This window comes from Heterodontus francisci, chromosome 35, assembly GCF_036365525.1.
Source record: "Heterodontus francisci isolate sHetFra1 chromosome 35, sHetFra1.hap1, whole genome shotgun sequence".
NCBI lineage: Eukaryota > Metazoa > Chordata > Chondrichthyes > Heterodontiformes > Heterodontidae > Heterodontus > Heterodontus francisci.
The window spans coordinates 18,253,902-18,325,990 of NC_090405.1; the positions used below are offsets into that span (position 1 = coordinate 18,253,902).

The 72,089-nt window shown below is 45.3% G+C and overlaps 1 long non-coding RNA gene and 2 other non-coding genes across 3 annotated transcripts; 2 read left to right on the plus strand and 1 right to left on the minus strand.

The window, feature by feature from the left end:
- The first annotated feature begins 8,818 nt into the window (after window positions 1-8,818).
- Window positions 8,819-53,261, plus strand: LOC137350416 (uncharacterized). Its single transcript, XR_010969409.1, has 3 exons — window positions 8,819-8,900; window positions 27,619-27,759; window positions 53,187-53,261. It is a non-coding gene; the product is annotated as an uncharacterized lncRNA (long non-coding RNA).
- Window positions 28,459-28,547, minus strand: trnap-ugg (transfer RNA proline (anticodon UGG)). The gene is given in 2 exon segments: window positions 28,459-28,494; window positions 28,512-28,547. It is a non-coding gene; the product is annotated as a tRNA-Pro (tRNA).
- An 11,803-nt stretch (window positions 53,262-65,064) lies between the features above and the next one.
- trnaf-gaa (transfer RNA phenylalanine (anticodon GAA)) lies at window positions 65,065-65,137 on the plus strand. Its single transcript has one exon. It is a non-coding gene; the product is annotated as a tRNA-Phe (tRNA).
- Window positions 65,138-72,089: the final 6,952 nt, after the last annotated feature.

The window sequence follows — 72,089 nt, forward strand, 5'->3', positions numbered from 1 at the left end:
TAGGTCTCGCAGTGTGGTGCATTGGTGTGTACTGTAAACTACATGTATTAATACACAGGGCCCTGTTCTTTGCAGACAGAAAGAACATGCACACATGTTGTGCCAGTTTCAGCTGAACAAAATAAGTGACAGCCATTCACTGGCTCATTCCACAGGGCAATGCCTTGACCAATCAGAGTCAAGCTGCCTGGTTTAAATTACAAACAAAGCTGGGCAGTTATCTGTCAGTTACCATAAACTGGTGCATTCTGAATGGCAATGCCTCTACCAATCAGAGTTCACTTGCCAACCAATCAGCACTCTCTTCTCATACAGAAGAAAGTTGTTGTTTTCCCTTAAATTGGTATTCTTGCGGATTGCCCTGCTGAGTGCAAGACGAAAACAACTGGCTACCAAAGTTTGGACAACATGTCACTATTTTCACGAAATGATTACTTTTATTTTCAATATAAAAATATAAAGCAATATGAGTGTAACATTTACAGACAAATTCTATTACCTCACATTGCCTGATTCTTTCACACTGACAGACTGTGTGAACTACTGTCCCGATTTTGCAGTTCTCACTTCCAGTTAGCAAATGTCAGCAATCTGTGATACAGTGCAGTTTACAGACCAGACCGTCAATCACAACATGCAATAATTGTTCAGCTTATGTTGGACTGGTGGGATTTAGAAATACTAGGAATTGAGATGAGCTGTTATTGTATTTAATTATTTGTTTCATGGGATGTGGACGTCGCCAGCCAGGCCAGCATTTATAGTCCATCCCTAATTGCCCATGAGAAGGTGGTGGTGAGCTTCCTTCTTGAACCACTGCAGTCCATGTGGGGTAGGTACACCCACAGTGCTATTAGGAAGGGAGTTCCAGGATTTTTACCCAGCGACAGTGAAGGAATGGCGATATAGTTCCAAGCCAGGATGATGTGTAGCTTGGAGGAGAACTTTCAGGTGGTGGTGTTCCCATGCATCTGCTGCCCTTGTCCTTCTAGGCAGCAGAGGATGCAGGTTTGGAAGGTGCTGCCTGAGTAGCCTTGGTGCATTGTTGCAGTGCATCTTGTAGATGGTACACACTGCTGCCACTGTACGTCAGTGGTGAAGGGAGTGAATGTTGTGGACGGGGTGCCAATCAAGCGTGTTGCTTTGTCCTGGATGGTGTCGAGCTTCTTGAATGTTGTTGGAGCTGCACCCATCCAGGCAAGTGGATAGCATTCCATCACACTCCAGACTTGTGCCTTGTAAATGGTGGACAGGCTTGGGGAGTCAGGAGGTGAGTTACTCACCGCATACTTCCTACCCTCTGACCAGCTCATGTAGTCACACTATTTATAAGGCTATTCCAGTTCAGTTTCTGGTCAATGGGAACCCCCCAGGAAGTTGATAGTGGGGGATTCAGCGATCGTAATGCCGTTGAATGTCAATGGGAGATCGTTAGATTCTCTCTTGTTCGAGATGGTCATTGCCTGGCACTTGTGTGGCGCGAATGTTACTTGCCACTTATCAGCCCAAGCCTGGATATTGTCCAGGTCTTGCTGCATTTCTACATGGACCTCTTCAGTATCTGAGGAGTCGCGAATGGTGCTAAATTTTGCAATCATCAGTGAACATCCCCACTTCTGACCTTATGATTGAAGGAAGGTCACTGATGAAGGAGTGAAGAAGGTTGGGCCGAGGATACTACCCTGAGGAACTCCAGCAGTAATGTCCTGGAGCTGAGATGGTTGACCGCCAACAATCACAACCATTTTCCTTTGTGCTCGGTACGATTCCAACCAGTGGAGAGTTTTCCTCTTGATTCCCATTGACTCCAGTTTTGCTCTGGCTCCTTGATGCCATACTCAGTCGAATGCTACCTTGATGTCAAGGGCAGACACTCTCACCTCACCTCTTGAGTTCAGCTCTTTTGTCCTTGTTCGAACCAAGGCTGTAATGAGGTCAGGAGCTGAATGGCCCTGGCGGAACCCAACTGAGCGTCACTGAACAGGTTATTGCAAAGCAAGTGCCCCGTCGATGACATATTCCATCACTATACTGATGATTGAGAGTAGACTGATGAGGCAGTAATTGGCTGGGTTGGAATTGTCCTGCTTTTTGTGTACAGGACATACCTGGGCAATTTTCCACATTGCCGGGTAGATGCCAGTATTATACCTGTACTGGAACAGCTTGGCTAGGGGCGCGGCAAGTTCTGGAGCACAGGTCTTCAGTACTATTGCTGGAATATTGTCAGGGCCCGTAGCCTTTGCTGTATCCAGAGCCTTCAGTCGTTTCTTGATATCATGTTGAGTGAATCGAATTAGCTGAAGACTGGCATCTGTGATGCTGGGGACTTGAGAAGGAGGCCGAGATGGATCATCAACCCGGCACTTCTGGCTGAAGATTGTCGCAAATTCTCCATCCTTGTCTTTTGCACTGATGTGCTGGGCTCCCCCATCATTGAGGTTGGGGATATTTGTGGAGCCACCTCCTCCTGTTGGTTGTTTAATTGTCCACCACCATTCATCATTGGATGTGGCAGGGTGTAGATCTGATCCGTTGGTTGTGGGATCACTTAGCCCTGTCTATTACATGCTGCTTCTGCTGTTTGGCATGAAAGTAGTCCTGGGCTGTAGCTTCATCAGGCTGACGCCTCATTTCAAGGTATGCCTGGTGCTGCTCCTGGCATGCCCTCCTGCACTCTTCATTGAATTAGGGTTGATCCCCAGCTTGTTGGTAATGTTAGAGTGGGGGAATATGCCGGGCCATGAGGTTATAGAATATGGTTGACTGCAATTCTGCTGCTGCTAATGGTCCACAGCACCTCATGGATGCCCAGTTATACATTGCTAGTTCTGTTCAAAATCTATCCCATTTAGCACAATGGTAGTGGCACACAACACGAAAGAGGGTATCCTCAATGTGAAGACGGGACATCATCTCCACAAGGACTGTGCAGTGGTCACTCCTACCAATACTGTCATGGACTGATGCATCTGCGGCAGGCAGATTGGTGAGGATGAGGTCAAGTATGTATTTCCCTCTTGTTAGTTCCCTCACCACCTACTGCAGACCCAATCGAGCAGCTGTGTCCATTGGGACTTGGCCAGCATGGTCAGTAGCGGTGCTACCGAGCCACTCATGGTGTTGGACATTGAAATCCCCCAGCCAGACTACATTCTGTGCCCTTGCCACCCTCAGTGCTCCCTCCAAGTGGTGTTCATCAGTCTCTCGCTGTCTCTTGCTGGTTTGCTCAGTACCTTTCTCTGTCTGTTCATTTCTGAGTCCTGATAATATCTTCCTGGTTTTCTGTGTGTCTTTCTCTGCCTGCCTCATTGTCAGTGCTGTTACTCCGTGTCCTTGTGTCATTGCGCAGTGAGGGTGAGTCCGTCAGCACGTGTGTTGCTGAGTCCGGGATTCTTGAGAAATCCGACTGCAATCCTATTTTTATAAAAACATTGGGGAAATAACACGAACAGTTCACTTTCAAAACATCAAGTATTTACCCATAATAACAAGATGCTTCCGAAGGCACTCGATTGTAATCAGCTTCTTCCTTCTCGTGAACACATCAATCAGTAACAAATCACTTTTGCTCACACGAACACAAGCTGCAAACACGGACCAGCCGAGTCTCTCCCACTTTGTCAACCCCTTCCTGCAGAGCCTCCTCTCCACCACCAGATGGTGATGTTGGCCACAATAAAACCAGGACAAATGGTCACAGTGAGGAGACGGTCAGTAACAGAAAATAAAACAATAACAGGGAAAACCTTTGCACAACAACAGGGTACATCTTTACACAACAGAAAACATATTTACACACCACGAAATACCTTTAGACAACAGGGAGAATACAATCATACAAATGCCTTGTTTCTCCATCTCAGTCTCGTTGTCTCTCTCTCTGTCCCTCACTTTTGCTTCCTCACAGTCTATTCTTCGTTTTCTTTGTGTTTTTCTCTCTGTCCCGTTGTCGATGGTGTTACTCAGCGTCCTTGTAACATTGTGTAGCCAGGCTGAGCCTCCCAACACCTGTGTTGCTGTAATAAAAACAGAAAATGCTGGAAATGCTCAGTAGGTCTGGCAGCATCTGTGCAGAGAGAAACAGTTAACAGTTCATGTCTGTTTCGTTAGTTCACATTAACTTTGTTCTCTCTCCACAGATGCTGCCAGACCTGCTGACTATTTCAAGCATTTTCTGTTTATGTTTCAGATTTCCAGCATCCGCAGTATTTTGCTTTTGTACGTGTGTTGCTATGTCTGGGACTGTTTGAGTGCAATGCTATTGCTTTATAAACAGCGTTGAAACAAACATTTATCTCGCTAACACACAGCACTAATACACAGCTGGATATAAATAGCAGCCTGCAGCAGAGGGCGCAGTGGAAGTTTATTAACACAAATAATTCACCAACATTATATTTACTGCTATCCACAATCACACCACGCTTCATCTTAACACGTTTTACTCTTTATTTACATCAACTTCTTCCTTCCAGTAAACACTTCAATTTGGAACACAGCTTCCAAATCACCTTTATTCACAAACCCGAACACACATCAGCCCAGACTTTCCCCTTTCTGTCAACCCATTCCTGCATCACTGCCTCTCCACCAACAGTTGTTGCGAGCATCATACAATCATAGAATGGCTGCAGCACAGAAGGAGGCCATTCGGCCTGTCGAACCCGTGCTGGCTCTCTGTTAGAGCAACTCACCTCATTTCACTCCCCAGTCAGTTCAATTTTGGAGGTGGGAAAACTTCTCGAAAGAATAATTTGGGACAAAATTAATAGTCCCATGGACAAATGTGGGTTAATTCAAGAAAGCCAGCATGGATTTCTTAACGGAAAATCATGTTTAACTGTCCTGCCGTAGTTTTTTGATGAGGTAACAGAGAGGGTTGATGAGGGCAATGCTGTTGATGTGGTGTACATGGACTTTCAAAAGGTCTGGCAGCATCTGAAAGGTCACTGACCTGAAACGTTAACTTTGCTTCTCTCTGTACAGATGTTGCCTGACCTGCTGAGTATTTCCAGCATTTCTTGTTTTCATTATGGCACAGAGTTCCCTTTTCAAACTTACAGAATTAACCACAATAATGTACTCTGAGATTCAAGTTAAATATCAGCCCAATATTTACACACATTATGAGTTTATAAGTTTCAGTATTAATTCCCATTAGTGCATCCTGACATATACATTAGATATAACATAACATAAGAACAGAAGAAATAGGAGCAGGAGTAGGCCATTCGGCCCCTCAAGCCTGCCTCGCCATTCAGTAAGATCATGGCTGATCTGCCCCAGACCTCAACTCCTCTTTCATGCCAGCTCTTCATAGCCCTCAACTCTCCAATATTTCAAAAATCTATTTACATCCTCTTTAAATACTTTCAGTGATTTAGCCTCCAATACTGTCTGGGGTAGAGAATTCCAGACATTCACTACCCTCTGAGAGAAGAAATTCCTTTGCATCTCAGTTTTAAATGAGTGTCCCCTTATTCTGTAACTATGTCGCCTAGTTTGAGATTCCCCCACTAGTGGAAACATTTTCTCAACATTGCACTTTTGAACTACAAGAAAGCCCCCAGCGATTTAACATCCGCAGCACTTAAAGCAGCCAGAAGTACTGCACAAAGAACAGCTAGGCGTTGCGCAAACGACTACTGGCAACACCTATGCAGTCATATTCAGCTGGCCTCAGACACCGGAAACATCAGAGGAATGTATGATGGCATGAAGAGAGCTCTTGGGCCAACCATCAAGAAGATCTCCCCCCTCAAATCTAAATCGGGGGACATAATCACTGACCAACGCAAACAGATGGACCGCTGGGTTGAGCACTACCTAGAACTGTACTCCAGGGAGAATGCTGTCAGTGAGACTGCCCTCAATGCAGCCCAGCCTCTACCAGTCATGGATGAGCTGGACATACAGCCAACCAAATCGGAACTCAGTGATGCCATTGATTCCCTAGCCAGCGGAAAAGCCCCTGGGAAGGACAGCATTACCCCTGAAATAATCAAGAGTGCCAAGCCTGCTATACTCTCAGCACTACATGAACTGCTATGCCTGTGCTGGGACGAGGGAGCAGTACCCCAGGACATGCGCGATGCCAACATCATCACCCTCTATAAAAACAAAGGTGACCGCGGTGACTGCAACAACTACCGTGGAATCTCCCTGCTCAGCATAGTGGGGAAAGTCTTTGCTCGAGTCGCTCTGAACAGGCTCCAGAAGCTGGCCGAGCGCGTCTACCCTGAGGCACAGTGTGGCTTTCGTGCAGAGAGATCGACTATTGACATGCTGTTCTCCCTTCGTCAGATACAGGAGAAATGCCGTGAACAACAGATGCCCCTCTACATTGCTTTCATTGATCTCACCAAAGCCTTTGACCTCGTCAGCAGACGTGGTCTCTTCAGACTACTAGAAAAGATCGGATGTCCACCAAAGCTACTAAGTATCATCACCTCATTCCATGACAATATGAAAGGCACAATTCAACATGGTGGCTCCTCATCAGAGCCCTTTCCTATCCTGAGTGGTGTGAAACAGGGCTGTGTTCTCGCACCCACACTTTTTGGGATTTTCTTCTCCCTGCTGCTTTCACATGCGTTCAAATCCTCTGAAGAAGGAATTTTCCTCCACACAAGATCAGGGGGCAGGTTGTTCAACCTTGCCCGTCTAAGAGCGAAGTCCAAAGTACGGAAAGTCCTCATCAGAGAACTCCTCTTTGCTGACGATGCTGCTTTAACATCTCACACTGAAGAATGCCTGCAGAGTCTCATCGACAGGTTTGCGGCTGCCTGCAATGAATTTGGCCTAACCATCAGCCTCAAGAAAACGAACATCATGGGGCAGGATGTCAGAAATGCTCCATCCATCAATATTGGCGACCACGCTCTGGAAGTGGTTCAAGAGTTCACCTACCTAGGCTCAACTATCACCAGTAACCTGTCTCTAGATGCAGAAATCAACAAGCGCATGGGTAAGGCTTCCACTGCTATGTTCAGACTGGCCAAGAGAGTGTGGGAAAATGGCGCACTGACACGGAACACAAAAGTCCGAGTGTATCAGGCCTGTGTCCTCAGTACCTTGCTCTACGGCAGCGAGGCCTGGACAACGTATGCCAGCCAAGAGCGACGTCTCAATTCATTCCATCTTCGCTGCCTTCGGAGAATACTTGGCATCAGGTGGCAGGACTATATCTCCAACACAGAAGTCCTTGAAGCGGCCAACACCCCCAGCTTATACACACTACTGAGTCAGCGGCGTTTGAGATGGCTTGGCCATGTGAGCCGCATGGAAGATGGCAGGATCCCCAAAGACACATTGTACAGCGAGCTCGCCACTGGTATCAGACCCACCGGCCGTCCATGTCTCCGTTATAAAGACGTCTGCAAACGCGACATGAAATCGTGTGACATTGATCACAAGTCGTGGGAGTCAGTTGCCAGCATTCGCCAGAGCTGGCGGGCAGCCATAAAGACAGGGCTAAATTGTGGCGAGTCGAAGAGACTTAGTAGTTGGCAGGAAAAAAGACAGAGGCGCAAGGGGAGAGCCAACTGTGCAACAGCCCCAACAAACAAATTTCTCTGCAGCACCTGTGGAAGAGCCTGTCACTCCAGAATTGGCCTTTATAGCCACTCCAGGCGCTGCTTCACAAACCACTGACCACCTCCAGGCGCGTATCCATTGTCTCTCGAGATAAGGAGGCCCAAAAGAAAGGAAGAAAGAAAAGAAAAATGTCGCCTAGTTTGAGATTCCCCCACTAGTGGAAACATTTTCTCAACATCTACCCTGTTAATAAAAACAAGAAATGCTGGAAATACTCAGCAGGTCTGGCAGCATCTGTGAAGAGAGAAGCAGAGTTAATGTTTCAGGTCAGAGACCCTTCTTCACCCTGTTAAGCCCCCTCAGAATCTTGTAAGTTTCAAAAAGATCACCCCTCATTCTTCTAAACACGAATGAATAACCTGTTTAGCCGTTCTTGATAAGTCAACCCCTTCATCCCAAGAATCAGCTGAGTGAATCTCTTTTGAACTCCTCCAATGCCAGTACATCCTTTCTTAAGTCTAAATCTCAAGTGCGATATCAGATTGAGAGAATCTGAAAGATAGTATAACCTGAGATACAAACTGAGAATTCAGTTTAAAACTCCCCCGGATTGTGAAACTAAAAGATACAATAGCAATTTAATTTGTATAGACTGTGCGTTGGATCACATTCCAGCCCTCATCCAGTATCAGACTGGAAGATACTGTAGCAATTCCATTAGTGCAGACTCAGCTCTACATTACAGAGCAGGGAACATATTTAAACAACCGGGAACACTTTTACACAAGACGGATCATATTTACACAACTGAGAAGATCTTTACCCAACAGGGAACCATTTTACACAATAACAGAGAACATCTTTACACAACAGCGAATATAGTTACACAACAGAGAACATATTACACAGCAGGAAATATCTTTAAAAGAACACAGGGAACATCTTTACACAACAGAGAACACAATTACATAAATCATCAGTCTTTCGCTGTCTCTTGCTGGTTTGCTCAGTACCTTTCTCTGTCTGTTCCTTTCTGGGTCCTGATAATATCTTCCTGGTTTTCTGTGTCTTTCTCTGTCTGTTCCTTTCTGAGTCCTGATAATCTCTTCCTGGTTTTCTGTGTGTCTTTCTCTGTCTGTTCCTTTTCTGGGTCCTGATAATCTCTTCCTGGTTTTCTGTGTGTCTTTCTCTGTCTGTTCCTTTCTGGGTCCTGATAATCTCTTCCTGGTTTTCTGTGTGTCTTTCTCTGTCTGTTCCTTTCTGGGTCCTGATAATATCTTCCTGGTTTTCTGTGTGTCTTTCTCTGCCTGCCTCATTGTCGGTGCTGTTACTCTGTGTCCTTGTGTCATTGTGCAGTGAGGGTGAGTCCGTCAGCACGTGTGTTGCTGAGTCCGGGATTCTTGAGAAATCCGACCGCAATCCTATTTTTATAAAAACATTGGGGAAATGAACATATTTCACTAACGGGCAGCTAAAATTTAAACCAGCAGTTAGCAGAGTGGCGCAGCGGAAGCGTGCTGGGCCCATAACCCAGAGGTCGATAGATCGAAACCGTTCTCTGCTATTTATGTTTGGTAGGAACACAAACCGTTCACTTTCAAAATATCAAGTGTTTCCCCATCATAACAAGATGTGCTCGATTGCAATCAGCTTTTTCCTTCTAGTGAACACATCAATCAGCAACAAATCACTTTTGCTCACACGAACACAAGCTGCAAACACGGACCAGCCGAGTCTCTCCCACTTTGTCAACCCCTTCCTGCAGAGTCTCCTCTCCACCACCAGATGGTGATGTTGGCCACAAGAAAACCAGGACAAATGGTCGCAGTGAGGAGACGGTCAGGAACAGAAAATACAACAAGAACAGGGAAAACCTTTACACAACAACAGGGTACATCTTTACACAACAGAAAACATATTTACACAACAGGAAATACCGTTACACAACAGGGAGAACACAATCATACAAATGCCTTGTTTCTCCATCTCAGTTTCGTTGTCTGTCTCTCTCTCTCCGTTCCTCACTTTTGCTTCCTCACAGTCTATTAGTTTCCTGTGTGTTTTTCTCTCTGTCCCGTTGTCGATGGTGTCACTCAGCGTCCTTGTAACATTGCGTAGCCAGGCTGAGCCTCCCAACACCTGTGTTATAGAACATAGAACAGTACAGCACAGTACAGGCCCTTCGGCCCACGATGTTGTGCCGAACCTTTAATCTACTCGAAGATCAAAACTACCTACATACCCTTCATTCTACTATCATCCATGTACCTATCCAAGAGATGCTTAAATGTCCCTAATGTATCTGCTTCTACTACCACCACTGGAAGTGCATTCCACGCACCCACCACTCTCTGTGTAAAGAACCTACCTCTGACATCTCCCCGAAACCTTCCTCCATCACCTTAAAATTATGCCCCCTGGTGATAGCTCTTTCCACCCTGGGAAAAAGTCTCTGGCTATCCACTCTATCTATTCCTCTCATCATCTTGTACCCCTCTATCAAGTCACCTCTCATCCTTCTTCGTTCCAATGAGAAAAGCCCCAGCTCCCTCAATCTTTCTTCGTAAGACATGCCCTCCAGTCCAGGCAGCATCCTGGTAAATCTCCTCTGCACCCTCTCTAAAGCTACCTCATCCTTCCTATAATGAGACGACCAGAACTGAACACAATATTGCAAGTGTGGTCTAACCAGGGCTTTATAGAGCTGCAGCATAACCTCGCGGCTCTTAAACTCAATCCCCCTGTTAATGAAAGCCAACACACCATACGCCTTCTTAACAACCCTATCAACTTGGGTGGCAACTTTGAGCGATCTATGGACATGGGCCCCAAGATCCCTCTGTTCCTCCACATGACCAAGAATCCTGTCTTTTCGCCTGTATTCTGCATTCAAATTCGACCTTCCAAAATGAATCACTTCACACTTTTCCAGGTTGAACTCCATCTGCCACTTCTCAGCCCAGCTCTGCATCCTGTCAATGTCCTGTTGCAACCTACAACAGCCTTCCACTCTATCCACAACTCCAGCAACCTTCGTGTCATCGGCAAACTTGCTAACCCAGACTTCCACTTCCTCATCCAAGTCATTTATAAAAATCACAAAGAGCAGAGGTCCCAGAACAGATCCCTGCGGAACACCACTGGTCACCGAGCTCCAGGCTGAATACTTTCCATCTACTACCACCCTCTGTCTTCTATGGGCCAGCCAATTCTGTATCCAGACAGCCAACTTTCCCTGTATCCCATGCCTCCTTACTTTCTGAATGAGCCTACCATGGGGAACCTTATCAAACTCCTTGCTGAAATCCATATACACCACATCCACTGCTCTTCCTTCATCAATGTGTTTTGTCACATCTTCAAAGAATTCAATAAGGCTTGTGAGGCATGACCTGCCCCTCACAAAGCCATGCTGACTGTCTCTAATCAAACTCTGCTTTTCCAACTAATCATAAATCCTGTCTCTCAGAATCCTCTCCAATAATTTGCCCACTACCTACGTAAGACTGACTGGTCTGTAATTCCCAGGGTTATCCCTATTCCCTTTCTTGAACAAGGGAATAACATTTGCCACCCTCCAATCATCTGGTACTACTCCAGTGGACAGTGAGGACGCAAAGATCATCGCCAAAGGCGCGGCAATCTCTTCCCTCGCTTCCCGTAATATCCTTGGATATATCCCGTCTGGCCCCAGGGACTTATTTGTCCTCATGTCTTTCAAAATTTCCAGCACATCCTCCCTCTTAACATCAACCTGTTTGAGCATATCAGCCTGTTTCACGCTGTCCTCACAAACGACCAGGTCCCTCTCACTAGTGAATACTGAAGCAAAGTATTCATTTAGGACCCCCCCTACCTCCTCCGACTCCAGGCACAAGTTCCCTCCACTATCCCTGATCGGCCCTACCCTCACTCTGGCCATCCTCTTGTTCCTCACATAAGTGTAGAACGCATTGGGATTTTCCTTAATCCTACCCGCCAAGACTTTTTCATGTCCCCTTCTCGCTCTCCTAAGTCCATTCTTCAGTTCCTTCCTGGCTACCTTGTAACCCTCTAGAGCCCTGTCTGATCCTTGCTTCCTCAACCTTAAGTAAGCTTCCTTCTTCCTCTTGACTAGCTGTTCCACATTTCTTGTCATCCAAGGTTCCTTCACTCTACCATCCCTTCCTTGCCTCATCGGGACAAACCTATCCAGCAGTCGCAGCAAGTGCTCCCTAAACAACCTCCACATTTCTGTCGTGCATTTCCCTGAGAACATCTGTTCCTAATTTATGCACCCCAGTTCCTGCCTAATAGCATTGTAACTCCCCCTCCCCCAATTAAATATTTTCCCATCCCGTCCGCTCCTGTCCCTCTCCATGACGATAGTAAAGGTCAGGGAGTTGTGATCACTATCACCGAAATGCTCTCCCACCGAGAGATCTGCCACCTGGCCTGGTTCGTTGCCAAGCATCAAATCCAACATAGCCTCCCCTCTAGTCGGCCTATCTACATATTGAGTCAGGAAACCTTCCTGGACACACCTGACAAAAACTGCTCCATCCAAACTATTTGCACTAAGGAGGTTCCAATCAATATTAGGGAAGTTGAAGTCACCCATGACAACAACCCTGTTACTTCTGCACCTTTCCAAAATCTGCCTCCCAATCTGTTCCTCCGTGTCTCTGTTGCTATTGGGGGGTCTATAGAAAACTCCCAATAAAGTGACTGCTCCTTTCCTGTTTCTGACTTCCACCCATAATGACTCAGTAGACAAACCCTCCTCGATGACCTCCCTTTCTGCAGCTGTGATACTATCCCTGATTAACAATGCCACTCCCCCACCTCTTTTACCTCCCTCCCTATTCCTTTTGAAACATCTAAACCCCGGAACATCCAACATCCATTCCTGCCCCTGTGATCTCCAAGTGTCCGTAATGGCCACAACATCGTAGCTCGAAGTACTGATCCATGCTCTAAGTTCATCACCCTTATTCCTGACACTTCTTGCATTAAAATAGACACACTTCAACCCATCATACTGGCTGCAACTTTGCCCTGTCAACTGTCTAACCTTCCTCACAGACTCTCTGCACTCGGTATCTGCCTGATCAACAGCTACCCCATCCACTGATCCATAGCTCCGGTTCCCATCCCCCTCCCAAACTAGTTTAAACCCTCCCGAAGAGCTCTAGCAAACCTCCCGCCCAGGATATTGGTGCCCCTCCAGTTCAGATGCAACCCGTCCTTCTTGTACAGGTCCCACCTTCCCCAGAAGGTATCCCAATGATCCACATAACTGAAGCCCTCCCTCCTACACCAGCTCTGTAGCCACGTGTTCAGCTGCACTCGCTCTCTGTTTCTAGCCTCACTAGCACGTGGCACCGGTATCAATCCTGAGATTACTACTCTGCTCGTCCTGCCTTTTAGCTTCCAACCTAACTCCTATATTCGCTTTTCAGGTCCTCATCCCTTTTCCCAGCTATGTAATTGGTACCGATATGTACCACGACTTCTGGCTGCTCCCCCTCCCCCTTAAGAATCCTGTAGACTCGATCTGAGACATCCCTGACCCTGGCACCCAGGAGGCAACATACCATCTGGGAGTCTCATTCGCGACCACAGAATCTCCTGTCTGTTCCTCTAACCATTGAATCTCCTATCACTATCGCTCTCCTATTCTCCACCCTTCCCTTCTGAGCCGCAGAGCCAGGCTCAGTGCCAGAGACCTGGCCGCTGTGGCTTTCCCCTGGTAGGTCCCCCCCCACAACCGTATCCAAAACGGTATACTTATTATTGAGGGGAACGGCCACAGGGGATCCCTGCACTGTGTGCCTATTCCCTTTCCCTCCGCTGACGGTCACCCAGCTACCTTTATCCTGTGACTGAGGTGTCAGTACTTCCCTATAACTGCTCCCTATCATCCCCTCTGCCTCCCGCATGATCCGAAGTTCATCCAGCTCCAGCTCCGGTTCCCTAACGCGGTCTGTGAGGAGCTGGAGTTGGGTGCACTTCTCACAGGTGAAGTCAGCAGGGACACAAGTGGTGACCCTTACCTCCCACATCCTGCAAGAGGAGCATGCAACTGCCCTAGCTTCCATCCCCTCTGCTCTAAATTGACAACAGAGAATAAAAAAATATAAAGTAAAACCTTACCTTACCAAACCCTCCACACAAGAGTCCTTTTTTTTGGTTGGAGGAGGAAGATGGGTGGGAGACACTACACGTGTAGTGTTTCGGGTTTAGCCACTGCCCGAATATATAAGTTCACTTACCCAGCAGTCCCCGTGTCCGCGTCCGCCGAATCGCCAGGTAAGTACTTTATAGTGAAACGTACCTTCCCAGCTGCCCCCTGGCTCGCACTATCACTGCTACTGCTGATCAAAGGTGTTGCTGTAATAAAAACAGAAAATGCTGGAAATGCTCAGTAGGTCTGGCAGCATCTGTGCAGAGAGAAACAGTTAACAGTTCAGATCTGTTTCCTCAGCTCACATTAACTTTGTTTCTCTCTCCACAGATGCTGCCAGACCTGCCGACTATTTCAAGCATTTTCTGTTTATGTTTCAGATTTCCAGCATCCGCAGTATTTTGCTTTTGTACGTGTGTTGCTATGTCTGGGACTGTTTGAGTGCAATGCTATTGCTTTATAAACAGCGTTGAAACAAACATTTATCTAGTTAACACACAGCACTAATACACAGCTGGATATAAACAGCAGCCTGCAGCAGAGGGTGCAGTGGAAGTTTATTAACACAAATAATTCACCAGCACAATATTTACTGCTATCCACATTCACACCACGCTTCATCTTAACACGTTTTACTCTTTATTTACATCAACTTCTTCCTTCCAGTAAACACTTCAATTTGGAACACAGCTTCCAAATCACCTTTATTCACAAACCCGAACACAAGCTGCAAATGCTGCAAACACACACCAGCCCAGACTTTTCCCTTTCTGTCAACCCATTCCTGCATCACTGCCTCTCCACCAACAGTTGCTGCTAGAATCATACAATCATAGAATGGCTAAAGCACAGAAGGAGGCCATTCGGCCTGACGAACCCATGCTGGCTCTCTGCTGAAGCAACTCACCTCGTCTCACTCCCCAGTCAGTTCAATTTCGGTGGTGGGAAAACTTCTCGAAAGAATAATTCGGGACAAAATTAATAGTCCCATGGACAAATGTGGGTTAATTCAGGAAAGACAGCATGGATTTCTTAAGGGAAATTCATGTTTAACTGTCCTGCTGGAGTTTTTTGATGAGGTAACAGAGAGGGATGATGAGGGCAATGCTGTTGATGTGGTCTACATGGACTTTCTAAAGGTCTGGCAGCATCTGAATGGTCACTGACCTGAAACATTAACTCTGTTTCTCTCTCCACAGATGCAGCCAGACCTGCTGAGTATTTCCAGCACTTTTTAGTTATATTTCAGCTTTCTAGCATCTGCAGTATTTTGCTTTTATTGACTTTCAAAAGGAGTTTGATACAATGCAACACAACAGACTTGTGAGCAAAATTATAACTCATGGAATAAAAGGGACTGTAGTAACATGGATATGGAATTGGCTGAGTGACAGGAAACAAAGAGTAGTGAGCAATGGATGTTCTTCGGGCTAGAGGAAGGTTTGTAGTGGAGTTCCCCAGAAGTCAGTGTTGGGACCCTTGCCTTTCCTGATATATATTAATGACCTAGACCTTGGTGTACAGGGCAGAATTTCAAAGTTTATGGATGATACGAAAATTGGAAGCATTGTGAACTGTAAGGATGATAGTGTAGAACTTCAAAAGGACATAGACAAGTTGGTGGAATGGGAGGACAGATGACAGGTGAAGTTCAATGCAGAGAAATGTGAATTGATTCATTTTGGTAGGAAGAACATGGAGTGACAATATAGAATAAAGGGTACAATTCTAAAGGGGGTGCAGGAGCAGAGGGACCTGGGGGTATAAGTCATTGGTTGAGAGAGTGGTTAATAAAGCATACAGTATCCTCGGCTTTAGTGATAGAGGCATAGAATACAAGATCAAGGAGGTCATGTTGAACTTGTATAAGACACTAGCCTCAGCTGAAGTACTGAGTCCAGTTCTGGGTGCCACACTTTAGGAAAGATGTGAAGGCATTGCAGAGATTATGGAAAAGATTCATGAGAATGGTTCCAGGGATGAGGAACTTCAGTTATGAAGATAGATTGGAGAAGTTAGGACTGTTTTCCTTGGAGAAAAGAAGGCTAAGAGGAGATTTCATAGTGGTATTCAAAATGATGAGGGGTGTGGACAGAGTGGATAGGGAGAAACTGTTCCCACTTGTGAAAGGATCGAGAACGGGAGGGCACAGATTTAAAGTTTGTTGTTCATTAAGTGTCTTCTATTCTGGGAAAAATAGAGCATATGATTGACTGTATCAGTAAGTGGGAAAATTTAAAATTTTTGTTGTGACCTGTGGAGAAGTGGGATGAGACTAAATAGTAACCACCTCAGATTTCAATTGCAACAGCACTTGTGATCTGTCTCTGTAGCTTAGTTGGTTAAAGCACCTGTCTTGTAAACAGGAAATTCTGTGTTCAATTCCCAGCGGAGCCTTATTTCATATTTGCAATATGCTTGAGAAGTTTGGGTGTTAACATTTATGTTTGTGTCTTGTGAACTTTAACTTAGAATTCAAATTACATGATGAATTTCATTCACAGGAGAAAACAGCCTTTGTGAAGGATGTGAGTTTGGAATTGCTGTTCCTCCTCGTCCAGAAATTCAGTGCTGATATTTCAAAGGCAACCTCTTTGATACAAATTTGTTCACAGTTGCATTCAACCTGGAAAAAAAGCTCGACCTTAATCTCACTGAAGGAAAGTGTGACCGTGTTGTATGTTTCAAAGTGTGTGTGTCATTATGTGTTGCTTGTAACTGAGACTGAGACACGACGCAAGTGGGAGGGTTGATCTGAGGTTTGGAATATTTCTCAGTCAGGAACAAGAAAAATCAAAGGAACCAAATAAGAAAACCTATGTCTCATGTGGTTACCGAGAAACGGTGAGGAGATATTAAACTTTGTTCTATTCAAAACAGCTGTGTGAACTTTGACCTTTCCTGCCTTTTCTCAACAGTATTTGAAGTGTCTCGGTAACAATGTTCAGTGTTGAGGAGAGTGGGGTCTGGGTGAGCAGATGCTGAGTGTGACAGGGTCAGGACTGGATGCAGGAAGTTCTCTGACAGTCTCTCTCTCTTGCCGATGGGTTTGAGTTGATTTTCAACTGGGAGCAGCTGGTTTTTCGATAAATGAAGGAAGTTCCCTCCAACCATTTTTTTCTGACAGTGTAGGATAAGGATGTGAAGGGTTAATGCTGAAAACAGTGGGATCAACCCCTCCCACTGTCAGAGTAATGATGAAACAGTCACATGAGATGAGGTTTGGGAGAAGAGAGAGCAGCACCAAGGATGCTAGTTTCGGAGGCTTGATGAGTGTGTATATAGTATTGTGTAAATTAGAAAAGAGGTCTCAGTTCTTTCAGCAGGAAATGTGTCCAGAAAATATTGATAAAGTCACAATTTTATAATTCAGGAGTCGGAACACAGATATTAATTCCAAGTGACAGTTCTGGGTTCATTTAACAAAAGTAGAGAATAATATTACTCACTGTTTGAAATCCCCCAGTGAGGAGACAGTTAAACAGGTGATCTGTTGAGGCATCCTTCAATCCAAGGGTTCGACAGCATTTAATCTCCCTTTTTGGTGAAATTCTCTGTTATTTGAAACTTTTTTATCCAGCTTTGATGGGTGAGTGAAAAAACTGAAAAAAGTGAACAGTTCCATCCTTTCTTTTCTTTCTTCTTCCCTTCTTTCCATCAGGTTCTCTTTTCTGTCCCAGATCAATATAATGATGAGAATCCCAATTTAATCTGCTGTTTCTGGTGTTTTATCCATTCCAATTAAAATTCAACATTCCAATCAAATCTATTTGTTATTCCACAGTGTCTCTCCATGTGTTTTATTCTGTTCTATTTGCTCACATTCTGTTTGATGATCAATGTTACATCTCACTCTCTTTTCTGGTGAAGATCAGAAGCAGTGATATCTTTTTGCACCACCCATCAAGTCGGCCTGAGGCTGTGCCTCGCCGATCATGTGGAGTTAGGAACATAAGAACAGGAGTCGACCATTCAGCCCATCGAGCCTGCCCCGTCATTCAATATGATCATGGCTGATCGTCCACTTCAATGTCCTTTTCCCCACACTTTCCTCATATTCCCTTCTGTCATTTGTATTTAGAAATCTGTCAATCTCTGCTTTAAACATACTCAATGACTGAGCTTCCACAGCCCTCTGGGGTAGAGAATTCCAAAGATTCACAACCCTCTGAGGAACAGCATTTCTCCTCATCTCTGTCCTAAGCGGCTACTCCCTTATTTTGAAATTCCTTCCCTTGGTTCTTGACTCCCCAATCAGGGGAAACATCTTAGCTGCATCTACCCTGACTGTCATTTAAGTATTTTGTAGGTTTCAATGAGATCACCTCCCATTCTTCGAAACTCTAGAGAATACTGCCCCAGTTTCTCCAACCTTTCTTCATAGAACAGTCCCACCATCCCTGGAACAAGTCTGATGAACCTTCGTTGAACTCCCTCTGTGGCAATAATATCCTTCCTAAGGTAAGGAGACCAAAACTGCATTCCAAGTGCGGTCTAACCAAGTTTCTATACAATTGAAGCAAGAATTCACGACTCTCGTACTCAAATCCTCTTGTGATAAAGGCTAACATACTATTAGCTTTCCTAATTGCTTGCTGCACCTGCATGTTAGCTGTCAGTGACTTATTGACATGGACACCCAGGTCACCCTTATATTCTATACCTCAGCTAATAAAGGAAAGGATTCCACATACCTGCTGAACCACCTTATTGACCTGTCCTGCTACCTTCAGGGATCTGTGGACATTCGCTCCAACGTCCCTCACTTCCTCTACACCGTTCAGTGTTCTCCCATTAATTGTGTATTCCTTTGCCTTTTTTGACCTCCCAAATGCATCACCTCACACTTGTCCAATTTGAATTCCATTTACCACTACTCTGCCCACCTGACCAGTCTATTGATATCTTCCTGCAGTGTACAGCTATCCTCCTCGCTATCAGCAACACGGACAATTTTCATGTCATCTGCAATCGTCTTGATTGTGCCCTCTACATTCATGTCCAAATCATTAATATATACCACAAAAAGCAGGGAACCTAGTTCTGAGCCCTGTGGAACACCACTTGAAACAGACCTCGAGTTGCACAAACATCCGTACCCAATTCCTTTTTGCTTCCTGCCACTGAGTCTATTTTATGTCCAGCTTGCTACATTCCCCTGGATCCCATGTGCTTTTATTTTTTTTAACCAGTTTGCCATGTGGGACCTTGTCAAAAGCCTTGCTAAAATCCATGTAGACCACATCAACTGCACTATCCTCATCAATCCTCCTTGTTACTTCTTCAAAAAATTCAATCAAGTTCGTCAGACAGGAGCTTCCCTGAACAAATCCATGCTGATGATACTTGATTAATCTGAGCCTTTCTAAGTGACAGTTTATCCTGTCTCTCAGAATTAATTCCAATAATTCACCCACTATTGAGGTTAGGCTGACTGGTCTTTAATTATTCGGTCTTGCTTCCTTTTTCAACAATGGTGCAATGTTAGCAATAAAAACAAAATGTACTGCAAATACACAGCAGATCTGGCAGCATCTGTGGAGAGAGAAGCAAAGTTAACATTTCAGGTCAGTGACTTTTCATCAGAACAGATATGTTAACTTTGCTTCTCTCTCCACAGATGCTGCCAGACCTGCTGTGTATTTCCAGCACTAATAGTTTTTATTTCAGATTTCCAGCATCTGCAGAATTTTGCTTTTATTGCAGAGACCTCCAATCCTCTGGCATCACACCTGTATCCAGTGAGGGATTGGAAACTGATGGTCAGACCTTCCACTATTTCCTCACTGGCTTCTTTTAACATGCTGGGGTACATTTCATCCGGCCCTGATGATTTATCCACTTTCAAGGATGCTCATCCCATTTATACTTCTTCTCCCCCTCAGTTTATCATGTCCAATGCTTCACACTCCTTCTCCTTAATTATAATGTCTGCATCACCCCCTCATTTGTGAAGACAGTAAAGTATTCATTAACAAACATACCAACATCTTCAACCCTGACACATAGGTTACTTTTTAGTTCTTTGATGGGCCTTACTTTTTCCTCTGTTGCCTCTTACTCCCATGTATTGAAGAAATATCTTTGAATTCGTTTTGATTTTGCTTGTCAAAATTCTTTCATGCTCTGTGTTTTTCACCACTGCTCCCAAATGCCTGTAGTCATGTCAAAGCACAACTTGTCAGAAGTGGGATTTAAACCCACCCCTCCAGAGAGCGTTGTGATCTGAATGCACCATTTCAGACTGCTTGACCATCCTGTCTACCCCATGTGGATGCTTAATGCTGAGGTAGTTATCCATTCTTTGTGAAAATATTTGTGAGATTGTGGAAATGTCTGGAAGAGGAAAGACCAGCGGAAAAGCTCGGTCCAAGGCAAAGTCTCACTCCTCCCGGGCTGGACTGCAGTTCCCGGTGGGCCGTGTTCACAGGCTCCTGAGAAAGGGTAACTATGAAGAGCGTGTGGGTGCGGGAGCCCCGGTCTATCTGGCTGCTGTGCTCGAGTATCTGACCGCTGAAATCCTAGAGCTGGCTGGTAACGCGGCCCGGGACAACAAGAAGACCCGCATCATCCCCAGACACCTGCAGCTGGCCGTCCGCAACGACGAGGAGCTCAACAAGCTGCTGGGAGGAGTGATCATCGCACAGGGCAGGGTGCTGCCTAATATCCAGGCCGTGCTGCTGCCCAAGAAAACCAGCGCTCAGAGCTTCCAGAAAAAGGAAAGCGGCCAAAATGTCATCTAATAACCCAAAGGCTCTTTTCAGAGCCACCCACAGTCTCTGTGAAAGGGCTGATTACTGTCTAATTCCAGCATGTCAGTAACAGGACAGAATAGGATCTATTTAAAATGTTTAAGCAACTATTTCAGTGGCTTCTCACTGTCCCCCTGATCCCTGTGTGAAGGGAATTACCAATAGTCTAATTTATTCCTTTCCACACCAAGTTTGAGTTATTGGTCCCTTAAGGATTGCTGAATGGAGTCTTTTACCGTTACAGATAAGAAGTGGGAAAAAAATGACAGGTTAAAATTGTGCGTAAAATAGCGCCAGGAATTTGTGGCGAAAATAGCGGAATAAACAAAGGTTTTTAAAGGTTGGTGGAAAATATTTTACGAACAACTTTAAATAGATTTTCCAGTAATCGCTTCGTTCCGACACTGAAGTTGGCGCCTTTTGCGAATTCAAACTTTCTGCCAGGTCGACAATTTAAACCAATGTAATAAAAACAAGAAATGCTGGAACCACTCAGCAGGTCTGGCAGCATCTGTGGAACGAGAAGCAGAGTTAACGTTTTGGATCCGGAACTGTTCGCACCCACACTGTTTGGGATCATCTTTTCCCTGCTGCTCTCATATGCATTCAAGTCTTCAGAAGAAGGAATTTTCCTCCACACATGATCAGGTGGCAGGTTGATCAACCTTGCCTGTCTAAGAGCGAAGACCAAAGTACGGAAAGTCCTCATCAGGGAACTCCTCTTTGCTGACAATGCTGCATTAACATCTCACACTGAAGAGTGTCTGCAGAGTCTCATCGACAGGTTTGCGACTGCCTGCAACGAATGTGGCCTAACCATCAGCCTCAAGAAAACGAACATCATGGGACAGGACGTCAGAAATGCTCCATCCATCAATATCAGCAACCACACTCTGGAAGTGGTTCAAGAGTTCACCTACCTAGGCTCAACTATCACCAGTAACCTGTCTCTCGATGCAGAAATCAACAAGCGCATGGGAAAGACTTCCACTGCTATGTCCAGACTGGCCAAGTGAGTGTGGGAAAATGGCACACTGACACAGAACACAAAGGTCCGAGTGTATCAAGCCTGTGTCCTCAGTATCTTGCTCTACAGCAGCGAGGCCTGGACAACATACGTCAGCCAAGAGCGACGCCGCAATTCATTCCATTTTCGCTGCTTCCGGAGAATCCTTGGCATCAGGTGGCAGGACCGTATCTCGAACACAGAAGTCCTCGAGGTGACCAACATCCCCAGCTTATAGACCCTACTGAGCCAGCGGCGCCTGAGATGGCTTGGCCATGTGAGCCGCATGGAAGATGGCAGGATCCCCAAGGACACATTGTACAGCGAGCTCGCCACTGGTATCAGACCCACCGGCCATCCATGTCTCCACTTTAAAGACGTCTGCAAATGCGACATGAAGTTCTGTGACATTGATCACAAGTCATGGGAGTCAGTTGCCAGTGATCGCCAGAGCTGGCGGGCAGCCATAAAGGCGGGGCTATAGTGCGGCGAGTCGAAGAGACTTAGCAGTTGGCAGGAAAAAAGACAGAAGCGCAAGGGGAGAGCCAACTGCGTAACAGCCCTGACAACCAATTTTATCTGCAGCACCTGTGGAAGAGTCTGTCACTCTCGAATTGGTCTTTATAGCCACTCCAGGCACAGCTCCACAAACCACTGACCAGCTCCAGGCGCTTACCCATTGTCTCTCGAGACAAGGAGGCCAAAGAAGAAGGTGTGGCTTTTCACTGAGGGCATGTGTCGACTGGGGAAATAACTAACTGTAGAACCTTGGGCACTGTTTACACAGCCCGTTTAGAAAATCAAATCCACTGCACATCCTTGCTGCAAGTGAAATGTCAAATTTGGGGATTCCAGTTTTATTCCCGAATGCAGCACAGATTTATTCCAGTCAGTTCTGAACAGCCAATCCCAGCTCCCGTTTCCAGGTCACTGCTCTCTCTGTGTGAGGCGGTGGGTGGCTCTTAGAAGAGCCTTTGTTGTGTGTTTGCTGGAAAGGGTCGAGTTGTTCAGCCGCCAAATCCGTGGAGTGCGGCCCTGCCGTTTCAGAACGTACACCACATCCATGGCAATGACCGTCTTGCGCTTGGCGTGCTCAGTGTAGGTGACCGCATCCCTGATCACATTCTCCAGGAAAACCTTCAACACCCCGCGAGTCTCCTCATAGATCAAATCCGAGAACCGCTTGACCCCGCCACGGCGAGCCAGGCGGCGGATTGCTGGTTTAGTGATGCCCTGGATATTATCACGAAGCACTTTACGGTGCCGCTTTGCTCCGCCTTTTTAGTACCTCCCTCTCTCAATTTGTACCCTCTCCATTGACTCTACTCTCTTCACTTCTACTGATATTTTGTCCAATTCCACTTCCTTAGTGATCACTGATACAAAGTACTCATTAAGTAGATTAACATTGCCCTGCACTTCCAAGCATATATTACCCTCTTTGTCCCTAATAGGCCGCACTCTACCTCTTACTACCCACTTATCATTTACATGCTGCTCAAAGATTTTTGGGTTCCTTTTCATGTTGACTGCCATTCTATTCTCATAGAAATAGAGAATAAGCTAAATATAGAAGATATAAATATTTCGCATCCTTGATGAGGTGGAACTTTTTTATGTTGTGGGTGGTAATGTCTCGGCCCACGAGTGTGGTGGAAGCAGAGACAATCAATGATTTGAAAAGGAAATTGGATGGATACTTGAAGGAAAGAAACTTGCAGGAGGAAAGGGATCGAGCTGGTGAGTGGAACTGACTCTACTGCTACGGGGAGAGCCAGCATGGACATGATGGGCCAAACAACCACCTTCTATGCTGGAAATAACTCTGTGTTGTTTCTCAAATTCAATCCACTGGTGCTTGGTAAATAATTTCAAAGTAAATTGTGCAACTGGAAAATCATAACCAAGGCAAGGGACGCATAAGGAAGCAGAATTGCTGAAACCCAGGATTGAACCTGGGTTCCCATGGATCAGATACTCCTCCACTAGGGATCCACTAGGGATCATCCAAGTTACTTTTAAATCCTCCCATGGGTCCACATGTCAGACTGAGTTCCATGTTGTAGACTCAAGCAAAGGAAATCTGCTCAGTTCCAAAACTATCAGCAAATTGAAGCTGATTACGATCGACATCATCAGAGGTCAGAACGACCTGGTGAAAGAAGACACCCTGAAGAAGGATCCACAATATATTCAAAGACATCAGCAAAGTAAAAAAGAAGAAAATCGATGATAAAAACAGAAAGTGCTGGAAAAACAGAGCGGATCTGGCAGCATCTGTGGAGAGAGAAGCAGAGTTAACATTTCAGGTCAGTGACCCTTCTTCAGAACTGGCAGATATAAGAAATGTAAAAGATTGTAAGCAAGTAAAGTGGGGGTGGGGCAAGAGATAACAAAGGAGAAGGTATTGATAGGACAAGGTCACGGAATAGCTTAACAGAAGGAGAGGGCGGGGGAAGTGGGGGATGGAGAGGGTGGGGGGACATAGCGGGGGAAGTGAGGGGAGAGGGCGGGGAGAGGGGTGAGAAGCGAGTAGAGAGCGTGGGGGAAGCGGGGAGAGAGTGTGGGGGAAGCAAGTAGAGAGCGTGGGGGAAGTGGGGAGGGAGCGGCCGAAGACCTTGGTGGCGGTGGGTGTGCTCTCCTCCTCCTCCCCGCTCTCTCCGGACATTCTCCCCCGCCTGATCTCTCCGGCCATTCCCTGCTGCCATGTAAACACATGGCCTTTGTTTTGCTTTACATTGCCTTTGTGTGATTATTTGAGCAGCGCCATCTTTAGTCCTGGCAGCTGCCAGAACGTCGCTGACTGGGACGTTTTATTTGAACAGGCTGCTTTTGCACATGTGCTGATGCAGCGCCACCTAGTGGTGGCGTTGTCAGCAAATGCAGCCTTTCATTTCCTGGTATGTTCGTGCGTGTTTTCTTTTGTACCCGTCAGTGCCTGGGAGGAGAGAGTCAGCTTCACTTCGTAACCGTGAATTTCGGGTGTGAGAATGTGGGTTTTTACTCTGTATGTTTCAGTTTTTGGTCTGTGACTGTTTGTTTCTGCTATTGCGATGTGAGTTTCACCACCTATCTTTCAACAACTTGTATGTGAGCATCAGCTTTTGTCCAGATCTATCAGTTTCTGATATAGAGTCATAGAGTTATACAGCACAGAAACAGGCCCTTCGGCCCATCGTGTCTGTGCCGGCCATCAAGCACCTAACTATTCCATTTCCCATTTTCCAGTACTTGGCCTGTAGCCTTGTATGCTATGGCATTTCAATTGCTCATCTAAATACTTCTGAAATGTTGTGAGGGTTCCTGCCTCTACCACCCCTTCAGGCAGTGCGTTCCAGATTCCAACCACCCTCTGGGTAAAATTTTTTCCTCAAATCCCCTCTAAACCTCCTGCCCCTTACCTTAAATCTACGCCCCCTGGTTATTAACCCCTTTGCTAATGGAAATACTTTCTTCCTATCTAAACTATCAATGCCCTTCATAATTCTGTATAGCTCTCCCCTCAGCCTTCTCTGCTCTAAGGAAAACAACCCTCGCCTTTTCAGTCTCTCTTCATGGCTGAAATTCCCCAGTCCAGGCAACATCCTGGTGAATCTCCTCTGCACCCTCTCCAGGGCAATCACATCCTTCCTATCATGTGGTGCCCAGAACAGTACACAGTACTCCATCTGTGGCCTAACTAGCATTTTATACAGCTCCATCATAACGCCCTGCTCTTATATTCTATGCCTCAGATGATCTATATCGTCTTGTAATCTAATATTTACGACACCACCAATTTTCGTGTCATGTGTGAGAAAGGGTTTGATTCTATCCCTATCAATTTCTGTTACATGCATGTGTTTTTAATCTGCACCTCCTCTAGGTGAGTGTGTTTTATTCTCTGTAATGGTCAGTCTCTTGTAGGTGAGTCTGTGTTTTGCTTTTTATCTCTCAGTCTTCCAAGTATGAGCCTGGTTTTGTACCTAATTTTCTTTGTACCTTGCAGTATGGATATGGAAGAGAGGTTTTTACACATTACCTGCCAAATCCTGCGAAATGATTTTTGGGTTTCACACAGTTTCTGTCAGTTTCTTGTCTAGGCCTGTTGTTTTAATCTGTCCCTGGCATTTGCTGGTTTGTTAGTGTGGGGTTTACACTGTACCTGTCAGTTTCTCAGATGTGAGTGTTGGTTTCACTTTGTATAGAATCATAGATCACAGAATACTTACAGCACAAAAGGAGGTTTCAGCTCATCGTGCTTGTGCTGCCTCTCTGCACAAGCAACTCAGCTCATGCCACATCCTCATGTATTCCATGAAAACCTGATTTTTTTTTTCTCTTCAGATAATTATCATATATCCTTTTGAAAGCTATGGTTGAACCTTCCTCCGTCACACTCTCAGGCAGTACATATCAGATCTTAACCACTCGCTGCGTAAAAAAAGGTTTTTCCTCATGTTGCCTTTGGTTCTTTTCCCATTCACCTTAAATCGGTGTCTTCTGCTTACTCAGCCATGCGTAATATTTCCCATTGCTTTCTCAGTACTGATGGATTGTGAGGTGGGAGACAGCCAGAAGTCCCACTGAGCTGCACTGACTCCCAGCTGAAAAAGAAATGAGATAAAGTTCAATCTTTCACAGCGAGATGCTGCAGAGAGTTAAGATTCCCGAATGAAAGTGAGACTTTCTCATACTGTTGTTGAATTTCATTTCAAACACTCCTTGTCATCTCTGCTACTGAAGCCGAAAAATAGGGAAAATCTAAATGGCGCTCAAACTCACAACCCTGAGATTAAACGTCCCATGATTGACAGACTGAACTGTCACTTCTACTCTACCTCTGTTTGGATGGATGCAACTGTATGCTCCAATGCAAGGGCAGCTTTCAAATCCTCCCATGGGTCCACATGTCAGACTGAGTTCCATGTTGTAGACTCAAGCAAAGGAAATCTGCTCACTTCCAAAACTATCAGCAAATTGAAGCTGATTACGATCAACATCATCAGAGGTCAGAACTACCTGGTGAAAGAAGACACCCTGAAGAAGGAGCCACAATTATTCAAAGGCATTGACAAAGTGAAAAACAAGAAAATCGATGAGTCAATCCAAGCCAAACAGAAACAATTGAAGAATTCCATTCCAGACCAGAACACAATTTTGTTGCTTTTGGAGCCAGGTCTCAGTTAATGCTAGAACATGGCTACCTGCCTGACCCTAACCCGACGGGTCCCGATGACATGTGTCGGGTTTGGGTCGCTCCTCCGGGTTCAGCATTTGGGTTCAGCATTCGGGCTCAGGTCAGGGCGGGCTGGGTCAGACACACTCGAATACTCTAAATACCTTGTGTTATAATTGTGTTAGTGAAACACTGGAAACCGCAGATCTTTTGAAGTGTACTGCCTACTCTGCTTGGTATTTCAACTTGCTGTGTACTAATCAATAAACAGTTTTTGTGTACATTGTAGCAGAACTCAGCCCCAGGCACATAATTATCCGGTTAGCTCTTTCTTGCCCTTTCCTGATTCTAGGGGTGTTGAAGGTCTTTGCCATTTTAATCTTAATGAAATATTTACAATGTAATCAGTTGCTGCACTGTTGTGTAATATGATGTTTTTAATGAGTTCTATTTTTCATTGACACAAATTTAACCTTTTTGTGTTTTGGTTTCTCTCTTGGTTTTCCTTCGTGCTTTGTATTCTTGGTGACAAAAGCAGTTGAACAGCTACAATCTGCATTAATAGCAACTTCACCCTTTTCTTTAATTGCACAGTTTGCAAATGAATTGACTGCATCCCGTTAGGGGTTGGCAAGACTTCTCGTGCCTGCCTCAAAACATATTGTATTGAATAAAGATTGTAAAGTAAAGGAGGCTTGTAATGCAAATTAAGAGATTGAAAGGGGAAAGACAATGAATTATGCTCTAAATTTGGAATATATTTAATTAATTAAGTGTCAGACTTGATAAATCGCTGCTTTTAGTTTAATGTGGCCTCAGTGTTTATGGATAATTAATGAAATTAAGAGGCATTTTTTATATACAAAGCTGGGCATTAGTATTTAATAGTTGATATATAATTTTGAATATATTTTAATTTCTTTATTCATTTGACACGGCTAAATACGAAGCAGTCTTAAATAAGTTAATTTTTTTTTTTGTAAAATCTGATTACCAGATTAAAATATTAAATCACGGGAGACATTTCAAAGATTACTGAACCAGTAATCCAGAGGCCGAGACTCAAGATCCAGTGACAGCCAGGACGTTAAGGCGGGAAACACTCTGCACTAGTCTGCAGTGAGCGATTCCATCGAAGGTAGAGCACAATCTCTTTAATATAAGAATGTATATTTTATAATAATTAATCACTCAAGACCTTCCTGGTCTCTGCATCTCAGCTGCTCTCTTGATAAACTTGCAGCAAGTATTTCAACCTGTAAAGCAGGAGTCTAGGGAATGTATAATGATATTTTCTAGCCTTCGGGCAATATTTTAATCAATACAGTGTGGGACAACCTGTCTGGGCACAATTCCATGACTTTCTCTTTAACTAGTGACCTAACAATCACTAACTTCTATGGTAACAATCTTCAGCTCATCACCTCCGGTACGTAGCTCTAATCTTAATGTACATTTAAACAACCTTTCAAGTCCAGTTACAGTTTTTGTTGCTTACCTGCACAAGCTTAAAAAGTGAAAAACGGAAGCAAGTTGAACTGAACATTCTGGTGGTCAGTTCGGGCACGGGAAAAAATGAAAGGACTCGGACCAGGTCGGATGTGGTGCTGTCAGGCTTGGGTCGGGTTGCATTTGCTGACCCGAGCAGGCCTCTAGTTACTGTTGCAACCTTATATTCCCACTTGACAATCTGTATATTTTGTTCATTTCAATTTTGTCGACAAGCTCTTTGAATCCAGTTCCCCGGTCCTCAAGCAGGCTCAGTTTGGAAATCGATTCCGCTTTCTGGAAGGCTGAAACCAATCGATGACCTGAAACTAAAAATAGCAACAGAGAAGGGCTCGTCTGGGATTTGAACCCAGGACCTCTCACATATTAATCACTTACATACCCAAAGCGAGAATCATACCCCTAGACCAACGAGCCACTATTGGTGAGCTTTTTATTTGCTCCTGTGGAATTTCACTGGCGCCCACAGCCGATCATCCATTTTTTTCTGATCAAAGCAACATCCTGCAAAGCTGAAATAAAAACAGAAAGTGCTGGAAATACTCAGCACCTCGGGCAGCATCTGTGGAGAGAGAATCAGAATTAACATTTCAGGGTTTTCACCTTTTGTTTGAACCATCTTTTCAGACTGCTTCTGTCCATCCAATCTCACTTTTTATTCTATCCACATTCTAAAGGTGGTGCAGTGGTGAGCACTGCAATCTCACAACTCCAATGACCCAGGTTTAGTTCTGAGTACTGCTTGTGTGGAATTTGCAAGTGGTACTTTATCAAATAAACAACACCCACTGCATTCCCTTCATCAACTTTCTCAGATAGTTTATCAAAAAATGCAGTTAGATTTGTCAAGCATCAACTCCCATTTATAAATCCATGCTCACTCTCCTTAGTTAACTCAAACCTCTCCAAATTTGATTAGATTAGAGATACAGCACTGAAACAGGCCCTTCGACCCACCTAGTCTGTGCCGAACATCAACCACCCATTTACACTAATCCCATATTCCGACCAAACATCCCCACCTGTCCCTATATTTCCCGACCACCTACCTATACTAGTGACAATTTATAATGGCCAATTTACCTATCAACCTGCAAGTCTTTTGGCTTGTGGGAGGAAACCCACATAGACACAGGGAGAACTTGCAAACTCCACACAAGCAGTACCCAGAATCGAACCTGGGTCCCTGGAGCTGTGAGGCTACAGTGCTAACCACTGCGCCACTGTGCCACCCAAATGACTTCAATTTTCTTCCTGACCTGTTGGTCTCATGCTGATAGCAAGCTCACCAGAGAGCATGTATTTGGCAATGTGACCGTCATTCATTTGGCCCAGTCAACAGAGTCACCGCTGACTCAAGAGGGCAAACATGCTGCGGATCACTGCACGCTGGTGTACTTCCGCATTCGGCACTCTGTCCTGCCAGGAGATGTCCAATATCCATCTGAGACAGCGGAGGTGGAAGCTGTTCAGCTGCTTTCCTTGGCTTATATAAGTTGTTGATGCTTCTCTACTACAAAGGAGGGTGCTGAGATCACAAGCCTGTTACACGTGGAGCTTTGTATCGTTCAGTTTGCTGTCGGTTCACACTCATCTTCTCAACTTTGACATGACAGCTGCAGCATTGACAATCCTGGTGCTGATTTCAGTATCAAGGGACAGATTGCTGGTGATTTTTGATCCAAGGTATGTGAAGCTGTTGACAACCTCCAAAGTGAGGTTGTCGATGTTGATGGAAGGTGGAGTCTCTACGTCCTGGCCCATAACTTTGATCTTCCTGAGGCTGATCGTCATTCCAAATTCCTTGCAGGCCAGGGAGAACCGATCTACAAGCTGCTGTCAGTGAACTTCATTATGGGATGTCAGCGCAGCATCATCAGCAAACAGCAACTCACAGACTAGGAATTTACCCACTTTGGTCTTGGCGCACAGTCTTGCCAAGTTGAACAGCTTGTCGTCAGCTCTGATGTGCAGGTGAACACCCCCATCTGAGTCACTGAAAGCGTACAATAGCAGCATGGAGAAGAATACACCAATTATAAAGGATGTGATAACTAGACAGTTAGAAAATAATGATATGATTGGGCAGAGTCAACATAGATTTATGAAAAGGAAAACAGGTTTGAAAAACCTGTTGAGATTTTTGAGGTTGTTACATATAGAACAGATAAAGGAGAACCAGTGGATGTGTGGTATTTGCATTTTCCTTTGGTAAGATCCCACACAGGAGGTGAGTAAACAATATTAGAGCACATAGGATTGGGGATAATATACTGATATGGATTGAGAATTGGTTAACAGACCGAAAACAGAGAGCAGGAATAACGGGTCCTCCTCAGGATGGCAGGCTGTTACTATTGGGGTGCTGCAAGGATCAGTGTTGGAGCCACAGCTGTTAACAACCTATATAAATGATTTGGATGTGGGGATTAAATGTAATATTTCCAAGTTTGCAGATGACACAAAGCTCGGTGAAGTGTGAGTTGTGAGGAGGATGCAGAGAGGCTTCCAGGGGACCTGGAGCGGCTCAGTGAATGGGCAAGAACATGGAATATAATGTGAGTAAGTGTGAAGTTATCCACTTTGGTAGAATAAACAGAAAGACAGAGTATTTCTTAAATGGTGAGAGGCTGGGAAGTGTTGATGTCCAAAGGGACCTGGGTGTCCTTGTTCCTGAGACACTAAAAGCTCTTGTGCAGGTGCAGCAATCAATTAGGAAGGCAAATGGTATGTTGGCCTTCACACGAGGGGTCATGAGTACAGGAGTAAAGATGTCTTGCTGCAATTGTATGGAGCCTTGGTGAATCCGCACTGGAGTATTGTGTCCAGTTTAGTCTCCTCATCTAAGGACGGATATACTTGCCATAGAGGGAGTGAAACAGAGGGTCACCAGACTAATCCCTGGGATGGTGGGATTGTCTGATGAGGAAACTGGGCCTGTATTCCTTAAAGTTTCGAAGAATGAGAGGTGATCTCATTGAAACTGACAAAATTCTTACAGGGCGTGATAGTGTGGGTGTCGACAGGATGTTTGCCCTGGTTGGTGAGTCTAAAACCAGGGGACATAGTCTCAGAATAAGGAGTAGGCCATTTAAAACTGAGAAAAGGTTGAATTTCTTCACTCAGATGGTGGTGAATCATTGGAATTCTGTACCCCAGAGGGCTGTGGCAGCTCAATCATTGAGCATGTTCAAGACAGAAATTGATAGAAATCTTGATACTCATGATATCAAGGGATATGGGGATAGCAGGGGAAAGGGGCATAGAGGTAGATAATCAGCCATGATCAAATTGAATGGTCGAGCAGGCTCGACGGGCTGAATGGCCTAGTCCTATGTTCCTCTGTTCCTAAGAGAGTTGGCGCCAGCGCGCAGCCCTGCTTTACCCCACTGTTGATCTTGAAAGTGTCTGATGTTGCTCCATTGTAACTGATGGAACTGTGCATGTTCTTGTGGAAAGAAGAAGAGACCATCTCTGCTGACAAGATCAAAGGCCCTGGTGATGTTTCTTAAAACATATGTGGCTCTGTGGTGCAATGGATAGCGTGTTGGACATGATAAAGAAAATGTTCAAAGGTGTGGGTTCGAGTCTCATCAAAGTCTAATTTTGGACCAGAGACACAGGAGCACGACGGAACAGAGAGATAAGAAGTGCGTCAAAAGCACAGACTTGGAGACAGAGCAAGGCAGGAGTGACATCACAATGGAGAGTGAGAGCAGGGAAACAGAGAGCCGCTGGGGTGAGTTTGCAGGATTTGGTTCTTGCTTCGGTGCAGTGGAAGGAGCTGTTTGGTGAGGATCTGGTAAGCTGTGACATCACAGGCAAGCAGGTAGTTCATTGATTTGGAAGAAGCTGCATGTTTGATGACTATCTGGTAAGTGATTAAGGTCCATTTTAGTCCTAACGTTTAAAATAGTAAACAAACTAGTGGTAAGCTTAATAAAATATACAATAAAATAAATAATTGAATAAAATAATTAAGTAGTTAATTAGAACACTTTAAGGATGACAGGACAGGTGATGTGTCACAGCTGCAGCATGTGGGAGCTCCTGGATGCCAGTGTGATCCAGGGCAAACACATCTGTAGTAAGTGTTTGCGGCTCAAAGAGTGAGAAAAAAGGAATGTAGTGGTAGTAGGAGACAGTATAGTAAGGTGGATTGACTCTGTTCTCTGCAGCAAAGAGCAAGAGTCCAGACGGCTGTGTTGCCTGCCGGTGTTCGGATTAAGGACATCTGCTCAGGGCTGGAGCGAAACATACAATGGGAGGGGGAGGATCCAGTTGTCGTGGTACATGTCGGTACCAACGACATAGGCAGGACAAGGATAGAGGTTCTGCATCGTCAGAATGAGGAACTAGGCAGCAAATTAAGAAGCAGAACCTCAAAGGTAATCATCTCTGGATTATTACCTGAGCCACGTGCAAATTGGCATAGGACAAATAAGATTAGAGAAACATATGCACAGCTCAAAGTCTGGTGTGGTAGTAGTGGGTTCTGGTTCGTGGGGCATTGGCACCAGTACTGGGGAAAGAAGTGGCTGTACCGTTGGGACAGTCTGCACCTGAACCATGCTGGGGCCGGTGTTCTAGCGAGCCACATAACTAGGGAAGTAGAGACGGTTTTAAACTGAATAGTGGGGGCAAGGGATCAAATTTGGGAAGATATGGTGAATCAAGGAGGAGAGACAAGGCAAGAGAGAAAGGTATAAATAGGGGAAATGATAAAGAGACCGAGACAGGAAGAGACAAAGCATACAAATCAAAGAGTAAATCAACAGAAAAGGCTAGAGGTGACAAAAATAATAAAAGGACAAAACTAAATGCTCTGTATCTGAATGCATGGAGCATTCGAAACAAAACAAATGAACTGTGAGCACAAATAGCATAAATAAGTACGATCTCGATCTGATAGTCATTACAGAGACATGGCTGCAGGGCGACATAGATTGGAATGTGAATATTGGAGGTGACATGGCATTTAGGAAGGACAGGAAGCTTGGAAAAGGTGATGGGGTAGCTCTGTTAATTAATGATGGTATTAGCACAATAGAGAGGGATGACCTAAGTTTAGGAGATCAGGAAGCAGTTTGGGTAGAGATGAGAAATCATGAAGGCAAGAAGTCACTTGTGGGAGCAGTGTATAGGCCACCTAACATTAACCACACTGTAGGATGGGGTATAAAGGAAGAAATAATGGCAGCTTGTCAGAAAGGTACAGCGATAATTATGGGGGGTTTTAATCTACATATAGACTGGAAAATTCAGATGGGCAGAGGTTGCCTAGATGAGGAATACATAGAATGTTTTTGGGATAACTTCTTGGAACAATACATTCTGGAGCCAACCAGAGAGCAGGCTATACTAGACCTGGCATTGTGCAACGAGATAGGATTAATTAATTACCTCATAGTTCAGGTGCCCCTAGGTAGTAGCAATCATAATATGATTGAATTTTACATTCAGTTTGAGGGAGAGAAGAGTGGGTCCCAGACTAGTATTTTAAACATAAATAAGGGCCTTTTGGCTAAGATCAAGTGTAGTATCTGTTCTTATCGGTGCTTATTTGGAAGAGAAGAAAGCATGATCATTGGCTTTTGATCCTGGGTAGGCTTTGAGTAAAATGGCTATAACCAATCTTCGCGCTTCAGGCCAGGGAGTGCGGAACACCGTTCGGGTGGTGGTGAAGGACAAGGAAGGAGATGCACTGGTCGATCGCACCTTCTTCATCAAGAAAATCCTCATCAATTGCTGTGGATTTCAAGCTTCGGACATCTTCTGCCTGCAGGATTTCCCCAACAGTGGGTATTTCGACATGATGTTCAAGAATGTGGCAGGATGCATCAAGTTCCTGAAGGCGTTCAAGGAGAAAGGGGACCAGGCGCCATTGTCGACCCTCACAGTGAAGGCACTCTTCACAACGTGACCAGGTGGTGACGATTCACCTCTACAACCCCCATGTTCCGGTGGTGGATGTACTCACCTTTCTCGCCAAGTACGTCGAGGTGGCCGGCAGCAGCACTGATGTCAAGAACCCCTTTGAGATTTGGACCAGCAAGCGGCAGGTCAAGGTGACCTTGAAGGTCGATGCCAGTGGAACCATTATCCACCCTCCCTCCAGCTTCGCTATCGGGGGAAGTCGAGGCTTCTTGGTCTACGCTGGGCAGCCCAGATTTTGCCGCACCTGTGGCAAATCTGGTCACGCGGCAGCTAGCTGCAGCATGGTTGTTTGCAAGAACTGCAAGGAGGAAGGCCATCAGACCAAGGACTGTAAGCAGACTAAGTGTTGCAACTTGTGCGGTGCGGCAGGCCATCTCTACAAAACCTGCCCCAAACGCTGCCTCAGTTATGCTCAGGCAGCAAGGTCCAAGGAAAGGCCGGGAGAAGGTTCGACGAAGGCGTCAGGTGCTGGAAAGAAGACAAGCAACCTTCTCCGCAGTGAGGAACTTCTACCTGAGAAGGAGAACAAAGTGGAGGCAGCTGAAACCAGCGACCCAGCACCTCCCCTGCACCCGGAAACCCCTCCTCCACAGACAGAATCAATGGAGGAGGAGGCAGCAGATGGACAAACCGGTCAGTGGAAAGTGGTACAAAGGAAAAACACAAAGAAAAGACCTCCAAAAGCAGAACAGGTCACCACCCAAACCAGTGGCAAGAGGAGACTACCTTCTGAGACAGACTACAACAGCTCCTCTTCACTGGATGAGGAAGTGCTGGAACGACGGCCCCTTCAAAAGAAGCGGCAGAACTCCAAGGAGCTGGAAGATAACGCCCCCCAGCCCCCGGACACAGGAAGATGTGATGGGCCTGGCGAGCCCCAACCCCAAAGTGCCACACCTAACGAAATGGCCAGCGCATCCCAGCTCCGGGACACTGAGAGCAAAGACACGTCTGGCGCACCTCAGCTCCGGGAAGCAGGGAGCAGTGATGTTTTCGAGGAGGAACAGAGGGGAACAGCAGAGGACAACCCTATCCTTACTGCCTACAAGACCCCCCCGATGTCAACCCAGCGGAACAAACCCTGCATGAAAAACCAGGAGGGGTTTCTGAGCCCAACGAATGTGAAACAGCTTGCGTACACTATGGGTATGCAGGAACATCCCGAAGGACTGGGACTAGCAAGGACAAATGGTATGGGAAGCAACAACCAACTTTTAAAAAATGGGTATAAGGATTGCTTCCACAAATGTGCGTAGCATTAAATCCACTACGCGATATGTTTCAACCTTGGATTACCTTGCCAAGGTCAAAGCCGACCTCCTGTTTCTGCAGGAGTGTGGAATACCACATCTCAGCACCTACAGGCAGTGGTCACGATGGTGGTCCCATGGGCCATCGATCTGGTCGGGGGGTAATGACTGCCGTTCCTCCGGCCTGGGTATTCTGCTGCGGGGAGGTAACTTCACCATCTCCGAAGTTAAGGAGGTGGTGGGCGGTCGCCTCCTCGTAGCAGACGTAATGGACAACAACGCTCCGCTCCGGTTGATCAACGTGTACGCCCCGGTACAACGCAGCGAGCGGCTGACCGTCTTCCAGCAGCTCCCACTGCTGCTGGCGACGTCCAGGCCAGTCATCCTAGGCGGTGACTTCAACTGCATCATCAATGCGGCTGGACGATCCAGCAGTGACGACAGCAAACTGGACACTACGTCCAGATTCCTAATAGAAACAGTTAAAGATGCCAAACTGCACGACGTCTTCAGCAAACCTGCAGGCGGAGCGCAGCGCAGATACACATGGTCAAGATCGAACGGGTCTGCCCGTTCCAGGATTGACTTCCTGTTTGTGTCCCGTGCTGTCACGGTCAGATCCACCGATGTCAAGCCGGTGTTCTTCTCCGACCACTGCCTCTTACTTGCCGACTGTCACTGACAGGACGTCCAGCGGGTTGGCAGAGGGAGGTAGAAGCTCAATGCTACACTGCTGACCCCAGAGAACGTTGAGGAACTCAAAAGGGATAACAAAGGTTGGAGGACCGTGAAACCTCTCTTTGAGTCTCCAGTTCAGTGGTGGGAAGCGATCAAGGAGAACATCAAGAGGTTCTTCATCCACAAAGGTGTTCAGAGGGCGAGAGAGAGACAGAGGGAAATGTCCCGACTCCAGAAAAGTATGCAACATCTGCTCCGGCTGCAATCAATGGGGGTCGAGGTCAAGGAGGACCTCCAAGAGGTGAAGAGCCAGCAGGCCTCGTTCTTTGCCACGGAGGCCTCCAAGATCATCTTCCGGTCCAGATTTCGCTCCATTGAGCAGGATGAGATGTGCTCGCATTACTTCTTCCAAAAGGTACACACAGAGAGCTCTGTTATCAGCAGCCTGAAGGAAGAGGATGGCTCAGTCACGTCTTCACAGTCCGACATACTAAGGATTAGCAAATACTTTAATGCTGGGCTGTATGACGCGAAGCCCACAGACAGCAGAGCCTCCCAGTCCTTCCTGTCATCTATCACAGAGGTCTTAGATAACAGCAGGAGGGAGAGACTGGACAAGCCGCTAACTCTGGACGAGCTGACAAAGGCCGTTGAGTCCTTCGAGACGAGTAAAACTCCCGGGAGCGACGGCTTACCGGTTGAGTTGTACTCGGCCCTGTGGGACTGGGTCGGCCCGGACCTGCTGGAAGTATACGAGAGTATGCTCCTGGCCGGCAGCATGTCAGAATCCATGAGGAAAGGCATCATCACCCTCATTTACAAGCGGAAGGGGGAGAGGGCAAAAATCAGAAATTGGCGGCCCATCTCACTGCTTAATGTTGATTACAAGATTCTGTCCAAAGTCATCACCAGTCGAGTCAAGTCTGCTCTGGAGTTGGTGATTCACCCTGATCAGACCTGTACTGTACCCGACAGGAAGATCTCTGATAGTCTCGCACTACCCAGGGATACGATCGCCTATGTATGGACAGGAGGGTGGACACCTGCCTCATCAGCCTGGACCAGGAGAAGGCTTTTGACAGGATATCGCACACCGACATGATGGACGTGCTTTCCAAAATGGGGTTTGGGGAGGGAATCTGCAATTGGATCCAACTGCTCTACACAAACATCAGTAGCGCAGTCTCAATCAACGGGTGGGAATCGGAAAGTTTCCCGATCAAATCTGGAGTCAGACAGGGCTGTCCTCTCTCCCCGGTCTTGTTTGTTTGCTGTATTGAACCCTTTGCTGAGTCTATTAGGAAGGATGCGAGCGTAAGAGGGGTGACAATCCCAGGCAGTGGAGGCACTCAGGTGAAAACCTCCCTGTACATGGATGACGTCGCCGTCTTCTGCTCGGATCCGCTGTCCGTGCGCAGACTGATGAGCATCTGCGACCAGTTCGAACTGGCCTCGGGAGCCAAAGTTAACCATGGCAAGAGCAAGGCCATGTTCTTTGGGAACTGGGCTGACCGATCCTTTGTCCCCTTCACTGTCAGGTCAGACTACCTGAAGGTGCTGGGGATATGATTCGGAAGGGAGGGGCAGCGATCTCTCTCCATTGTGGGTAAGAACCTGGTCATCAGGTGCGAGGTGCTCACTTTGTTGCTGTATGTGGTGCAGGTCTGGCCCATACCCCACTCCTGCGCTGTGGCGGTCACCCGAGCCATTTTCCGCTTCATCTGGGGATCTAAAATGGACCGGATCCGGAGGGACATGATGTTCAAATCTCTGGACAACGGTGGGAAAAATGTACCCAACGTGGCCCTCATCCTGATGACCACCTTCGTGTGCGGCTGCATCAAGCTGTGTGTACATCTCCAGTACGCAAACTCCAAGTGTCACTACGTGCTGAGGTTCTATCTGTCCCCGGTGTTGCAAAGGATGGGCCTGGTCGCATTGCCGCGGAACGCTCCATGCAGTTGGACCGTGCCGTACTGCCTATCCTTTGTGGAGCAGTTTCTGCGGGAAAACACCTTTGACCGCCGATCCATCAGGCAGTGGTCTGCACGGAATGTCCCCAAGGCCCTATGGGAAAAGGAGACGGGTGATCCTGTCGGATGGTTCCCTGAGCAGACCGCCAAAGTCATTTGGTGGAATGCCTCATCACCAGAACTTTCAAGCAAGCACCAAGATGTAGCTTGGCTGGTGGTGAGAAGGGCCCTCCCCGTCAGATCCTTCCTGCATGCCCGAAGTCTCGTCCCCTCCGCGCAATTCCCCCCGCGGTGGCTGTGGTGGGGAAGAGATGATTGCCCACCTCCTCCTGGAATGTGTCTTTGCAAAGCAGGTGTGGAAGAGATGAAGTGGTTTTTGTTGAGGTTCATCCCTAGCAGCTCCGTAACACAGGAGTCTGTGCTCTGCGGGCTGTTCCCAGGGACGCACACCGAGACAAACATCAACTGCTGCTGGAGGACTATCAATTCGGTGAAAGACGCCCTTTGGTCTGCCCGAAACCTGCTGGTCTTGCAGCGCAAAGAGTTGTCCACGACCGAATGTTGCAGACTGGCACATTCCAAGGTCCAGCACTACGTGCTGAGGGACGCATTAAAGCTTGGGGCAGCTGCAGCAAAGGCTCAATGGGGAAAGACCACAGTGTAAGGTCCCCCCACCAAGCTGAACTGAGGGGCTGGCTCCATGGAAAACCCCTCGAACTGTTTTGGGAAATTTCCGTTTGCTGTAAAATGTACATGGCATGAAAAATGAAATGGAAGGGTTGTGAGGCAACTCACTCCTGTATTGAAGGAAACTGACCTCCTTTGCACTATTTGTAATTTTTGACTTGGTGCTGTTTAGAACTGTTTTGTCATGTAATTTTTTACAGATTTTTATGAATAAAGTATATTTTGGAAATTAAAAAAAAGTTCAGGGAAGCCAGGGTCCACCATAAACTGAGCATGTGGGAGCAACAATCTCTCCATTGTGGGTAAGAACCTGGTCATCAGGTGCGAGGTGCTCACGTTGTTGCTGTACGTGGCGCAAGTCGCCCATTCTCCACTCCTGCGCTGTGGTGGTCACCCGAGCCATTTTCCGCTTTATCTGGAGGTCTAAAATGGACCAGGTCTGGAGGGACACGATGTTCTAACCTCTGGATAAGGGCGGGAAGAATGTACCCAACATCGCCCTCATCCTGATGACCACCTTCTTGTGCGGCTGCATCAAGCTGTGTGTAGATCCCCAGTACGCAAACTCCAAGTGTCACTATGTGCTGAGGTTCTATCTGTCCCCGTTGTTGTGAAGGATGGGCCTGGTCACATTGCCGCGGAACGCTCCATCCAGTTGGACCGTGTCGTACCAACTATCCTATGTGGGAATGTTTCTGCGGGAAAACACCTTTGACCACCAATCCATCAGGCAGTGGTCTGCACAGAATGTCCTCAAGGCCCTATGGGAAAAGGAGATGGTGGATCCGGTCGGATGGTTCCCCAAGCAGACCGTCAAAGTCATTTGGCGGAATGCCTCATCACCAGAACTATCAAACAAGCACCAGGATGTAGCTTGGCTGCTGGTGAGAAGGGCCCTCCCCGTCAGATCCTTCATGCACACCCGGAGTCTATCCCCCTCCACACGCTGCCCTTGAGGTGGCTGCAGTGGGGAAGAGACTCCTTCTGGAATGTGTCTTTGCAAAGCATGTGTGGAAAAGCATTTGTCGAGGTTCATCCCAAGCAGCTCTGTAACACAGGAGTCTGTGCTCTGTGGGCTGATCCCAGGGACACACACTGAGATAAACATCAACTGCTGCTGGAGGACTATCAATTTGGTGAAAGACGCTCTTTGGTCTGTCCGAAACTTGCTGGTCTTCCAGCACAAAGAGTTGTCCACCACCGAGTGTTGCAAACTGGCACATTCCAAGGTCCAGGACTACAGGCTGAGGGATGCACTCAAGCTTGGGGCTGCCGTCACAAAGGCTCAATGGGGAAAGACCACAGTGTAAAGTCGCCCCACCATAGTGAACTGAGGGGCTGGACCCATGGGAAACCCCTCGGGCTGTATACACCAAATGTGGGTTTGCTGTAAAATGTACACGACATGAAAAAAGGAATGGAAGTGTTGTGTGGCAACTCACTCCTGCTTTGAAGAAAACTGATTTCTTTTGCACCTTTTTTTTCGAATTAGAATTAGAACATTACAGCACAGAACAGGCCCTTCGGCCCTCGATGTTGCGCCGACCTGTGAAACCATCTGACCTACACTATTCCATTTTCAACCATATGTCTATCCAATGACCACTTAAATGCCCTTAAAGTTGGCGAGTCTACTACTGTTGCAGGCAGGGCGTTCCACGCCCCTACTACTCTCTGAGTAAAGAAACTACCTCTAACATCTGTCCTATATCTATCACCCCTCAACTTAAAGCTATGTCCCCTCGTGTTTGCCATCACCATCCGAGGAAAAAGACTCTCACTATCCACCCTATCTAACCCTCTGATTATCTTATATGTCTCTATTAAGTCACCTCTCCTCCTCCTTCTCTCCAACGAAAGCAACCTCAAGTCCCTCAGCCTTTCCTCGTAAGACCTTCCCTCCATACCAGGCAACATCCTAGTAAATCTCCTCTGCACCCTTTCCAAAGCTTCCACATTCTTCCTATAATGCGGTGACCAGAACTGCACGCAATACTCCAGGTGCGGTCTCACCAGAGTTTTGTACAGCTGCAGCATGACCTCGTGGCTCCGAAACCCGATCCCCCGACTAATAAAAGCTAACACACCATATGCCTTCTTAACAGCCCTATTAACCTGGGTAGCAATTTTCAGGGATTTATGTACCTGGACACCAAGTTCTCTCTGTTCATCTACACTACCAAGAATCTTCCCATTAGCCCAGTACTCTGCATTCCTGTTACTCCTTCCAAAGTGAATCACCTCACACTTTTCCACATTAAACTCCATTTGCCATCTCTCAGCCCAGCTCTGCAGCCTATCTATGTCCCTCTGTACCCTACAACATCCTTCGGCACTATCCACAACTCCACCGACCTTCGTGTCACTCGCAAATTTACTAACCCACCCTTCTACACCCTCTTCCAGGTCATTTATAAAAATGACAAACAGCAGTGGCCCCAAAACAGATCCTTGCGGTACACCACTAGTAACTAAACTCCAGGATGAACATTTGCCATCAACCACCACCCTCTGTCTTCTTTCAGCTAGCCAATTTCTGATCCAAAGCTCTAAATCACCTTCAACCCCATACTTCCATATTTTCTGCAATAGCCTACCGTGGGGAACCTTATCAAACGCCTTACTGAAATCCATATGCACCACATCCACTGCTTTACCCTCATCCACCTGTTTGGTCACCTTCTCGAAAAACTCAATAAGGTTTGTGAGGCACGACCTAACCTTCACAAAACCGTGCTGACTATCGCTAATGAACTTATTCTTTTCAAGATGATTATAAATCCTGTCTCTTATAACCTTTTCCAACATTTTACCCACAACCGAAGTAAGGCTCACAGGTCTATAATTACCAGGGCTGTCTCTACTCCCCTTCTTGAACAAGGGGACAACATTTGCTATCCTCCAGTCTTCCAGTACTATTCCTGTCGACAATGACGACATAAAGATCAAGGACAAAGGCTCTGCAATCTCCTCCCTCGCTTCCCAGAGAATCCTAGGATAAATCCCATCTGGCCCAGGGGACTTATCTATTTTCACACTTTCCAAAATTGCTAACACCTCCTCCTTGTGAACCTCAATCCCATCTAGCCTAGTCGTCTGAATCTCAGTATTCTCCTCGACAACATTTTCTTTCTCTACTGTAAATACTGACGAAAAATATTCATTTAACGCTTCCCCTATCTCCTCTGATTCCACACACAACTTCCCACTACTATCCTTGATTGTCCCTAATCTAGGGCGGAACAGTGGCGCAGTGGTTAGCACCGCAGCCTCCCAGCTCCAGCGACCTGGGTTCAATTCCGGGTACTGCCTGTGTGGAGTTTGCAAGTTCTCCCTGTGTCTGTGTGGGTGTTCTCCGGGTGCTCTGGTTTCCTCCCACATGCCAAAGACTTGCAGGTTGATAGGTAAATTGGCCATTAGAAATTGCCCCTAGTATAGGTAGGTGGTAGGGAAAATATAGGGATAGGTGGGGATGTGGTTGGAATATGGGATTAGTGTAGGATTAGTATAAATGGGCGGTTGATGGTCGGCACAGACTCGGTGGGCTGAAGGGCCTGTTTCAGTGCTGTATCTCTAAACTAACTCTAGTCATTCTTTTATTCCTGATATACCTATAGAAAGCCTTAGGGTTTTCCTTGATCCTATCCGCCAATGACTTCTCGTGTCCTCTCCTTGCTCTCCCTTTAGATCCTTCCTGGCTAGCTTGTAACTCTCAAGCGCCCTAACTGAGCCTTCACGTCTCATCCTAACATAAGCCTTCTTCTTCCTTTTGACAAGCGCTTCAACTTCTTTAGTGAACCACGGCTCCCTCGCTCGACAACTTCCTCCTTCCCTGACAGGTACATACTTATCAAGGACACGCAGTAGCTGCTCCTTGAATAAGTTCCACATTTCGATTGTTCCCATCCCCTGCAGTTTCCTTCCCCATCCTACGCATCCTAAATCTTGCCTAATCGCATCATAATTTCCTTTCCCCCAGCTATAATTCTTGCCCTGCGGAATATACCTGTCCCTGCCCATCGCTAAGGTAAACCTAACCGAATTGTGATCACTATCACCAAAGTGCTCACCTACATCTAAATCTAACACCTGGCCGGGTTCATTACCCAGTACCAAATCCAATGTGGCATCGCCCCTGGTTGGCCTGTCTACATACTGTGTCAGAAAACCCTCCTGCACACACTGGACAAAAACTGACCCATCTAAAGTACTCGAACTATAGTATTTCCAGTCAATATTTGGAAAGTTAAAGTCCCCCATAACAACTACCCTGTTACTCTCGCCCCTGTCGAGAATCATCTTCGCTATCCTTTCCTCTACATCTCTGGAATGTCAACTTGGTGCTGTTTTGAACTGTTTTGTCATGCATTTTTTTTTACAGATTTTTATGAATAAAGCATATTTTTGGGGGGAGAAAAAGTTCAGAAAAGGTTCACTAGGCTGATTCCTCGGATGAGGGGTTTGTCTTATGAGGAAAGGTTGAGCAGGTTGGGCCTGTACTCATTGGAGTTTAGAAGAATGAGAGGTGATCTTATTGAAACATATCAGATCCTGAGGGGGCTCGACAGGCTAGATGCTGAGAGGATGTTTCCTCTCATGGGGGAATGTAGAAATAGGGCACACAGTTTCAAATTAAGGTGATTCCAATTGAAGATGGTGATGAGGAGGAATTTCTTCTCTCAGTAGGTCATTAGCATTTGGAATTCTCTTTCCCAGCGAGCAGTGGAGGCTGGGTCAATAAATATATTCAAGGCTGAGTTAGACAGATTTTTGATTGACAAGGGAGCCAAGGGTTATGAGGGGGCAGGAAAGTGAAGTTAAGACCACGATCAGATCAGCCATGATTTTATTGAATGGTGGAGTAGGATCAAGGGGCTGAATGGCCTACTGCTGTTCCTACTTCTTATGTTCTTATACCCACACAGACAGTCCTTTTTCACAGCTACTCTAAAACGAATGATATTTTAATGACTCTTGCACACAATCCTCTCCGACTGAAACATACTTCATTCACCTGACTTCATTCTCCAAATCTAGATCCAGTACCATCTCCTTCCCCATTGGATGGAAATATACTGATTCAGAAAGTTCTCTTACACACATTCCAGGAATTCTTCACCCTCTTTGCCCTTCACACAGTTATTTTCCCAGCCTGTATTCGGATAATTGAAATCCCCATTAGCATTACTCAGAGGTTCTTGCATCTTTCGACAATTTGCCTGCAAATTTGCTCCTCTATCCACTTCCTACTATTTAGTGGCCTGGATATACACTGAGCTGTGGAATAACTCCTCTGTTGATGCATTATTCTAAACAAATAGATTCTACCTTTCAACCCTCAAGTACATTTTCTCTTCCTAGTGCTGTAACAGTATCTTTGATCAATACAGCTGCACCCACACAATCCTCTGCCTATTTTTCTTCTCTATCTTTCTTGAATACATCGCAGTGAGGAATTTTAAGTTCCCATTCCTCCCCTTGTTTGATCCATGTCTCCGTTATTGCCACTGGATCACAATCCCATGTGGCTACTTGTGCCTGCAGCTCACCAATCCTATTTACCATGCTGCAAGTATTTACAAACATGCACTCTAAACCTATCTCAGTCTGCCTTGCATTTGTCTCTTGTTTGAGTCTTGTGTTTCTGAACTATTCTTTATTCTAATGCTGTTTGTTTCTCTCAGTCCTCGGTGCACCTTGTATCTATTCTCTAATGCTTCATCCTTGTGCCCCTCCCCCAGCCAAATTAGTATAAATCCTTTCACAAAGCATTAGTTAAAGTGACAGCGAGGACATTTGTCCTGTCCATCTTGTGCAGGTCACATCAATGGGTGGCACAGTGGCGCAGTGGTTAGCACCGCCGCCTCACAGCTCCAGCGACCCGGGTTCAATTCCAGGCGCTGCCTGTGTGGAGTTTGCAAGTTCTCCCTGTGTCTGCGTGGGTTTCCTCTGGGTGCTCCAGTTTCCTCCCACAAGCCAAAAGACTTGCAGGTTGGTAGGTAAATTGGCCATTATAAATTGCCCCTAGTATAGGTAGGTGGTAGGGAAATATAGGGACAGGTGGGGATGTGGTCGGGATATGGAATTAGTGTAGGATTAGTATAAATGGGTGGTTGATGGTCGGCACAGACTCGGTGGGCCGAAGGGCCTGTTTCAGTGCTGTATCTCTAAACAACACCAGAAGTGGTGACAATGTTCCTGGAAGCTGTAGCCCTGCCTCATCCACCATTTCTCCAGCCATGCATTAACCTGTATTATCCTACTATTCCTATACTCACTAATACACATGGGAGTAATCCAAATATTATAACCTTTGTGGTCTTGCTCTTTAACTTCCTTCCCAGCTCCTAAAACTCTGATTCTAGGATCTCAACCCTTTTCATACCCATGTCATTGGTTCCAAAATAGACCACGACTTCTGACTGTTCTTCTTCCCCATTGAACATATTTTGAAGACTGAAAACTGGTTTCAGAATCTCACACTTGGTCCCACTGCCAAGCGGCTGGGGGTGGGTGGGGGTGGGGGGAGGGGGGAGGCTGCACTGAGGTCCCCCCACTGCTGGTAATATGCGGCGGGCCTTTCCCGAAGTCGGGGGTCGAGGCGGGCCTCTTCCCGCAGAATTTTATGGCCCCCTCCTGCCGTGACCCATGACATCGAGAGGCTGGTAAAATTCAGCCCAATACGTTCAGCTACAATGGCGGTTCATGCTGCCCTCTTCTGGTCATTGGCTGACTTACATGCAAAGTTTCCATAAAATGAATGTCATGTGGATATATTGCCAGGACAGGGGAGTATCATTTTGAGATGTTTTTAGGAAAAAGCAGCGCACTTAGACTAATTGGAGAACACTGCCAAATATACAGCACTGGCACGATGGGCCAAATGGTCTCTTTGTTCACTATTCTATGATTCTATGAACATTTCCCATCCTAATTTCACATTTTCTACAACTGCAGCATTTGGCTTTGGAAAGCTCTGGTGTGTAGACTTTTCCTAGAACTGCAAATAGTACCTTGTGACAATATAAACTGTCAGTGTATGTATGTGGGTATCACATTTATATACGAAATGAGTGCTGAAGTTATGACGGTATCAGTTGTAAATGTATTTTCATTATGTTTCTAATCTACATCATGTTATACATGTCTGTGATTGAAACTGTGATCCTGTAAATGATGAGTTTTATTGATCATTCATTCGATATGGACATCGTTTACAAGGCCAACATTTACTGCCCATCCCGACTTGCCCTTGAGCTGCTGCTGCTGAACCGGCTTCCTGAACAGCTGCAGCCCATGTGGATTTGCAGTTTTTCTTGTAGTTGTTCATTTGAAACAGATGAACGGTATGCTCAGGCATTTCAGAGAGCAGTAAAGAGTTAACTACATTGCTGTGAGTTTGAAGTCACACATGGGCCAGACCAGGTGAGGACAGCAGATTTCCTGTCCTGACAACATCAGTGAACCAATAATCCAGTTGTTTCATTGTCACCATTACTGATACAAGCTATTTATTGCTGATTTATTTCATTAACTGAACTTAAATTCTGCAAATGTGGTGATAGGACTTGAAATCACTGTCACCAAATTATTGCTGGGATTTGAAATCACTGTCACCAGATTATTGCTGGGATTTGAAATCACTGTCATCAGATTATTGCTGGGATTTGAAATCACTGTCACCAGATTATTGCTGGGATTTGAAATCAATGTCACCAGATTATTGCTGGGATTTGAAATCACTGTCACCAGATTATTGATGGGATTTGAAATCACTGTCACCAGATTATTAGTCCAGGCCTCTGGATTACTAGTGCAGTAAATATTACCACTATTTTACTGTAGCCGGGGGTGCATCAATGGGCTCATTATGAATAAATGTGTGTGTCTGTATGTGTGGTTTTGGAATATATTTGTGTGTATCATTGTGTATAAATGTACTTAGGTGTTATTAATAAATAAGACAGAAATAAATAAACAGATAATTTTTTTGAATAAGACAATTCAACCTGAATAAATAATACAAATTCATGCAAGTAAGCAGTATTTAACAAAAGAAATCAAAAATGTTCGTCTTTAACATGGATAAAAGGAAGAGCAAATGTAACAGGGCTTTAAGATGATAAACTCATCGAATCAGTGACTGGTTACAGCACAGAAGGAGGCCATTCAGCCCATCGTGTCAATGCCAGCTCTCTGCAAGAGCAACTCACCTAGTCTCAATCCCCTGCCTTTTCTCCATTGCCCTGCAAATTTTTCTCCTCAGATAATTATCCAATTCTCTTTTGAAGGCCTCGATTGAACCTGCCTCCGCCGCACTCTCAGGCAGTGCCTTCCAGATCCTAACTACTCGCTGCTTAAAATAGTTTTTCCTCATGTTGCCATTGATTCTTTAGTCAATCATCTTAAATCAGTGTCCTCTGGTTGTCGATCCTTCCAGCAATGGGAACAGTTTCTCCCTATCTACTCTGTCCAGACACAAGAACACAAGAACATCAGTAGTATGAGAAATGGTCCATTTTCCTGCTGATGTTTCTATTGCCTCACCTCAATAACCACAATAACAATCATCTCCTTGGGTTTCATGGTTTATTGAATGTATTTGCAATCCTGACACAGTGTGAATCCACAGAAGTCATCGATAAGGTCCATCTACTGCCTCGTGACATGGTGTAGCTGGCTCTATTCTGTCAATGGAAGTAATTCGCATTGGCATTACATACTATATTGCTTGCTTGCTAGCTAATGCATTTGTGCTGCTCTCCATTGATGTTTGTATGCTACTTTATTTACAGGGAGAAATATGTTTTAAATCAGACTGTGTTTTGAAGGCATCAGATTGGCTATACAATTTATATACAGATTAATTGCCTCCATGTCTGTGGCTGAGTCAATAATTTTGTCAAATGTCCATGGTGCAACATCAACATGTCAGTGCCTATCCCTGCACAGATAAGAGGGGCTCCCTCTTCATTTAGGGTAGGGGGGAGGGGGAATGGCTTTCCCAGAAGACATAAATCTCAAAGAACACATCCATTCGGAGTTTTGACTGAACTGAACTGCACAGAATGTTGTGAGATAACAATCCAGTTCCTTTTCCCACTCTCTTGGGGCTTGAGGAAAAAATGTTCTTTAAAACAAAGAAAGAAATGCACTGGACACATTCAACTGGAGAAACTGGATCAACATTCTTTGCCGCTGTTTGTTGTTCCACCTCCCCTAAAGATTTAATGGGTGTATGTGGCGTGGCAATGGAATGATGGAAACTCGGAAACCCCAAGGTAGATTTGCCCAGATTTGTGCTGAGCTGACGTACCACATTTAGTCTCAGTGTCCTTAGTTTAAGAATGGGAAAACGTAGCCAGGATTCCTCCTCCTAATAGCAATTCAGTGACTTGATGTCAATTACACAGGGATGGACCTGAGGCAAGGGAGAGATTAAGCTCAACTTGTGATGTGCTCCAAGTAGCCTGTCAACAATGGCTCTCTCAGCTCACACATGAAGAATGTTCTAGAGGGCTGACCGAACCCATGGATCATAATCCCAGTGAGGACTCAACAACCAGAGGAGGAGAAAAAGTTAAAAAAAACAATGATTGGATAAAATAATTGAAATGCTATTTGTAAAGTTATATATAATGCAATAGTTCATGCTGCAACAAAACAACATGATGTGGGTTTGAACCCGTAAGTGCCCAGCAGTAATATTCTCCATCTACAGACTAGGAGGCTCCTCAGTGAAAGTGAAATTGGAGTGTCAGCCTAGGACATGAAGGCTAGTGCCAGTTATTTTAGCAAACCAAGACACACAGGTTCAACTGGTAGAAAGCAAAATTAGGACTGATGTCAGGTGTTCCGTACACAAATAGTGATCGCCATGTGGAAAAGACTTCCAGATAGGGCAGTGAAGATAAAAAAGCTTGGCAACATTGAAGAAACAGTTGGAGAGTGTGGGAGTGAGGGATGCAGTTCTTTCTGCATCAATGAGCTGGCTGCGAGGTTTGCTAGTGTCACTCGGGAGGGTTTACACTAGTGTGGCATGGGGGTGGGAACCAGAGCAGTAGGACAGCAAGTGAAATAAATGAAGAGGAACTAGTATATAAGGCCAGGAAGGCTAAGAGGAAGAGCAGGCAGGGAGATGTTGCGGAGAACAGCGGGACTGGTGGTCTGAAGTGCATTTGTTTCAATGCCAGAAGTATAACAGAAGGCAGATGAACTTAGAGCTTGGATTAGTACTTGGAACGATGATGTTGTTGCTTTTACAGAGACTTGGTTGAGGGAAGGACAGGATTGGCAGCTAAATGTTCCAGGATTTAGAAGCTTCAGGCGGGATAGAGGGGGATGTAAAAGGGGTGGGGGAGTTGCATTACATTAAGGAGAATATCACAGCTGTACTGCGGGAGGACACCTCGGAGGGGTCATGCAGCGAGGCAATATGGGTGGAGCTCAGGAATAGGAAGGGTGCAGTCACGATGTTGGGGGTTTACGACAGGCCTCCCAACAGCCAGCAGATATGTAGACAGATTTTGGAAAGATGTAAAGGTAACAGGGTTGTCGTGGTGGGTGATTTTAACTTCCCCTATATTGACTGGGACTCACTTAGTGCTAGGGGTTTGGATGGGGCAGAATTTGTAAGGAGCATCCAGGAGGGCTTCTTGAAACAATATGTAGATAGTCCAACTAGGGATGGGGCCGTACTGGACCTGGTATTGGGGAATGAGCCCGGCCAGGTGATCAAAGTTTCAGTAGGGGCGCATTTCGGGAACAGTGACCATAATTCCATATGTTTTAAGGTACTTATGGATAAGAATAAGAGTAGTCCTCGGGTGAAGGTGCTAAACTGAGGGAAGGCTAATTATTACAATATTAGGCAAGAACTGAAGAATTTAGATTGGGGGCGGCTGTTTGAGGGTAAATCAACATCTGACATGTGGGAGTCTTTCAAACGTCAGTTGATTAGAATCCAGGACCAGCATGTTCCTGTGAGGAAGAAGGATAAGTTTGGCAAGTTTCGGGAACCTTGGATAACACGGGATATTGTGAGCCTCGTCAAAAAGAAAAAGGAAGCATTTGTAAGGGCTGGAAGGCAAGGAACAGACGAATCCCTTGAGGAATATAAAGACAGTAGGAAGGAACTTAAGCAAGGAGTCAGGAGGGCTAAAAGGGGTTATGAGAAGTCATTGGCAAACAGGATTAAGGAAAATCCCAAGGCTTTTTACACGTATATAAAGAGCAAGAGGGTAACCAGGGAAAGGGTTGGCCCATTCAAGGACAGGGAAGGGAATCTATGTGTGGAGCCAGAGGAAATGGGCAAGGTACTAAATGGGTACTTTGCATCAGTATTCACCAAGGAGAAGGACTTGGTGGATGATGAGCCTAGGGAAGGGAGTGTAGATAGTCTCAGTCATCTCATTATCAAAAAGGAGGAGGTGTTGGGTGTCTTGCAAAGCATTAAGGTAGATAAATCCCCAGGGCCTGATGGGATCTACCCCAGAATACTGAGGGAGGCAAGGGAAGAAATTGCTGGGGCCTTGACAGAAATCTTTGCATCCTCATTGGCTACAGGTGAGGTCCCAGAGGACTGGAGAATAGCCAATGTTGTTCCTTTGTTTAAGAAGGGTAGCAAGGATAATCCAGGAAATTATAGGCCGGTGAGCCTTACGTCAGTGGTAGGGAAATTATTAGAGAGGATTCTTCGGGACAGGATTTATTCCCATTTTGAAACAAACAAACTTATTAGCGAGAGGAAGCACGGTTTTGTGAAGGGGAGGCCGTGTCTCACTAATTTGATTGAGTTTTTTGAGGAAGTGACAAAGATGATTGATGAAGGAAGGGCAGTGGGTGTTATTTATATGGACTTCAGTAAAGCCTTTGACAAGGTCCCTCATGGCAGACAGATACAACAGGTGAAGTCACACGGGATCAGAGGGGAGCTGGCAAGATGGATACAGAACTGGCTCGGTCATAGAAGACAGACGGTAGCAGTGGAAGGGTGCTTTTCTGAATGAAGGGCTGTGACTAGTGGTGTTCCGCAGGGATCAGTGCTGGGACCTTTGCTGTTTGCAGTATATATAAATGATTTGGAGGAAAATGTAGCTGGTCTGATTAGTAAGTTTGCGGACGACACAAAGATTGGTGGAGCTGCGGACAGTGATGAGGATTGTCAGAGGATACAGCAGGATATAGATCGGTTGGAGACTTGGGCGGAGAAAATGCAGATGGAGTTTAATTCGGACAAATGTGAGGTAATGCATTCTGGAAGGTCTAATGCAGGTGGGAAGTATACAGTAAATGGCAGAACCCTTAGGAGTATTGACAGGCAGAGAGATCTGGGCGTACAGGTCAACAGGTCACTGAAAGTGGCAACGCAAGTGGATAAGGTAGTCAAGAAGGCATATGGCATGCTTGCCTTCATCGGTTGGGGCATAGAGTACAAAAATAGGCAAGTCATGCTGCAGCTGTACAGAACTTTAGTTAGGCCACAGAATATTGCATGCAATTCTGGTCACCACACTACCAGAAGGATGTGGAGGCTTTGGAGAGGGTACAGAAGAGGTTTATCAGGATGTTGCCTGGTCTGGAGGGCATTAGCTATGAGGAGAGGTTGGATAAACTCGGATTGTTTTCACTGGAACGACGGAGGTGGAGGGGCGACATGATAGAGGTTTACAAAGTTATAAACGGCATGGACAGAGTGGATAGTCAGAAGCTTTTTCCCAGGGTGGAAGAGTCAGTTACTAGGGGACATAGGTTTAAGATGAGAGGGGCAAAGTTTAGAGGGGATGTGCGAGGGTGGTGAGTGCCTGGAACTTGCTGCCAGGGGAGGTGGTGGAAGCAGGTACCATAGAGACGTTTAAGAGGCATCTTGACAAATACATGAATAGGATGGGAATAGAGGGATATGGGCCCCGGAAGTGCAGAAGGTTTTAGTTTAGCCAGGCATCAAGATCGGCGCAAGCTTGGAGGGCCGAATGGCCTGTTCCTGTGCTGTACTGTTCTTTGTTCTTTGTTCCTGTGAATAGGCCAGATGGCATTCCTCAGAATCCCAATGTTTATAACCTGTAAGGCTGAATAGCTACATGTCTGGGGATATGTTATCTGTTTGCTTTGTAGTCTGAGTGAAGTGGCTTGCATTGGCAAAACAACCAATGGAAAAGAGATAACTCACCTACATGAGACTCCCTCTCATGCAGAGTGACAAGGTTACGATAAGCACGGTGAGGACACAGAACTGTGAGCTCAAGGTACAGCTAACAGATCTCCAAAATAGATTTGTCAAACCTGTATGTATTTTACATCACCTCTTTGTAAAACCCTAGATCTTATTCACAAATGTGTTGCTGAATCTATTTCACTAATCCTCACATCAACTGGAGCCATTATGAAGTCCTTGTGGTCAAAATCCTGAAGTTCCCTCTTACATTTTGGGTGTATTTAGACTGCATTTTCGATCAGTGTGAAGTGGTTTCAGCTTTGCACTGACACTTTTATTGTGTTCATTCAGAGGTAATGTAAGATCCATCTTCGAAAAGGGTGACAGAACTAAGCCGAATAATTGCAGCCCAGTTAATTTAACATCTATGTTAGTTGAGTGAGTTTGTTCAAGACTGAGATTGGTAGAGTGTTGGACACGAATGGAAACAAGGGAAATGGGGATAGGGTGGGAAAAGGGTTGAGGTGGAAGATCAACCATGATCTTATTGGATGGTGGAGAGGCTCGAGGGGCCGTACAATCTACACCCGCTCCTATTTCTTATTTTCTAGGTCAATGTTTAGAATCTTTAAAGATAAAATTACTAAATATCCAAGTGAGAAAATTATTAGAAGTAGAAACACTGGTTTCATAAAGGAAAATCGTGCTCGACAAAACCCAATAGAGTTCTTTCGAAGTGACAGATAATGGTGGCCGTGTGTACAGGGACATTCGGAATGCCTTGGAAAAGTTAGTAGAGAGGAGACCATTGGAGAAGATTAACACTTTTGGAATTAGGGGAATGGGATGAAATGGGATTAAAAACTGGTTCTGAGGGAGGGGAAAGTAGGAGTTAAGGGCAGTTTCTCCGAGGGGATGGAAGTGGGTAGCAGTGCCCCACATGGTTCTGTTCTAGTGCTGCTAATTTGTAGTGTGTAAGGTCACTTGTGCACTTGGCGAGGAGTGAATTATGGTGCAGGGCATGGGGAAGATGCAAAAAGACCATCTTTAAGAAAAGGAGTCTGGCCTCAATGGTCCGGGTGGAAACACTTGTGACACCATGCAGTCACACTGACTCCCTCGTATGCATGGGTTTGGCCTGTGTTGACAGCCCGAGCAATAAGGGAATAAATTTTTTCTACAGAATGTAACATTTGTTTCGCTTTCGGTTGAGTTGAAGAATGACGGTTTTTATACAATTGAGAAAGCGGTTCTTGCAAACTGCTTGTTTCTCTTATGGAGTTTGTTGAACCCAGACTGAGCCACAACACTTCAATAACCTGAAACATTCTCAGCACAGTAACCTTTTATTCATGTGATTGTGTTTTTTACTCCCCAGATCTAGAAGACAGCAGCTTGACAGATGATATTGAGTCTTCAAGCACTTCACTGAGCTGCTGTGCTTCCAGCAGAGGCTCTGCAGCAAAAGCAGGCTTGTCTTCCGAAGACTGCACTACTAAACAGACCATACAACTTACCGAAGAAATCCAGAACCCACAGGTCAAACAAAACTCATCCCTGACCTTTTGTAAATGTGTTCCCTTTCTCTACAAGCATGAAAAAACATGAGGTAATCAAGATTAGAGCCGTCCGACAATCTGATCCATTCAAGCACAGGGAATATAATTTTTTGGGGGGTGGGAGATGTTTGTAAATAGTTAAGGATCTAAAGGCTAAGTGTGTTGATGAGCAACATTGTGGTAGAACGCGAGCAATTTTGAGGCCAGAGAAACCGTGGTTCTACAAAACACCAGCATTAATCTTGCATGACCTCTAATAATGCCTCATCAAAAAGATGACCATAATTCATAACCGAGTTCCTTTAACTTCTGTAAACAGCTGCTTTGAAACCGTTTACAAACATAATCACATATATTGTAGATTTTTTAAAACCCAGTGTAATAAGTTCCTCTCCTTCCCAGAGATTTAAGTTATTATAATTCTCAAATGACATTAATCGGATTGTCCCAATCAGGAGCCATTTGACCTGTCTGCTTTTGTAGACTAATTACACTCTATCCTCAAGGCTCAATGGGAACTCAGTGCATTTGTGTAAAAACCAGACAGGGAATTGTGAAAATATACTAAATCTGTGTTTTTTAAGCTGCTGAAAACAAATTGCACTTTTTAATTTAGAAACGCAGTTTCTCGAGTTCCCCAATGGTCTAGTGGTAAAGGTACTGCCGTTCACCTGACATTCAACCATATGAACCAGAGGATCTCAGGTTTGATTCCCACTCTTGGCTGAGTTAGCTGATTTCAACTAGAGACACTGTCGGGGCTGCTGCAGTTACCTCAGTCACCACTTGAACCATGTAGGTTTGGTGCTCCGAAGTCGGAGATGATAAAGGGGGTGAGAAAGGGAACGGTGGCCTCATTCCCTGTCTCTGTTCAAGTTTTGGAGCTGGGGGATCCTCCAAACACCACCAGGTTTCATCAATTTCTGTCTCCGCTGGGCAAGCTAATATTGTCACTTGCTGTCCTTCCATCCTCTTCGCAACCACTCACAATCACTCTGGTGAGCAGATTGTTGAGGTATTTGCTGTTTGCTTCTCTCATTGCAGTGTGGCAGGGGCCTGGAGAACATGACCTTTGGAGATGCTGGATGGTTTTGGAGGGTGCTGGACTCAATCATTATCCTGTTGAGGAATAAGCAGAACAAAGAGATGCTAACGTTTGAGGTGCTGTCATACCTGTCGAAGAACATGATTCAGTTGAGAGCAAACACTAATCCACCCTTTGTCGATACAATTCTCAGCAGAATTCAGTCACTCTTTGAGGGAAGGTGTGAGAAAGTACTGGTGGAAATGTTCCAATGTGTTGGGAAACTTGACCAAGTGGAATCTGAGGGTGAAGATCTTTCTTCTACCAACAGGTCCATTCCAAACTCGTTCACTTATTGTTGCACTTGGATGGAAAGAGTGAGGAGATCATCAGATCTTGTCGGTCAACACTGTGGATGATCTTGCCACTTACTGGATCTGCCGAGGCTTCCTCATAGATATCTAGAGGAGCCCAATGGGAGTTACATGGACTTCCTCAGATACCTATCACAGCAGTTAGTTTAAGATGCTTCGAAACCTGTGGAGCTTTTATCAGTTCTCCAAGGAAGACAGTCACAGTGACTGCCTGACAGTGTTGGATCTTAAGGATGTGAGAAGCCAGCTGCTCCACAATACCAGGCAGACTGGGACCAACATATTCCACCATTGCTCTGGCAGCAGAACAACCCCCTTGTTGAATTTGCAGAGGTTCATCATCTGTTCCCATCCTCCATTTCTTTCCATGTATTCAGCTCCGTCTCTATAATTGTCTGATTCAAAGGGATCTTTAGTGTCTCCACACTATTGACACACAAATCCCTACTTATAGATGTTTGAAATTGAGCTGTGAATTCTCTCTGCTGTGATTCACTCTCAGAAACAAAACCATTGATCAGAGAAAGATCAATTCCTATACCATGGATTGTGAGTTATTCTTCAATAATGAGCAGGAGCAGCTCCGAGAACACGCAGTGACCTTTTCAACTTTACTCCTGCAGCAGCTGGAACGTGTCCGACCCGCCCGGTGGGTTACCTGGTGGACGAGCTGTATAATGAACTGCTGCTGTCCCCCACCAGAATGAAACCTAAAGACACAGACCCCGATCCTCCTCCACCTCCTCCTCTTCAGAACAACAAACTGATCATTCTTTCAACATGACCTACACATTTGTAAATGTATGGATTGTGATTAAATAAATATTCTGTTGTGTTATTGTAACTATTGGTGAATCTTCAAACCCATTCAGGGAGGCAGTATTCCTGACACAGAGCAGCAGTGAGCAGGAGGAACTGTGGATAACATTGAGGAGAAATCTGTCTCTCCCCCGGGGGTGACAGACGCAGGAGGTCTCAGCTGAGGATTCCAAGAGCAAGATCTCCGAGGCCTCGGCTGGTAAAGATCAATGATTGATGAGCATTGGTCTCACACACAGGCTGTGGAGACAGTCTCTTCTCTCCTGGTGCAGATGACGGGACAATTGGAGGAGTCCAGAACTCACACCGACAACACAATGAGGGAGGCAACACATGAAGTGAGTAAGACCCTGGGCACTGGCCGTCCGGGAGATCAATGTAGCTGCCAACCAGACATTAGGAGGAGGGTAGAAGAGCTCTGGTCACTTCTACAGTGACAACAGTTACTGCTTCCATAGCTGGCATTCTGACAACGTAACCTTGACTGCTCAGAAACTGCTGTTTCATCATCATTGCCATAACTCCTGGTAAATCCCTGATCCAGAATTAGCCCACTGTGTGTTCACATTTAGCCATTTCTCTCCCGTCGCTCCAGTCATTTGATTCTGGTGGGTGCACTGTCACAAAATGATCAGAGTTACAGAGGCTCAGAGAGGGAAATCATGGCAGAAATCCCAGTGGTCACTTCTGATGTGGAGTTTTGATGAGGGGCCGTGTCCCACTTCACTTGCCAGACCAGCTCCCAGAAGTGGGTGGTTTTCAGAAGGAAATTCCAGCTGGTGATTTTGGGATACGGGTGCTGTGATAATAAGACTCGCCTGTTTGAAATCTGGTTTTCACACAACATTCTGATGACCATAATTTGAAATTGCCTGGAGGCATGAAAACAGAAAGCTGCAGTTCATCACTCGAGTGCTGATTCGAAGCAATGTTCTTGGTGCAGTATAAGTGGATTCCACACACACATTTCCACTGAAGGTGTGAAGTGTGCTGTCTGACACACAGCAGCATGTTTCAGGATCACTCAGGGACTGAGGGAACGAAGGCACAGGTTCACAGATACAGTACTGGAGGTCTTGATGGAGGAGGTCCAAAGGAGGAGGAATGTCCTGTACTTAGAGGAGAAGGAGTCCACCGCCCTCTCCTGTCTCTCCTGTCCTTCTCTCCTGCCGCGGCTGGTGCTGCTCAGCCTGGCCTCGTGTCCTCCTCCCATTCCTCCTGCAGACCGAGCAAGATGTCAATGACCAAACGCTCCCTTTCTCCTGCTGATTCCTATAAAGTTTCCAATAAGGTGGAGTAACACAGCACTTACTCTTTATAGGTGAAATCCTCAGAGTATTTCCCGAGTAAATGCTGACAGAGTGTTGGTGAAGTCTTGACAAAGTTTCCCAGAAAGTCTCCCAACGTGTTTCAAATGTCCTCTTCAAACCTCCAGCAGTAAGTGAACAGTAAAAGGTGATTAATCTTTAAATAGCACTTGAAATCCTCAGCGATGACATGTTTACTCCTGTCACTGTCAGGAGACGGTGTGAGTTCAAGAGCCAGCCACCAAAATGCTGAACTGAGCAAGATGTCGATGACTAAACACTCCCTTTGTCCTGGTGACTCTGATAGGGAGGGGTCGACCCAACTCACAATCTCACTGATTTCACACAAATCATAAACTGCAGGACTGTCTGTGAAATTAACCTCCAATGTAGCATTCAAAATAAAATATGAATTCATAATTTAATAGTTTGTTTTAAAACTCCTCTGTGGTCACTGTGATACAAAAACACTTCACTTCCTTCATGTGATGATGTGATCTTCCAAAAGGAAATTGAAACAGTCCTCGTTCAGGAGTGAAAATTCTTCTGGTCACTGGCTGCAGAGTTAAAGGTGCCAACAATAGCTTCCTCTCTTGCGGATTTCCACTGTAATCACAGTTTCATAGAACAAGGAAAGTGTTTACCAGCATATATCAGCAGTATGGAATTCTGTTGTGTATACAGGAAAGGGAGGTGGGAACAGGACAGGTACATGGGATTAGGACGACTGCTCATGTGGAGGATGATCACCAGTAATCTATCAGAGATCAGATTACACCAGAGAGACTCCAAAAGAGAAACTGGTGTTGAATTTGTGAGGCTTGCTTTGTGGAATGCTTTAGTGTTTGATGAGAATGTTGAACCAGTGAAATTTTGCAGCTGTGGGATGACAGTTACCTGAATAGATATTATAATATTTATTGCAACATTAAGGTACCATGTGTACTGAGTGTAACAACGTTAGCAGCATCCAATCATACAGCTGTGAAATATCTGCAAATGTTGCTATTTATGTCGTGAGACAAATTGAAAAGTGTTTAATTTCTCTGCGATTTAAGTAGACATCTAGTCACAGGACCCAGAACCCTGAAGTGGAAGAAAATCATTCTCGTTCTTGAGGGACTGTCTAAGAAGAAGAAGAAGAAGAAGAATGGAATAAAGTAACACCCTGACAATTCATTAATTGTCTGTATGGAACCTTGCAGAATTTGGAAGAGAGGCAGAAAAGTCAAAGTCACTGTCCTGGTCCCAAGTCCTCCACTCTTCCAATATTACATATTTACATCTCTATAAAGGAGATGGCTTTTTGGTAAAGGAGCAGAATTCCTGCTGCGTATTTGTGTGAGGTCCTGGGTTCAAATCATACATAAGCCCTCATTTCGCCAGTAACATTAGAACTTGTAAGTGAAGTATTTAATACTTTTTCCCATGCGAATTGTGAAATTTACAATAGTCTGCTACAAAAGAGGTTGAACCTCTGTTGAAAAAGGGAGCGAAGGAAAGACCGAGTAATTACAGGCCAGTCAGACTAACCTCAGTCATGGCCCAATAACTGGAACCTATTCTGAGAGACAGAATAAACTGTCAGTTCGAAAAGCACAGGTTAATCAAGGATAGTCAGCATGGACTTTTAAGCGAAGATCTTGTTTGACCAACTTGATGGAATTTTTTGAAGAAGTAACAAGGAAGATAAATGAGGGTAGTGCAGCTGACGTGTCCTACATGGATGTTAGCAAGGCATTTGGCAAGGTCCCACATGGCAGACTGGTTAAAAAAATAAAAACCCATGGGATCCAGGGAAATGCAGTAAGGTGGATACAAAATTAGCTCAGTGGCAGGAAACAAAGGGTAATTGTTGACGGGTGTTTTAGCGACTGGAAGGCTGTTTCCAGTGGTGTTCTGCAGGGCTCAGTACCAGGTCCCCTGCTTTTTGTGGTACATATTAGCGATTTGGAAGTCAATGTAGGGGGCATGATCAAGACCTTTGCAGACGACACAAAGATTGGCCATGAGGTAGATAATGAGGAGGATAGCTGTAGGCTGCAGGAAGATATTGATGGTTTGGTCAGGTGGGCAGAAAAGTGGCAAATGGAATTCAACCTGGAGAAGTGTGAGGTGATGCATTTGGGGAGGTCAAACAAGGCAACAGAATACACGATACTGAGAAGTATAGAGGAAGTGAGAGACCTTGGATTGAATGTCCACAGATCCCTGAAGATGGCAGGACAGGTCGATAAGGTGGTTAAGAAGGCAGATGGAATCCTTTCCTTTGTTAGCCGAGGTATAGAATACAAGAGCAGCGAGCTTATGCTGCAACTGTATAACTCATTGGTTAGGCTACAACTTGAGTTCTGTGTGCAGTTCTGGACACCTCATTACAGAAAGGATGCAATTGCACCAGAGAAGATACAGAGGAGATTTACAAGGATGTTGCCAGGACTGGAAAAATGCAGCTATGAGGAAAGACTGGATAGGCTGGGGCTGTTCTGCTTGGAACAGAGAAGGCTGAGAGGAGATCTGATTGAAATGTACAAAATTTTGAGCGGTCTAAATAGAGTGGAAGTGCAAGGTCTATTCACCTTAGCAGAGAGGTCAGTGACGAGGAGGCATAGATTTAAAGTGATTGGTAGAAAAATTAGAGGGGAGACGAGGAAAAACCTTTTCACCCAGAGGATGGTGTGGGTGTGGAACTCACTGCCTGAAAGGGTGGTTGAGACAGAAACCCTCAACTCATCCAAAAGGAGTCTGGATAATCACCTCAAGTGCCGTAATCTGCAGGGCTACGCACCAAATGCTGGAAGGTGGGATTAGAACAGGTGGATCGTTTTTCAGCCGCCACAGACATGATGGGCCTAGTGGCCTCTTTCTGTGCGCTACACTTTCTATGATTCTGTGATTCTTAACTCTCTCCAGCATCTTGCTTATTGATTTTCTTGTTTTTCTTGTTTTTCACTTTGTCGATGCCTTTGAATAATTGTGGATCCTTCTTCAGGGTGTCTTCTTTCACCAGGTAGTTCTGACCTCTGATGATGTTGATCGTAATCAGCTTCAATTCGCTGATAGTTCTGGAACTGAGCAGATTTCCTTTGCTTGAGTCTACAACATGGAACTCAGTCTGACATGTGGACCCATGGGAGGATTTGAATGCCATCCCTGCATTGGAGTTGCATCCATCCAATAAGAGACCGAGTAGAAGTGACAGTTCTGTCAGTCGAATATGAGACTTTTAATGGCAGGGTTGTGAGTTTGAGTGCCATTCTGTTTTTCCCTTTTTTAAGGCTTCATGAGCAGAGAGTACAGGGAGTGTTTGAAATGAGCAAGTCTCGCTTTGATTCAGGACTCTTACCTCTCAGCAGCATCTCACTATGAAAGATTGAATTTGATCTCATTTCATTCTCAGCTCGGGGTCTGTGCGGCTCAGTGGCACTTCTGGCTGTCTCCCGCTTCACAATCCATCAGTACTGAGAAAGCAATGGGGAATATTACTCACATGTTGTGTTCTTTAATTTTTTGGAAAACTTGAATGTATGTATTTTCTTCCAAAACAAGGACACCAAGCTATTGCTAAGGTAGGGCTGAAATAGCTCAGTTGGGAGAGCGTTAGACTGAAGATCGAAAGGTCCCTTGTTCAATCCTGGGTTTTAGCAATTTCGCTTCCTTATGTGTCCCTTGCCTTGGTTCTGATTTTCCAGTTGCACAATTTACTTTGAGATTATTTACCAAGCACCAGTGGATTGAATTTGAGAAACAACACAGAAGGTGGTCATTTGGCCTATCACGTCCATGCTGGCTCTCCCTGGAGCAATCTAGTCAGTTCCACTCACCAGCTCGATCCCTTTCCTCCTGCAAGTTTCTTTCCTTCAAGTATCCATCCAATTTCCTTTTCAAATCATTGATTGTCTCTGCTTCCACCACACTCGTGGGCCAAGACATTACCACCCACAACATAAAAAATTCCACCTCATCAAGCATGGGAAATACTTACTTCTTCTATATTTGCTTATTCTCTATTTCTATGAGAATAGACTGGCAGTCAACATGAAAGGAAACCCAAAAATCTTCGAGCAGCATGTAAATGATAAGTAAGAGGTAGTAAGAGGTTGAGTCGGGCCTATTAGGGACAAAAAGGATAATATAAGCTTAGAGGTGCAGGGCAATGTTAATCTACTTAATGAGTACTTTGCATCAGTGATCACTAAGGAAGTGGAATTTGACAAAATATCAGTCGAAGTGAAGAAAGTAGAGGCAATGGAGAGAGTACAAATTAGGAGAGGGAGGTACTAAAAAGGCTGGCTGTGCTCAGGGAAGATAAATCACCTGGTCCGGATGGCTCACAACCCAGGTTGCGAAAGGAAATGCGGATGCAGATAACGGAAGGGCTTGCTATAATCTTCCAATCTTCCCTGGATACGGGGGAGGTGCCAGAGGATTAAACAGTGGCAAATGCGACACCCTTATTCAAGAAAGGGTGTAAGGACAGTCCGGGTAACTACAGACTAGTTAGATTAACAGCAGCGGTGGGTAAGGTTTTAGAAAGAATAATCAGGGTAAAAAATCAACAGTCACTTGGAGAGGTTCGAGTTAATTAAGTAGAGTGAGCATGGATTTATAAATGGGAGTTCATGCTTGACTAATCTAACTGCATTTTTTGATGAACTAACAGAGCAGGTTGATGAAGGGAATGCAGTGGATGTTGTTTATATGGATTTTAAGGAAGCGTTTGACAAGGTACCACATAAAAGGGCGGTTAACAAAATTGAGGTTCGTGGTATAGGAGGGTCAGTGTCCAATTGGATAGAAAATTGGTTTAAGGACAGAAAACAGCGAGTCTTATTAAATGGTTCTTTGTCAGACTGGAGGATAGTCGACAGTGGTGTTCCCCAAGGGTCAGTGCTAGAACCACTGCTTTTTCTGCTCAAGGTAATTGACTTGGATCTTGGAATACAGAGTAGAATCTCAAAATATCCCGATGACAACAAACTTGGAGGAGTGGCAAACAGTGAGGATGATATGAACTGCCTGCAACAGGACAGTGATAGGCTAGCAGAATGGGCAGACAGGTGGCAGATGGAATTTAATAGTGACAAGTGTGAGGTGATGTATTTTGGCATAAGGAATAGGGAGAGGCAATATATACTTAATGGCACAGTTCTAAAGAGTGCACTGGAATAGAGGGACATGGGGTTCATGTGCATCAATCTTTGAAGGTGGCAAGACATATTGCGAGAGTGGTTCGCAAAGCATATGGGATCTTGGGCTTTATAAATAGAGGCATTGAGTACAAAAGCAGGGAAGTTATGCTGAACCATTATAAAACTCTGGTTAGGCCCCAATTGGAGTGTTGCTTCCAGTTCTGCTCAGCAGACTTTAGAAAGAATGTGAGGGTACTTGAGAGGACGCAGAGGCGATTTACCAGAATGGATCCAGGGATGGGGGATTTTAGTTACAAGGTTAGGTTGGAAAAGCTAGGATTATTCTGCCTATATCAAAGGAGATTGAGTGGAGAATTGATAGAGGTGTAAAACACCTCTAGAGAACAGGCCATCCTGGACTGGGTATTGTGTAATGAGAAAGGATTAGTTAACAATCTTGTTGTGTGGGGTCCCTTGGGGAAGTGCGCCCATAATATGATAAAATTCTTCATTAAGATGGAGAGTGAGAGAGTTGATTCCGAGACTCGGGTCCTGAATCTAAACAAAGGAAACTATGAAGGTATGAGGCGGGAGTTGGCTATGATAGATTGGGGAACGTTACTTAAAGGCTTGACAGTGGATAGGCAATGGCTAGCATTTAAAGAGCGCATGGATGAATTACAACAATTGTTCATTCCTGTCTGTGCAAAAGTAAAACAGGAAGGGTGGCTCAACTGTGGCTTATAAAAGAAATTAAGGAAAGTATTAGATCCAAGGAGGAGAAATATAAAATGGCCAGAACAAGCAGCAAACCTGAAGATTGTGAGCAGTTTGGAATTTAGCAGAGGAGGACAAAAGGATTGATTAAGAAGGGGGAAATAGAGTATGAGAGTAAGCTAGCAAAGAACATAAAAACTGACTGTAAAAGCTTCCATAGATATGTGTAGAGAAAAAGATTAGTGAAGACAAATGTGGGCCCCTTACAGTCAGAAACGGGGGAATTTATAATGGGGAACAAAGAAATGGCAGACCAATTAAATACATACTTTGGATCTGTCTTCACAAAGGAGGATACAAATTATCTCCCAGAAATGTTGGGGAACATAGGGTCTAGTGAGAAGGAGGAACTGTATGAAATCAGTATTAGTAGGGAATGTTTGGGAAATTGATGGGATTGAAGGCCGATAAATCCCCAGGGCCTGATAATCTACATCCCAGAGTACTTAAGGAAGTGGCCCTTGAAATAGCAGATGCATTTCTGGTCTTTTTTCAAAATTCTATCGACACTGGAACAGTTCCAATGGATTGGACGGTAGTTAATGTAACTCCGCTATTTAAAAAAAGAGGCAGAAAGAAAACAGCGAATTATATACCGGTTAGCCTGACATCAGTCGTGGGGAAAATGCTGGAGTCCATTATAAAAGATGTTATAGCAGAGTGCAATAATAACTCGTCTCCACTCCTAGTATTTCTAAATCTCACACATTCACTATAATGTGAACAATTATTTCCTGTTGTGTCTCTCTCAGATTTGTAAACTTCACTGTATTGGAGTGAGGTGACATCTACTGGCGGGAAGCAAGAACTGCAATCAAGCAGCAGAAACTCCACAGTCTGTCAGGGTTAAAGAAACATTGCAATGTGAGGATCCAGCGAAGTGGTTTTATTGGGTAGATGGAGACATGATTCTACTTGTGGTGGTGTCTGAAGCAAAGGCCAGAAATACAAAATTGTCATTAATAAAAGAAATGAGGAATTCATGAAAAATGTAGTAACGTAGTGAATGGTTAGAATGTGGATAGAATAGAAAGTGAGATTGGATGGACAGAAGCAGTCTGAAAGGATGGCTGAAACAAAAGGTGAGTGCCCTGAAACGTTAACTGTGTTTCTCACAGCACAGATGCTGCCAGAGCTGCTGAACATTTCCAGCACTTTCTGTTTTTATTTCAGCGTTTGCAGGATGTTGCTTTGATCTGAAAAAAAATGGATGATTGGCTGGGGTGTTCCAGTGAAATTCCACAGCAGCTAATAAAGCATGACTTGTCAGTGGCTCGTTGGTCTAGGGGTATTATTCTCACTTTGGGAGTATGGTTAATTAACATGCGAGAGATCCCGGGTTCAAGTCCTGGACGAGCCCTGGTCTGCTGGCATTTTTAGATTAAGGTTATCTATTGGTTTCAGCCTTGCAGAAGGTGGAATTGACTTCCATACGGAGCTGGCTTGAGGACCAGACAACTGGATTCAAAGAGCTTGTCGACAAAATTGTAATTAACTAAATGTACAGATAGCCAAGTGGGAATATAAAGTTGTTGCTGTAATTGTGACCTGACTCCAAAAACAACAGGACTGGAATGGAATGGAATTCTTCAGTGTTTCTGTTGTTTGGCTTGCATTGACTCATCGATTTTCTTGCTTTTCACTTTGTCGATGCCTTTGAATAATTGTGGATCCTTCTTCAGGGTGTCTTCTTTCACCAGGTAGTTCTGACCTCTGATGATGTTGATTGTAATCAGCTGCAATTCGCTGATAGTTTTGGAAGTGAGCAGATTTCGTTTGCTTGAGTCTACAACATGGAACTCAGTCTGACATGTGGACCCATGGGAGGATTTGAATGCCATCCCTGCGTTGGAGTTGCATCCATCCAATAAGAGACCGAGTAGAAGTGACAGTTCTGTCAGTCGAATATGAGACTTTTAATGGCAGGGTTGTGAGTTTGAGTGCCATTCTGTTTTTCCCTTTTTTAAGGCTTCATGAGCAGAGAGTACAGGGAGTGTTTGAAATGAGCAAGTCTCGCTTTGATTCAGGACTCTTACCTCTCAGCAGCATCTCACGATGAAAGATTGAATTTGATCTCATTTCATTCTCAGCTCGGGGTCTGTGCGGCTCAGTGGCACTTCTGGCTGTCTCCTGCTTCACAATCCATCAGTACTGAGAAAGCAATGGGGAATATTACTCACATGTTGTGTTCTTTAATTTTTTGGAAAACTTGAATGTATGTATTTTCTTCCAAAACAAGGACACCACGCCGCTGTTAATGTAGGGCTGAAATAGCTCAGTTGGGAGAGCGTTAGACTGAAGATCTAAAGGTCCCTGGTTCAATCCCGGGTTTCAGCAATTTCGCTTCCTTATGCGTCCCTTGCCTTGGTTCTGATTTTCCAGTTGCACAATTTACTTTGAGATTATTTCCCAAGCACCAGTGGATTGAATTTGAGAAACAACACAGAGTCATTTACAACATAGAAGGTGGTCATTTGGCCTATCACGTCCATGCTGGCTCTCCCCGGAGCAATCTAGTCAGTTCCACTCACCAGCTCGATCCCTTTCCTCCTGCAAGTTTCTTTCCTTCAAGTATCCATCCAATTTCCTTTTCAAATCATTGATTGTCTCTGCTTCCACCACACTCGAAGACATTACTACCCACAGCATAAAAAATTCCACCTCATCAAGGATGGGAAATACTGACATCTTCTATATTTACTTATTCTCTATTTCTATGAGAATAGACTGGCAGTCAACATGAAAGGAAACCCAAAAATCTTCGAGCAGCATGTAAATGATAAGTGGGTAGTAAGAGGTTGAGTCGGGCCTATTAGGGACAAAAAGGATAATATAAGCTTAGAGGTGCAGGGCAATGTTAATCTACTTAATGAGTACTTTGCATCAGTGATCACTAAGGAAGTGGAATTTGACAAAATATCAGTCGAAGTGAAGAAAGTAGAGGCAATGGAGAGAGTACAAATTAGGAGAGGGAGGGACTAAAAAGGCTGGCTGTGCTTAGGGAAGATAAATCACCTGGTCCGGATGGCTCACATCCCAGGTTGCGAAAGGAAATGCGGATGCAGATAACGGAAGGGCTTTCTATAATCTTCCAATCTTCCCTGGATACGGGGGAGGTGCCAGAGGATTAAACAGTGGCAAATGCGACACCCTTATTCAAGAAAGGGTGTAAGGACAGTCCGGGTAACTACAGGCTAGTTAGATTAACAGCAGCGGTGGGTAAGGTTTCAGAAAGAATAATCAGGGTAAAAAATCAACAGTCACTTGGAGAGGTTCGAGTTAATTAAGGAGAGTGAGCATGGATTTATAAATGGGAGTTCATGCTTGACTAATCTAACTTCATTTTTTGATGAACTAACAGAGCAGCTTGATGAAGGGAATGCAGTGGATATTGTTTATATGGATTTTTAGGAAGCGTTTGACAAGGTACCACATAAAAGGGCGGTTAACAAAATTGAGGTTCGTGGTATAGGAGGGTCAGTGTCCAATTGGATAGAAAATTGGTTTAAGGACAGAAAACAGCGAGTCTTATTAAATGGTTCTTTGTCAGACTGGAGGATAGTCGACAGTGGTGTTCCCCAAGGGTCAGTGCTAGAACCACTGTTTTTTTTGCTCAAGGTAAGTGACTTGGATCTTGGAATACAGAGTAGAATCTCAAAATATGCCGATGACACCAAACCTGGAGGAGCGGCAAACAGTGAAGATGATATGAACTGCCTGCAACAGGACAGTGATAGGCTAGCAGAATGGGCAGACAGGTGGCAGATGGAATTTAATAGTGACAAGTGTGAAGTGATGTATTTTGGCATAAGGAATAGGGAGAGGCAATATATACTTAATGGCACAGTTCTAAAGAGTGTTCTGGAATAGAGGGACTTGGGGTTCATGTGCATCAATCTTTGAAGGAGGCAAGTCATATTGCGAGAGTGGTTCGCAAAGCATATGGGATCTTGGGCTTTATAAACAGAGGCATTGAGTACAAAAGCAGGGAAGTTATGCTGAACCATTATAAAACTCTGGTTAGGCCCCAATTGGAGTGTTGCTTCCAGTTCTGCTCAGCAGACTTTAGAAAGAATGTGAGGGTCCTTGAGAGGACGCAGAGGCAATTTACCAGAATGGATCCAGGGATGGGGGATTTTAGTTACAAGGTTAGGTTGGAAAAGCTAGGATTATTCTGCCTTTCTCAAAGGAGATTGAGTGGAGAATTGATAGAGGTGTATAACACCTCTAGAGAACAGGCCATCCTGGACTGGGTATTGTGTAATGAGAAAGGATTAGTTAACAATCTTGTTGTGTGGGGTCCCTTGGGGAAGTGCGCCCATAATATGATAAAATTCTTCATTAAGATGGAGAGTGAGAGAGTTGATTCCGAGACTCGGGTCCTGAATCTAAACAAAGAAAACTATGAAGGTATGAGGCGGGAGTTGGCTATGATAGATTGGGGAACGTTACTTAAAGGGTTGACAGTGGATAGGCAATGGCTAGCATTTAAAGAGCGCATGGATGAATTACAACAATTGTTCATTCCTGTCTGTGCAAAAGTAAAACAGGAAGGGTGGCTCAACTGTGGCTTACAAAAGAAATTAAGGAAAGTATTAGATCCAAGGAGGAGAAATATAAAATGGCCAGAACAAGCAGCAAACCTGAAGATTGTGAGCAGTTTGGAATTTAGTAGAGGAGGACAAAAGGATTGATTAAGAAGGGGGAAATAGAGTATGAGAGTAAGCTAGCAGAGAACATAAAAACTGACTGTAAAAGCTTCTATAGATATGTGTAGAGAAAAAGATTAGTGAAGACAAATGTGGGCCCCTTACAGTCAGAAACGGGGGAATTTATAATGGGGAAGAAAGAAATGGCAGACCAATTAAATACATACTTTGGATCTGTCTTCACAAAGAATTTTTTAGAACATTACAGCGCAGTACAGGCCCTTCGGCCCTCGATGTTGCGCCGCCCTGTGAAACCATCTGACCTACACTATTCCATTTTCATCCATGTGTCTATCCAATGTCCACTTAAATGCCCTTAAAGTTGGCGAATCTACTACTGCTGCAGGCAGGGCGTTCCACGCCCTTACTACTCTCTGAGTAAAGAAACTACCTCTCACATCTGTCCGATATCTATCACCCCTCAACATGAAGCTATGTCCCCTCGTGTTTGCCATCACCATCCGAGGAAAAAGACGCTCACTATCCACCCTATCTAACCCTCTGATTATCTTATATGTCTCTATTAAGTCACCTCTCCTCCTCCTTCTCTCCAACGAAAACAACCTCAAGTCCCTCAGCCTTTCCTCGTAAGACCTTCCCTCCATACCAGGCAACATCCTAGTAAATCTCCTCTGCACCCTTTCCATAGCTTCCACATCCTTCCTATAATGCGGTGACCAGAACTGCACGCAATACTCCAGGTGCGGTCTCACCAGAGTTTTGTACAGCTGCAGCATGACATCGTGGCTCCGAAACTCGACCCCCCTACTAATAAAAGCTAACACACCATATGCCTTCTTAACAGCCCTATTAACCTGGTTAGCAACCTTCAGGGATTTATGCACCTGGACACCAAGATCTCTCTGTTCATCTACAGTACCAAGAATCCTCCCATTAGCCCAGTACTCTGCATTCCTGTTACTCCTTCCAAAGTGAATCACCTCACACTTTTCCGCATTAAACTCCATTTGCCATCTCTCAGCCCAGCTCTGCAGCCTATCTATGTCTCTCTGTACCCGACAACATCCTTCGGCACTATCCACAACTCCACCGACCTTAGTGTCATCTGCAAATTTACTAACCCACCCTTCTACACCCTCTTCCAGGTCATTTATAAAAATGACAAACAGCAGTGGCCCCAAAACAGATCCTTGCGGTACACCACTAGTAACTAAACTCCAGGATGAACATTTGCCATCAACCACCACCCTCTGTCTTCTTTCAGCTAGCCAATTTCTGATCCAAAGCTCTAAATCACCTTCAACCACATACTTGCGTATTTTCTGCAATAGCCTACCGTGGGGAACCTTATCAAACGCCTTACTGAAATCCATATACACCACATCCACTGCTTTACCCTCATCCACCTGTTTGGTCACCTTCTCGAAAAACTCTATAAGGTTTGTGAGGCACGACCTACCCGTCACAAAACCGTGCTGACTATCTCTAATGTACTTATTCTTTTCAAGATGATTATAAATCCTGTCTCTTATAAACTTTTCCAACATTTTACCCACAACCGAAGTAAGGCTCACAGGTCTATAATTACCAGGGCTGTCTCTACTCCCCTTCTTGAACAAGGGGACAACATTTGCAATCCTCCAGTCTTCCGGCACTATTCCTGTCGACAATGACGACATAAAGATCAAGGACAAAGGCTCTGCAATCTCCTCCCTAGCTTCCCAGAGAATCCTAGGATAAATCCCATCTGGCCCAGGGGACTTATCTATTTTCACACTTTCCAAAATTGCTAACACCTCCTCCTTGTGAACCTCAATCCCATCTAGCCTCGTAGCCTGAATCTCAGTATTCTCAACAACATTTTCTTTCTCTACTGTAAATACTGACGCAAAATATTCATTTAACACTTCCCCTATCTCCTCTGATTCCACACACAACTTCCCACTACTATCCTTGATTGGCCCTAATCTAACTCTAGTCATTCTTTTATTCCTGATATACCTATAGAAAGCCTTAGGGTTTTCCCTGATCCGATCCACCAATGACTTCTCGTGTCCTCTCCTTGCTCTTCTTAGCTCTCCCTTTAGATCCTTCCTGGCTAGCTTGTAGCTCTCAAGCGCCCTAACTGAGCCTTCACGTCTCATCCTAACAAAAGCCTTCTTCTTCCTCTTGACAAGCGCTTCAACTTCTTTAGTAAACCACGGCTCCCTCGCACGACAACTTCCTCCCTGCCTCACAGGTACATACTTGTCAAGGACACGCAGTAGCTGCTCCTTGAATAAGCTCCACATTTCGATTGTTCCCATCCCCAGCAGTTTCCTTCCCCATCCTACGCATCCTAAATCTTGCCTAATCGCATCATAATTTCCTTTCCCCCAGTTATAATTCTTGCCCTGCGGTATATACCTGTCCCTGCCCATCGCTAAGGTAAACCTAACCGAATTGTGATCACTATCACCAAAGTGCTCACCTACATCTAAATCTAACACCTGGCCGGGTTCATTTCCCAGTACCAAATCCAATGTGGCATCGCCCCTGGTTGGCCTGTCTACATACTGTGTCAGAAAACCCTCCTGCACACACTGGACAAAAACTGACCCATCTAAAGTACTCGAACTATAGTACTTCCAGTCGATATTTGGAAAGTTAAAGTCCCCCATAACAACTACCCTGTTACTCTCACCCCTGTCGAGAATCATCTTCGCTATCCTTTCCTCTACATCTCTGGAACTATTCGGAGGTCTATAAAAGACTCCCAACAGGGTAACCTCACCTCTCCTGTTTCTAACCTCAGCCCATACTACCTCAGTAGCCGAGTCCTCAAACGTCCTTTCTGTCGCTGTAATACTCTCCTTGATTAACAATGCCACACCCCCCCCTCTTTTACCATCTTCTCTGTTCTTACTAAAACATCTAAATCCCGGAATCTGCAACATCCATTCCTGCCCCTGCTCTACCCATGTCTCCGAAATGGCCACTACATCGAGATCCCAGGTACCAACCCATGCTGCAAGCTCACCCACCTTATTCCGGATGCTCCTGGCGTTGAAATAGACACACTTTAAACCAGGTTCTTGCTTGCCAGTGCCCTCTTGCGTCCTTGTAACCATATCCCTGACCTCACTACTCTCAACATCCTGTACACTGGCACCACAATTTAGGTTCCCATTCCCCTGCTGAATTAGTTTAAACCCCCCCGAAGAGCACTAGCAAACCTCCCCCCCAGGATATTGGTACCCCTCTGGTTCAGGTGAAGACCATCCTGTTTGTAGAGGTCCCACCTACCCCAGAAAGAGCCCCAATTATCCAGGAAACCAAAACCCTCCCTCCTGCACCATCCCTGCAGCCACGTGTTCAACTCCTCTCTCTCCCTATTCCTCGCTTCGCTATCACGTGGCACGGGCAACAACCCAGAGATAACAACTCTGTTTGTTCTCGCTCTAAGCTTCCACCCTAGCTCCCTAAATTTCTGTCTTAAATCCCCATCTCTCTTCCTACCTATGTCGTTGGTGCCTATGTGGACCACGACTTGGGGCTGCTCCCCCTCCCCATTAAGGATCCCAAAAACACGATCCGAGACATCACGAACCCTGGCACCTGGGAGGCAACATACCAACCGTGAGTCTCTCTCGTTCCCACAGAACCTCCTATCTGTTCCCCTAACTATGGAGTCCCCAATGACTAATGTTCTGCTCCTCTTCCCCCTTCCCTTCTGAGCAACAGGGACAGACTCTGTGCCAGATATCTGTACCCCATTGCTTACCCCTGGTAAGTCGTCCCCCGCAACAGTATCCAAAACGGTATACCTGTTGTTGAGGGAAACGGCCACAGGGGATCCCTGCACTGCCTGCTGGTTCCCTCTCCTTCCCCTGACGGTAACCCATCTACCTACTTCTTTTACCTGAGGTGTGACTACCTCCCCATAACTCCTCTCAATAACCTCCTCCGCCTCCCGAATGATCCGAAGTTCATCCAGCTCCAGCTCCAGTTCCCTAACGCGGTTCTCGAGGAGCTGGAGTTGGGTGCACTTCCCACAGATGCAGTCAGCAGGGACACTCTTGGCGACCCTTACCTCCCACATTCTGCAGGAGGAACATGCAACTGCCTTAACCTCCATTCCCACTATTCCAAATTCCCAACAAATCTACTGAAAAACAAAAAGTCAAAACTTGTTAGGTTAGCAATCCAACGGACAGAACTTCCTAAATAAAAAGCTTACCTTATCAACACACCAGAGTACTTTTTTTATGGTTAGAGGAGGAGGGTGGGTGGGAGACACTACACGTGTAGTGTCTCGGGTACAGCCACCACACAAATATATACCTTTTTCCTTACCCAGCAGTCCCCTGGTCCTCCGAGAACAAAAGGGAATTCACTTTTAAACTTACGCTGAAATTGACTTCTCAGCTGCAAGCCCGTTCACGCACCTCCGCTGCTATCCACGCTGCGGCCACCGAAACTAAAAGAAAGAGATTCTAAACCACACAAATATATACCTTTTTCCTGACCCAGCAGTCCCCTGGTCCTCCGAAAACAAAAGGGAATTCACTTTTAAACTTACGCTGAAATTGACTTCTCAGCTGCAAGCCCGTTCACGCACCTCCGCTGCTATCCACGCT